This window comes from Nicotiana tomentosiformis, chromosome 12, assembly GCF_000390325.3.
Source record: "Nicotiana tomentosiformis chromosome 12, ASM39032v3, whole genome shotgun sequence".
Taxonomy (NCBI): domain Eukaryota; kingdom Viridiplantae; phylum Streptophyta; class Magnoliopsida; order Solanales; family Solanaceae; genus Nicotiana; species Nicotiana tomentosiformis.
The window spans coordinates 96,926,625-96,998,713 of NC_090823.1; the positions used below are offsets into that span (position 1 = coordinate 96,926,625).

General features: G+C 36.7%; 2 protein-coding genes across 2 annotated transcripts; one reads left to right on the forward strand and one right to left on the reverse strand.

Annotated features, from left to right (window-relative positions):
* Window positions 1–9,887: 9,887 nt before the first annotated feature.
* LOC104094847 (exocyst complex component SEC3A) lies at window positions 9,888–27,699 on the reverse strand. Its single transcript, XM_009600851.4, has 25 exons — window positions 27,362–27,699; window positions 25,799–25,869; window positions 25,344–25,424; window positions 25,194–25,261; window positions 24,997–25,099; window positions 23,925–24,073; window positions 23,288–23,405; window positions 22,815–22,919; window positions 22,226–22,327; window positions 21,999–22,136; window positions 21,344–21,472; window positions 21,167–21,247; window positions 21,006–21,080; window positions 18,509–18,682; window positions 18,251–18,404; window positions 18,108–18,172; window positions 15,486–15,656; window positions 15,315–15,394; window positions 14,378–14,459; window positions 13,946–14,043; window positions 13,751–13,859; window positions 13,558–13,626; window positions 11,028–11,093; window positions 10,823–10,912; window positions 9,888–10,299 (listed from the first exon to the last, which is right to left on the reverse strand). The coding sequence occupies exons 1-25, from the start codon at window positions 27,537–27,539 to the stop codon at window positions 10,189–10,191; spliced, it is 2,667 nt and encodes an 888-aa protein (XP_009599146.1). The 5' UTR covers window positions 27,540–27,699; the 3' UTR covers window positions 9,888–10,188.
* Window positions 27,700–29,179: 1,480 nt separating this feature from the next.
* Window positions 29,180–29,647, forward strand: LOC138903082 (uncharacterized). The gene has a single exon (XM_070190997.1). The coding sequence runs from the start codon at window positions 29,180–29,182 to the stop codon at window positions 29,645–29,647; it is 468 nt and encodes a 155-aa protein (XP_070047098.1).
* The last annotated feature ends 42,442 nt before the right edge of the window (window positions 29,648–72,089 follow it).

Consider the following 72,089-nt stretch of genomic DNA (forward strand, 5'->3'; position numbering starts at 1 on the left):
CCATGACTCCATGCTTATTTGCTACTTATTTATACTTGCTTTAGTTGCATACCTTAAATTGTCACATGCTTTACTTGTCTCTTTTGATTTGTAGTATTTGTTGCATCCTATAATGTGGTTTCACTTACATGAGTTGTTTAGTTGTTATATACCGATGAATTGGTAAAGTTGAGACTTCAAGTTGTTAGAGATTCTTTGATTATTTTATGATTCCTTATTGCGTTTCACATTTACCCTCTTGATGTAGAAATTCTTGTAAATTTGGTTGTTGAATTGTTTATGTTGATGATTGAAATTGTTTGGGGAGCAGGTTGCATGCCGCAACGAAAATTGAAAGGTAATGAACTGAAATAGTGGAATAAAGATGGATTATGATATGGACAGATGATGATATGGTGGGATGGGGCTGCACGCCACAATGGATTACATATGTGGTACTTGTTTGTGATTGTTGAATTAGCCTCGACATTGTGATATGAGGCTATGAGCCTTGTTATTCTGGGCTCTCTGGTAGTTGAATTTCGAGTTCGTTTTCAAGAGTTAATTGCTTTACTTCCATTTCCTGTTTTCCTGTTATTATTATTATCATTGCGTACAGGTTATTGTAAGTGGCCCGTCTTAACCTCGTCACTAATTTGTCGAGGCTAGGCTCGGCACTTACAGAGTACATGGAGTTGGTTGTACTCATACTATACTCTTCACTTGTTGTGCAGATACCGGAGTTGATCCCAGCAACGCATAGTGAGATTGCCCGGATCCAGCTATTTGTGGAGACTTGAGGTATAGTTGCACGATGTCCGCAATCCTGAAGTCCCCTTTTATTTCATCATTGCTTTTTATTTAGATTCAACTCTAGACGCTCATGTCTTTGTGACTCCAGTTTCTGGGATTGTATTTAGATTACGTTGTTCGGTAGTTTTATCACCTTATTTCAGACTATTCGGTTGTTATTGTTAACCTTTTGATTTATATTGTTTAAAACTGGTTAATAAATTTAGCTAACGTTGGCTTTCCTAGCAAGTAAAGTTTTAGGCAAAATCACGGTCATGATGGTGATATTCCTGATCGTGACATGTATTCCCAGATTTGCATTTGGATGTTTCTAGAAGGTTTTGGCGCTAATTGGCAAAAGTTGGCAATTTGAAGGTTTGAAAAGTTCATAGGTTTGACCGGGAGTTGACTTTATTGTTATCGGGTTCAGATTGTGGTTTCGGAAGTTGAAATAGGTTTGTTATGTCATTTGAAACTTGTGTCCAAAACTTAAGGTTATTCCGAATTGATTTGATATGGTTCGGCATGAGTTTTAGAAGTTAAAAGTTTAAAAGTTCATTAAGTTTGATTTGAGGTGCAATTCGTAGTTTTAATATTGTTATGTGGGATTTGAGGCCTCGAGCAGGTCCGTATTATGTTGTGGGACTTATTGGTGTATTCGGACGGAGTCTCGAGGGGCTCGGGTGAGTTTCAGATAGGTTTGGATTGTGATGCGCTTATTTTTTATGTTTCGACATCGTTTTTTCAAGTATAAATAATACTATAGTAAGAAAATGAGGTCCAAATTCTATTTTTGATGGAATCATTAGATCCGTATCGTGATTACGGAGCCATATCAAAAGAAATCGTCGAATTTGGACATCGTATGACGGAGTTATGCCCATTTTAGTGTCGGAGAATTTAGTTGTTGTCGGTGCTTCGCATATGCGAAGTGGGGTCCGCATCTGTGACCCCGTAGGTGCGAAAAGTTGTCCGCAAAAGTGGAAATGACAGATGGAAAACTGCAGGTGCCTCTTTTTGGGCGCAAAAGTGGAAATTCCTGTATATAAAAAAAATCCGTTCATTTCGTATTTTGAGCATATCTTGAGTTCTAAAGCTCCGATTGAGGTGATTTTTGCTGCGTTCTTCTCGAATTTTTATGGGGGTCAGTATATAACCTTAATTTTTTGTACTTTAACATGATTACACTAGTTCATTTGTGAATCAATCTATATTTTGATTTGAGAATTGTGGGTTTTTATCAAATACTTTTCTAAAGAGAGTAATTGGGTTTTTGAACATCGATTCAAAGTCGGAATTAGATGAAACTAGTATGGTTGGACTCATATTATAATGAGTTATAAGAATCTATAAGTTTTGTCTAGTTTTGAGGTGTGGTCCCTAATTGACTTTTTGGTTGACTTTGATTTTTTTATTAAAGACTCAACCTTTATCGTTTGAGTTTGTTTTCTTTGGCAATATTTGATGTATTTGAGTTGCTTTTGGCTAGTTTCGAGCCATTCATATATCATTTCGCACGGGAAGGTATTTCTAGAGTATCGGTATGGCTTGCTTGAGGTAAGTATCTTACCTAAATTTGATTGAGACACTAGTTGCCGAAGTTATTTGTGATAGCTACATGATATGGGTGCACATATGTGTGGGGTTTGAGCCCATGTGTGAGCACTGAGGTATTTATCCATGCTCGGGGTAGTGCTTAGGCGATGACATGCCTTAAATTGATTATTAAAGCGTTATGATGTGATGTTTCCCATATTTGTAACCCTGTTGTGAACTATTTGATCCACGTTTGAGGTTACATAGAGGCTAATCCCCTTAATGAACTTGATAATTGCTATTTTCGTGATGAAATTATCGATTTGAGCTATGATAGCACACTTTGCACATGCATACACCTTAGCATGTCACTTATACCAGTCTAGGATTATGAAATTTGATGTTCTTTGATCATGTACATGTATTCTTGCATATATGATTTATGTGTGATATGGTTTGGATTGGTAGCATGTGACTATGTTGGGCGGATTGTGATATTGTACCTGTGACCATACCGGGCGGATTGTGACATTGAATCCGTGATCATGTTGGACGGATTGTGATTATTAGCACGTGAGTTATCCGTGTGGTTGTTATATCATTAGCATGTGAGCTGTCTGTGTGCATCTATTCTTGGCACATGAGTTGTCCGTGCAGTACGTGAGTTGTCCGTGCAACGTGTAGATATGAATCCTTCTCCCTAGGGTCACCCTCTTATGTTTCTCTCTTGATGGTGTACACGCGAATTATGAGAAACCGATGGGTTTCTAGTTGACGTGAGCTCTAGGAGAGCCGGTTATTGGTTTGGTTCGGTTACTGAGATTATGATGTGGGCTTGAGAGCCGTGATGTGAATTCTATTTGGATCGGGTTACGCGCAACGGATTGATATTTGGTTATTTTGCATTTCATCTTTACTTGTAATTTTCTTGGTTGTTACCTGATTTATTTGCATATCTTCCTTAAATGCTGGATTGTTGACTGAGTGAAATACGTTGAGAAAACTGAGAGTACCAATCTGGTTTTATCTGTGATTTCAGGATTTGATCATATTTTATTATGTACTTGTTAGAATTATGAACTGTATAGATGATAACGAGTATCATTTATAATTCTTGCTTCTATTACCTCGCTGAGGTTAGTTATAATATGTATTGAGTAAATGGGGTATGTTGTACTCATACTACACTTCTTCACCTTGTGTGTAGTTTTGGGGTTGATGTTGTTGTGTATGGCGGGAGCTAGCATTGAGGATGTACCTATCTTCCAGATATAGCTACCACTTGTCCTTGGTAGTGTTAAATTTGAATTCTGTTCATGTACATTCCAAATAAATATTGTATTTATTTCACACCAGCTTTGTAAATCTAAGTCTTAGTGGCTGATGACTTGTACAACTAGTCCTTGAATTTTTGTATAAAAGTTCAGTTAATTCATTATTGATTTCTTATTAATCTCATTTGGATTGTGTTTATTGTTAGTTGGCTTACCTAACTGGTTGGGTTAAGTGCCATCACGACTAATTGAATTTTGGGTCGTGACAGATGTGCATCTAGTACACGCTCCTATATCTAAAAAATAAATATCATGTGGCACTACACGTAGCTATTTAACTTAGTCTAAAACCCCATTAAACTATTACTTTTTTGTCAATTACATAATTAAACTATTTGGTGTCCCAAAACTCCCTAAACTGTATTTTTTTATATATTAAAATCTCATGTTGAATTCTTAGCGGTGCGTATGTATAACTCTATTAACTTATGGTTTGTACTAAGTTTTTGATGTAATTTACTCATGATATATTACTCTCGGATTACTGATTAATTATAAGAATTTTAGCCAAAATCGGATCTATATAATGTGTTGTTTTTAGGTTTAATTGTGTTTTTTGTAATGCACAACAAAACTAACAAATGAAGGCATATAGTATTGCATTTCCGAAAAAATCATCTTATATTGTACAAAAAAGATTATAAAAATATCATTCCACAAATAAAAAATCAATCGGCCTGTAACTGCATTCTCTAATTCTTGATTACACACATAAGGTTCAAAAGATTCAACTTCATTCTCCATAAGTTATTGGGTTGAACAAGAAGATTTAAACAAGTGTTATTTCAATAATATGGGTAAGACAAGAAAGAAAACTAAAATAAAAAAAGAATAAATTATTTAAGAGGAAACAAGAAAGGAATATGTTTTAGGGGATGTGGAGAACTACACAGAAAAAATGTGAAAAATAAAGAAGAAAGATGAAAAATAAGGAAGAATAATGGTGAAAAAATGAAAAAGAAATGTGAATTAAAGGAAATAAGGAGAAAGTAAAAGAAAATTTAAAAACAAATAAGAGGGTTAGGCTAATTAGCCGTTACATTGTGCCATGTACGCCATTTTGATGGCTTTTTTCAGCCGTCACGTATTCCCAAGCGAGTTATTACATACGTTATGCTGGATAAACAAGGGGGGTTTTATGATGAAAGGCAATATAATTCAGGAGTTTTGGGGCACCAGATAGTTTAAGTACGCAATTGATAAATAATTAATAATTTAGGAAAATTTTAGAGTATTAACTCTTCTAAATAGGTAAAAAAAAAAAAAAAAAAAAAAAGAAAAGACCTTAGCATGGGATTGGTTCGTATGATACTTTGGATGTTGGAAGACCTATAAGGAAAGAGCGTCTACCTTACAACTATATATTTTACTAGCAAAAGTACGAAGTATATGTTAAGATAATTCAATGAACACTAAAAATAGTTTTCCCAAATTTGCAATTCTCATTAAACCATCATCTATACAAGAGTCCAAATTCAATGGCCATGGTTAGCATGGACGTATAATTAGATAAAATTATAAATAAAACATAAGCTTGAAAGGAGTTCTTATTCGATGACAGAAAAACTATTCACAATCGATTTTTGAACTAAAAACAAATCTAAATAAAGTATAAATGAATAACTAATATGCTATCTTGATCTTTCTTTGTCTCAAACCCCAATCTTTATATAATAATGATAGAGTTAGGGGTTGTCCCAAAGCAAAATTAACCGACCACAATAGTTGTTATATGATGTCTTTGCCACTCCATGACACCAATGTCACCCTTTTTTTCTCTTTTTCGTTAGGTTAACCATGTATTATGTTCAAAACGTAGTAGTCCGATACGCTTTGTAAAAAACTTATATGCTGATTTTAGCGCTCTCCATAAAAGAGGACTCGATCCCAACTCTCGAACCTGACATCTCTAGTTAAGAACGAAAAAATCTCTATTTTAATTAATTTCTACCAACACCCCTATGTGGTCAAGGTCACGTTACCTCTTCCATGTGCAGGCTGATAAATTAGTGCGATTATCGATAAGAGTAGATGACAAAACTATAGGTTAGACTGGCAAGTCATAATTCGCAGTTGCAAATGCAATAATTCAACTAGTTTCTTCTTAAAGCACCTGTCCTTTGCAGCTTGTTCCGCATTATTGCCTCTGTGTTTCACCTTAATAGGAAATAGGAAATTGTGTGATTCTCCGTCTTCTCGATCATGTGGCAGCTAGCTCGTTATATGGAGGTGCACTGCTACAGCATTTCATCCTATGGTACCTTTTTTTTTTTTTTTTAGCCAAAAGTGATTTTTGTCGATAGTTCAATATTAAGAGTCCGTTTATACATACGAAATTTTTTTCTTTTTTTCGAAATCAGCATTTGTTCATAAAATTTTTAATTTTCACTTGAAAATTCATTTTGAAAATTTTTAAAAATTTGAAAAACTCCAAAAAACTATTTTTCAAAATTTTCACTCAAATCACTCACAAAACTTCAAAAACAACCCAAAATTATATTCATGTCCAAACACAACTCTAAATTTCAAATACCATTTTCACTTGAAATTTTTTTTTTCTTATTTTGAAATTTTACAATTCTTATGTCCAAACGCCCACTAAATTATACTGATTTACCATGATTAAATATCAATAAATTAATCATAACTGAGAACTTAAAGTCATAGAAAGGAAGTAGTACTTATTTATTGATTTGATATAAAAATTATGTGAAATTTATATTTGAGCCTAGCTCGTAATCTTTGTCGAATGCAACATTTTTGTACGTGTCAAACAATCATCAGAACAAGTTACGGACCGTTGAACTTGAGTACGTCTTTATATAACAACATCCCTATATAACAATATTTCTCTATAAAAGTTAAGCTTTTTTAGAATTAATTTTCATATTATATTATAATATATGTTCTCTATAACATCACTTCACTATAACAACAAAAAATATTCGAAACAAACGAATATGTTACGAGAGATTTTGACCGTATAAGGAAACCTCATCATTTGAATGTTTATTCCATTTTTGGTGAGTGGAATCTTACACCTTTTTCTAACATCTGCGTGGCTAAAGCCTATTGATGTGAACTCTCCTGCGTTTTAGAAGTCAAATTTCAATCTCCATCCATTGATTCTTTACGTATAAAATTAAAGGTGTACGGGAAATGCATTATTGTTAAGATTGACAAGAGAGAGAATGATTGAAATGCCATTTTATTTCACATGATATTCCTAATTATACTTGAAACTCACAAACTATATTGTATATTGTTCCATCATCTATAATATGGTGAAATTTACAAGTATGATTAGGCACACCTTTTTGTCATAATTTGGATTTTGGTCCATGTAACGTTTCTTCGAAGGCGCTTTCCTTCCAGACCTGTTGTTCAAAACTAGGGTGTCAATGGTTCGGTTCGATCGATTATTTTATAAAATTTATACCATATCAATTTTTCGATTATTCTATTATGTATAACCAAAATTAGACTTTCTAAAACCGTCACAATCATGTCGGTTTCTCTTCGGTATCGGTACGGTTCGGTTAATTTTCGGTATTTTTTTCAATGTCTTATAAAAGTCACTAGTAGAATACAATAACATACGTACTTTTATAGGACTTAGCAAAACTCTCTAGATATTTTTATTGTTTAAAGGGTGATAAATTAAGAAAACATGAAAGATGGCCAGAGTATAAATCCATCAACTATTCTACAACAACGTAAAAGAAACTAAGAGCCCGCTTGGATTAACTTAAAAAAAGTGGCTTTTAAGCACTGTGCTTAAAAGCACTTTTAAGTGTTGGAGCTTGTTTTATAAATAAGTAGTTACGTATTTGGATAAAAGTGTTTAAGCTGAAAAAAAATTGTTGAAGTGTTTGGTAAATAAGTGTTAGTAAGCACTTTTTTTGTTAGAATGACTGAAATATCCTTAAAGTTGTTAACACAAAGTATTCATTTGAAATTACTATATTAGTGCTATATATTTGTTTCAACTTTTTCGAATATTTTTGTATTTTAGTTTTTGTACTAGATAAATAATTATGACATTGTTTGTTTTACAATATAAAAGAAACGCAACCATTCAAAACACAAAGAATTCAAGAAAATAATTATTAGTAAATATACTATCAAACAAGGAGGAGTAAAATAAAAATGTGGTTATAATTAGAAGGAATCATGAAAATGAAATCAGGGCACACATTTTTTTAATTTTTTTTTAAGTAGAAGGGCACAAAATTTTAAAACATAGGGAAAGTCAATAGATATAAAATGGGATATGCCATGAAAATGGCATTAGAAATGGTCGACAAAAATGGGAACAGCGGAGGGAGAAGAAGGAAAAGAACATTGGGCTTTTGGCTTTGAAGGGATATTTGGAAAAATAAAAGATTATTAGGGATAAAAGAGTAAATTAAATGGTCAAATTCAATTAGCTTTAAGCTATAAAAAATAAGTTGGGATTCCCTAACTTGTTATTTTTAGCTTGTTTGGGCTTAAAAGCACTTGACTTAAAAGTTATTTTTAAAGTTACCAAACACTCCAACCAGCTAAAAAGTGCTTTTAAGCTGATTTGACCAGTTTTTAAACCAATCCAAACACCCTCTAAGTAAAGATACAAAAAATATAAATCACACGAGTGAAAAAATACTAACCAAGTTAGAACTCAAGAATAAAGTCTATAGAAGATTAAATATTAAAAAAATAAATCTAAATTATACGAAAGGAAACATATTCAATACATTGTAGTTTGCTACTCATAATCGCTATAATACTTTGTGTCTTGCTAGTGAATATGCTGGAAATAATTAATTAGTTTCAATAGGAATAGCATAATAGGTTTGAGAATTATGATTTTTAGTTTAATTACTTATTGGCTTGAAATCGTTCTCATAATTACAAGGCCCAAGGAAAATATTTAATGTTTTATTATTCTTAAACTTAATATATAAATATATTTTCCACATATAAATTTATTCAGTACAGTTTGGTTCGGTATTTTTTTGGTTTATTTTTATAAAATAAAAAACCTACCCGAATTAACGGTATGGTTATAGATTTGTATAAAAACCTACGGTTTTATTAAAAGAAACCTAAAAATCGGTTCGATGCGGTACAATTCGGTCGATTTAGTCGGTTTTTAAATATCCATTGACACCCCTGCTGAAAACTACTGATCTTTGTAAATGAAGATCTAAATCCCTTTTCCTTTTTGTAGTTTGGTTCATTGTTTAGTTTTTTGCCTTGGTTCAAATTTACTGGCTCAGTCTTTAATGCTCATACCATTACTTCAGAAAGCTAGTTATCACTAAAGAATTACTGTTGTATTGATGTTTAATATAAGAAAGAAAATTATTACCATCTGATGAAATAAAATAAAAGGTTTATAAAAGGCTAAAATGATCCCAAAGTAGTTGGCAGTAGAGTTAGAAAACCTAGAAGATATTGATGACTCGGGCTATGTTACAACGTTTAGATGTTCTCTTTCTTTTGGCCTCCCAAAACTAATTGTTTTATCCTCATTACTATCACTTAGAAGGAACTGAAGTAGAATAAAACAATAATCTCTCACAGTAGATTTACCAACGCTAATTTTACTTTCTTACAAAGACAAGAATAGCTTTTCGGCTAAACATTAAGCGTCAAATCAAATCACTAAGAGAAGATGGACTCTGAAAAGATCATCCCCTACCTTAGCTTATGGTTAGTTAACGACCAACAATCACGTTTTGAGCTACCTTTTGAAGTTGAATTAAATCTTAGGTTCATTACTTATCATACCTCCCCAACCTCCGCCCCTCAACGGATTCCTGAATCCAACGCCCGTCTTTTCGCCCTACCTGTTAGCTGTTGCCAACATCCATATATAAAAGGGGCACCTCTCCTTCTCCAAGGGGGACATTCGATTCTGAGTATAAAATTTTATTCTAACTTCCACGCTGCTTAATACACTCCTCATCTAATAGCCTTCATACCTCGAAGCAAATCGGAGACGATTCTGAATAAGACTGCTATTTCGGTATTTTCCATTTATATTCGACAAATGCTGCAAGTTCCCTTTCCTGAACACAGAGAATAGAACAAAATGGAAAAGGAAAACGAATTATAGGCATGACACCAACTAATTTGGAATTGATATTTGATCCATCGAGTGTACATCTAGCATTAACCATGAAACTGACACGATCACCACAAATTTCACTTATTTGTTTCTGGAGGAGGAAAGGGAAAGGATTCTGAGGCATAACTAACTAGTGAAAAACAAGAAGCTTTAATATCTAATGGATGAATTGACATGTTGTAGTGTAAAACATTTCTTCCTTACACAGTAAAACAGGAATAAAGCTAGGATAACCCACACAGTAGGACGAAACAAAAAACATTACATAACAAAGCTGGTAAGGACAATACACAAAAATGCTTTTAATCTAGCCTGTTATCATGTCACTCATAGGATCTGTAAAGTAATCAAATTAGGAAGGAGGAAAAAGAAGAAAATTGACAACAGAAGACATACTCTACAACCTCACAATTACTAGAGCAAAATGCCGCTTTACATGGATGCCAAAAGATCTCGCATTTCTGAGACAGATGGAATGGTCTCGCTGGGATAAATCTTGGCTACAAGCTGAGCGAAACTGTCATACTTGTCCAAGAACTCCTTCTGCAAGAATATGAATGTTTCAGGTAAATTTGCTATACAGAAAATGAACCAAGGAACATAGAGATCAATTAAGGAAATGATCAATACAAGCCTAGGATAAAATTTTAAAGCAACTCTAAAAATGAAAGCAGGATTTTACTATTACAGGACAATGCAGTTGAAAAGAAACTTAAGATGTCTCTGTTCTACCAGACGTCTATTAACCATGACTTCTGTTTATATAATCATCAGAGCAACTCCTGCTTTCAAAATGGCACCATTCTATCCCTTTTCCAGCTCACAGTCCATCTCATCATATAGCAAGGACAAGGTTCTTTTATAAGAGAATTCAGACAATCCAACGGCCAGAGGATTCCCCTGGATTGGCTACTTAAATTCTCACAAATTTAAATCAATAGGAAAAAATTAAATCCAACCTCTGAACATCAAATTGACATACTGATGGAAGAAAGTTTTTCAGGTGACGAATTTTTCATTTGGATTTCCAAGTGATTAATTTCAATACCCAGTCTGCTAGATATACCTTGCACTTATCCCATAACGAAGGCAGCAACTCCTCTGAGGTTAAATTCTTCTGCAATCTCTTATACATTGCACTTATGGACTTATCCACCTGTAGAAGCAAAGTTCGAACATTCACCAAAGACCCCAAAATATACAAGATTAAGTGACACATTTTTTTCGGTTTAAAAAAGTAGAAGATGAATCGAGGCAATTGACAGACTTACCCCAGATAAACTGGATTTTACCACCTTTCTAAGATCCATTTTTGACAGCCCAAGTTGGAAAGGAATCTAAAATATTTAAAATGACATAAATCATTAGAAGCTGATGATGTATTGACGCAGTCAGGCAAGCAGCATTTGCATTTAAGGTTGATCGGAACCTCAAGCAAGTTCAAATGGTGGAACAAAAATAAATTTTATTTGTTACTTCAAAAAATAAAGGAAAGGGAATAACCCAGCTACCAATAAGGTTAAGAAAATATCAGCTTAAAGTCAGCAATGCAAACCTAAAGTTCCATCTGCCGAAGAGAGAACACAACTTCTTATTCCAGTATGAGTAATGCAAGCAGCATTTGCATTTAAGGTTGATCGGAACCTCAAGCAAGTTCAAATGGTGGAACAAAAATAAATTTTATTTGTTACTTCAAAAAATAAAGGAAAGGGAATAACCCAGCTACCAATAAGGTTAAGAAAATATCAGCTTAAAGTCAGCAATGCAAACCTAAAGTTCCATCTGCCGAAGAGAGAACACAACTTCTTATTCCAGTATGAGTAATTTTACCATTATGTTAAAGCAAAATCAATGCAACTTGAGGCCTTTAATATTTACAAAGGGGCTGAAGCATAACTAATACCACAAAGAAGGATTGACTAACATGAATGTATACACTAGTAACTGGTAACTACTTTAAGCATGCAAGTCCTTAAAGGCATGACGCAGAGAAAGTAAACCAAAAATGAGGCAACAACTAGCGAATTGTCTCCCTCATCCACGGTTAGAGTGACCCCAGATAATATTTAAAAGGGATTATGATATGTCCCTAGGTAGGTACCACTTAGGTGCCTCTAAACTCACAGAGTAACAACAATCATGCTTCAATCCCGAGCTAGCTGTGGTTGGCTATGTGAATGTCAAAGACAACTATTTAGCATTAGAAGGGAATTGCCCAAATAGAGTGGAATGTTAAAGAGGATTCACAGCCAACTAATTTAGGGCCGAGGCATAATTAAATTTATTTTATTTATAAGTAGCTGAGGCTTAATTCATTGATGTTGACTGAAAAACTGTATTTTTTATATCAATTCAATATAGAGTTCACTTGGGCCTCATTTGTTTGCACTTAATGGAGGTCTGAATCTTAATCATTCGGATCTCAGACATTAAGTGCGTTTGTTTTTAAAGTCTGGATCTTAATTATTCAGATCTTAATCATCAAGTTTGTTTGTTTTTTTTACTTCACAACCTGAATAGGTCTGTATGATTAAGATCTATAACAAAGACTTAATTTCATTAAGATGCTATCATCCACATTCATTATTAATTGCCGCCACCACTTACCATTATCAACTACTACAATGCCACCCACCATCACCATACTCCACCACCACCACCACCACCATCATTCTCAACCACATACTTATCCACCTCAACTACCACAATTAACCACCCCATCACCATCAACAATCATAGCCGGTACTGCCCACCATTATAAACTACCACCATCACCTTCCTCAATCACAACCACCACCACCACTACCACCCACCATTATTAACTATCACCACCCACCACTACCATTCTCAACCATAATCGCCATCAATACCAATCACCACTAGCTATTACTCAGAACCACCACCATCAACCACCCCTCTAGTCAGCGTTCACAAGCACCACCGTTAGCCATCACCACCACAAATATATATAAAATATTACATTAATTAGTATTTTATTTGAATTTTGTGTTTATTCATTTTCAAATAAAGATAAATTTTATACATTCAGATGTTAAAAAACAAACAGTCTTTAACCATTTAATATTCAAATCTTAATACACATCGTAATATTCAAATGTGTATTCAGACTTAGACGTCTTAATCTTAAAATAAATAAATGAGGCCTTAAAGTTGCCAACTAAGGTAAGTCACTCATTATAAAATAATCTCGATGTCAATTTTTCTCCCTTTTTTTAAAAATAAACAAGAACATTATGGTGAAAATGTAAGCATACATAATAGGTAATCACAGCAGGACATCAGCCATTCTTTTTATCAACTTCGTACTTAATAAAGGTACTAGTGAGACACCGGTAGCCTCAGAACCTCAGATCTGTACCAGAAAATTTTGTTGGTTTAAATTACAGTTATCATGTTTAATTAAAGGAAACCATTGAAATATAAGGACTGACTTTCAGAAGAATCTCCCACCAAAGAGAAAAAAAGGGAAAAGGTATTCACGAAGTCCAAGAGAATTGATCAATTGATATATTCAATTTAGCTTTTTTCATCATATATTTACTTCTATAGCTCTAAGAAAAAGTCAGTACAAAGCGACATATTGAGTAGTAGACTACACGGTTCCCTTCATACTTGATAAGAAATCATGTAGTGGCTCAAATTCGTGTTGACTTAATATCGGTGCAGGAAACTAAATAACAAGCCAGTGTCCTCATACAAGGCAAATTATGTCACTCTTAAAAGGAGGTAGACAACAAATGCTGTAACCTGAGGAGAAAATTAGAAAAACAGTAATCTAACCTCTTCAGGTGGGATTGTGTACATCAAATCCTCGATTCTTTTAACGAACTGAAAAAGTCGCTCAAATTGCTGTGGAGAAGCATAGGTTTTAAAGGTATATCATCAGAAAGACTTGGACCTACAGAAATAGTAGTAACAGCAAGCAGAGAAGAAAATATTACAAAAACAAGAAGCAAGAAATAGGATAGCTTACATAGATTATAATCACGTTGATGTGGCGTGTGCAAGCTTGTTCATAAGATTCACTGGCTTCATGATAGAACTTCGCTAATGTCGGCACCATATTGGCCAGGTCATAAAGACTGCAACTCCTTCCAGTCAGTACTCAAAACAGATTTGATGGAATAGAATATGTAATAGAGTTCTGAATGCAACATCAGAGAAATACCTATTCTGAAATGCTGCATAGTTTTCTAAAAGCATAATGTCTTCATATTTTGGGTCTGCTTTAGCAATTTTATCTAAAGTAAGGAACATTGTACTAACCTGCCAAACAATTTCCAAAACAGCCACACCACACAATATTACATACATAAGGAAAAATATATTATCTGATCACGACAAACTGTAAAAATTAAAATCATCACATAGAGAAGACAAAAAATTATATGAATATTTCCTAATTTCTTTTTTGCTTTTTCCCCCTAATTCCCACTTTAGCAATATGTGATTTTCTATTACAGCATATTAAAAAATGGAATTATCAAAATGGCAAACAAAAGCAATCAACTTCCTGTTAAGTCATTAGAGTCTTAACACATATTAATAGCTTCAACTGATATCACATATTAAGAAACAAGTGGGAGATGAAAGTACTCACAAACTTTGTGTATGCCTGGTCAACCAAATCCCTTGATTGTCCTTGGATGTACTGCTCCATACGGGTTGCAAGCGTGGCAAATCTACAATACCAAATGGATTATTGATTATCTACACCAAAAAGATTAACTGAGAGTACTCTGAAAGCAACATTAAGTAGCAAATCTGGATTTGAAGTGAATTACAAGAAGAAACTCACAGCCCTACAGTTATCGATGACATTAATCAAAAGACTTGTTAGAGAAAGCTCGTAGCAAAAGGTGAGAAAGAAGCTAATCAATCATAAGAAGGGGGTAATACAGAGATGGAAAGAGTGTGAAACTGCACCAGTAAAAGGAAGAAAGCTCAAATGTAAAAAGTACTAACTGAAACTTGAGGTAACGAAAATCAAGCTGGAATATCCAATATAGAATTGGCATTGTCTAACTTTACTTGAAAGTTGGAGGGATTGATTTCTTTCTTCTTTTTTTTTAGAAAGGTAACATAAGTTGGAGTGATCAATTTCTTCATGTAAAAGTAGTAAATTTCTTGGTAATAACTAAAGTATGAAAATTGTGAAATCGATCTCTCTTTTCCTTCCAAACTGGAGAAACAAAATCATACCATTGCCAGGTTAATGAAGATCAATCATTCAGTGACGAAAATATGACACAAGAGTCTATATTCTAGCATGTCTAAATGTGCTGGACTAATCAGACCACATTAAACTAGGAGGATAAGATTAAAAAGAAAAAAGCTTTGATTGCAATCCCACGAGTTAAATACGTTGTCCATCGGACACCAAATTTACATGTTAACCAATAATTTTACACTCTAAGTATGTCAAGCACTATTTAGATGCCCCCTAAGTCGAACTCTCTAACTATACATTTGACAGCAAACCCGCTCTACAGACAACGCAAGTATACAAAAGTAAGGACATATGGAACCCAGTCCACCTTGGTATATATGACAAAACTCCCAACTGTCGAACATTTCGCTCATTTCTTTCAATTTGATGACATGCTTCATCAACAAACTGCAATGCAAGCAACAGAAAAGAGAGTAAAAATCATAACTTATGAGTTCCACAATCATATATCACGACAAGCAGGAAGGCAGTAGCTCACCCGACTGAACTGCATTGAAATTCTAGATTCCAAGTCATCAAGCAAGATGCGTACAAATCCTGCAGCATCAGCCTTCTGACCTGAAATATAACGTTCTGTTATTCCATGCATCGATATGCAGCGCAAAGGATCAATCTTGTATGCCCAATCCACCACCGCATAGAAGTCTTCCTAAAACACGTAAAAACAGGAGAGTTTCGTCAGAAGTAAAAATTCTGCAACCATCCAACCAACAATTATGCCCGTTAAGAACCATATATCAAACCACATAACTACAAAGAAAATTAACGATAGAGAGAGAAAAAATTACTATTACAGAGAAAACAAAGCTATAAGCACCACGAAGAATAGGTAAAACTTGCTGGCAAACATCCAGCACTAGGGCCTCATGACAAAGACAAATAAAACATGTCCAGAAAGCAAGAACTTGGTGTATCAAGGGCTGGTTCTACAGAACACAATAAGGGCAGAATAATAAGGCAGTTTGATTACAGAAAAGGAATGTTATGAAGCTGTTCGCTGGACAATGCAAAACCAATTTTCTTCTTCCGACTGAGTAGCGGAAACGAAGATGTTGAGATGGATGTATGAGCATACCGGGAGAAATAGGATTAGGAACAAAGATATTCGGGACAATGTGGGAGTGGCCTCCGTGGTGGACAAGATAAGGGAGACGAGGTTGAGATGGTTCGGGCATGTAAAAAGAAGCTGCATAGTTGCCCAGTGAGGAGGTGTGAGAGGTTGGCAGTGGTGGGTCTAAGGAGAAGTAGAGATAGGCCGAAGAAGTATTAAGGAGTGGGGATTTGAGGGGATTAGACAGGACATGTCACATCTTCAACTTACCGAGAACATGACCTTAAATAGAAGGATAATGAGGTCGAGGATTAGGATAGAAGGTTAGTAGGCTATTTGGGACACCGTATCTGTTCCTTATTTTTCATATCAGTATTATTATTATTATCATTCTCGTATTATCTTATCCCTCGATTTCTATTACTACATGTTGTTTCCTTTACTTCGGTTATCTTATCGCTTTGATATTTTGTTGTTGTTACTGTTCTTGTCTTCATTATTCTCAACATGGCTTCTTCACTACTATTTTCTTTTTCAAACCTGCTTTGAACTACTTTTCTTTATCCGAGGTTCTATCGGAAACAGTCTCTCTACCTCCACAAGGTAGGGGTAAGTTTTGCGTACACACTACCCTCCCCAGGCCCCACTTGTGGGACCACACTGGGCATGTTGTCGTCATTGTTGACCAAGTAAGGTTTCGATTCAATCACGATGAGTACGGTTGTAGCAGGGAATCGTTAATAATGTACACATTGTACTCGATAAACAATCAAGCATGACGCTATGAACATTGAGCATGTAAATAACACATAGCTCACCAAAGAAGAATCACCAAAATAAATTTAAGAAAATACTTACGACTATTGATCTGTTTTTTCATTCAGCATCTCAATCTGATACTAACAGAACCCCCCCCCCCCCCCCAGGGCCATATTTTTGCTTCAAGTTAACATACTATCATTATTCGGCAAAGGGCCAAATATACCCCTCTATTTTCGAAAATGGTCTAAGAATACCCCTCGTTATACTATTGGGTTATCTATACTCCTGTTGTCATACTTTGGGTTCAAATATACCCCTCATTTAAACGGAGGGACACGTGTCATCATCCTGTTGGTCAATTCTAAATATCTCCTAATTAATTTAAAAGACCCATTACCCATACCCGAAATGTTTTTTGTAAAAACTGGAAAAAACTAAAAAACAATTTTTACTAAAAACTGAAAAAAAAAATTTCAGTTTTTACAAAAACAACTGCTTTAAAAAAACTGGAAAATATTTTCTAAAACAATATTTTTGTAAAAACTGAAAAACAAAAACTGAAAAGCAATTTTCTAAAGCAATTAAAAACTAGAAATAACTGAAATATTTTTAACTAAAAACTGAAAAAAAAGAAAATATTTGTTTTTTCAGTTTTTACAAAAACATTGCTTTAGAAAATTGCTTTTTAGTTTTTTTTCAGTTTTTACAAAAATATTGTTTTAGAAAATATTTTCAGCTTTTTTTAAAGCAGTTTTTTGTAAAAACTGGAAAAAAAAAAATTTCGTTTTTTTTAGTTTTTAGTTAAAAAAAAAACCAGTTTTTTCCAGTTTTTACAAAAAAATTTGCTTTAGAAAATTGATTTTCAGCTTCTTCTTTTTTTCAGTTTTTACAAAAACATTGTTTTAGAAAATATTTTTCAGTTTTTTTGTAAAAACTGAAAAAAAAAATATTTTCGTTTTTTTTCAGTTTTTAGTAAAAATTGTTTTTTAGTTTTTTCCAGTTTTTACAAAAAACAAAATTATTTTTGGGGTATGGGTAATGGGTCTTTTTAATTAATTAAGAGATTTAGAATTGACCAACAGGACGATAACACATGTCCCTCCGTTTAAATGAGGGGTATATTTGAACCCAAAGTATGACTGCAGGGGTATAGATTACCTAATAGTATAACGAGGTGTATTCTTAGACCATTTTCGAAAGTAGAGGGGTATATTTGGCCCTTTGCCGTATCATTATTATTATTATCAAACAGTAAGGCTATTGTAAGGATGAAATTTTTAGAATTACTTGTATTCCATCGAGTAAATCATGAAGGGATTCGTTCAGAGCCTCGAGCTCACCAGTGTTTTTACCTGCAAAATATCAAGACCGGGTCCTTGATTGACCATAAATCAGGCTAGGTAAGAGAAGAAACAAGGACAAAGAAGTACCAGCTTTGTTTTCAGTCTCATCAATATCCATAATGCCCAAATCATCATAATTTGCATCATCCTCTTCATGTGCACTTTTGTTCCCATTAGCAAGACCTCCTGGTGGAACGAGTGCAGGAACTTCAAAGCACATGAAGTGAGCAAAGAAAGAACTCTGCATTTAGGAAAAAAGAAACAAAAGACTTGATATTGGAAGTGAGAGCAACATTAACCAAATATATACATATATTCCAAAGAAAGAAGAAAGTAGAAGAGCACCTCATCCACAAGTAGAGGGATAAATATTGTTAGCATTTTAGAATATGCATCCGAAACTGTTGAAGTGTCTGCACTATTCACACTTTGATTCGAACCCATCGAACCTTCAAGCCATACAGTTGGATTTCTTGATGCCTTTGTGCTGGCACGGAGCTCGTTTGCAAACTCACGAGCCTGCAAGTATGGCACACATAAAGAATCATCACTTTAAACTTGAAATGTTCTTCATCAAGGATTTGCTATGACCCCGAAACTTTTTCCATTTTTAGCTCTGAAATTTGGTCCAAGGAGAATCACGAGGCATGGACAATAAATAGGAATATTTAATCAGAATCAAAACAAGATTAAGAGGGTCCACCAATACCAATAAAAACCAACACAACAAGCATTGTGAACCACCTATATTTATTACCGAAAACGGCTTACAAGATTCAACTCTCAATACATTCTCCTTTGAGCAATTTCATCTTGCATAATTCAATTTTTCTCTTTCCAGTTCCAACTGAGTTTTAATTCATGAAAATTGTAAATCTTTCTTTTTATAGAAAGAAAAAATTATTAAGAATAATTGTGAATACCTTGTAATTAAAGTTGTAGATGAGAAAATTATTGTGCATATCAATTAGGAGTCAACTAGGATGATTAAATACGAATTAGGAAAACTAGATGCCTATAATTATGAGTCTTTCCTATTCTAGGATGTTGTGACGTTATTTATATCCTGACACTTGAGAGAATAATCAAATCGAATTTCACATAATTATCTTTTTTATCTCGTATTTCTACATGGTATTAGAGCTAAAAAGGATACTAAGTCCCTTCTCTGATATTAAAATATTGAGCCAGGATGTAGTGCTACTAGCTTCGTTAATCCCATCTTTTGGCTTGAAAGAATTCGCACGCAAAACAGCTTTCCCAAAATAAGAGGAGTCTTCTACTTACTGCTCAGAAACATTAACCAGTTAGCAGATATGCTTACAAAATCACCGAGAGGTTTAAGGATTGATTAAATTTGCAACAAACTAGGAGCATATGATATGTATCTTCGGACTTGAATAGGATTGTTAAGAATATTTGTGAACATTTTGTAAATAACGTTGTAGATTAGAAAAATACCATACACATCAATTAAGATGAGTACATATATTAGGATGATTGTATGCCTGTAATTATGATCCTTTCCTATTCTAGGACGTGTAAACGTTATTTAAAACCCCCAACAACTTGAGAGAGATAATCAAGCTATATTTCACATCATTCTCCTCTTCTTTTTTCCCTTTTTACAACTTCAAATATTGCAAATTGTAAGTGTTCTAGACAGATGTTTAGGATTGGAACAGAAATTTGCTATTTCAGCAAATTTCAAGAATTTTTCAAGAGGAATGTGAGGAAATGATCTCCTACGCTAACTTACAATTTGAATAGAAGAAAATGACCCTATTAAGATCTCCTATATTTTATTTACAGATCTCATGTGCTATTTTTTACTGTTCTCGTGACAAGGATCCCTAAAATAACATTTGTAATGGACTACAAAAGCAAATCTACCAAACACTGTAGTCCAATTGTCTTTAGCTCCTTGGCGCTGAAATCTTCTTCCATCAAAATGCATTTGGTCGAAGTTTTCTAAGCTTGGGCTCCAACATGAAGTAATTTTTTTTCTCCAAAATTAAACTCCTAGGGGTGGTTTGGTTACCGGGATTAGGATACTAATCCTGAGATATAATTTGGGATTGCTTTTATCCCATGTTTTTAGAACCAAACGGCCCCCTAGAGTCCAAAGTCAATATTCCTTACTCATCCTGTTTGTTTGTATTAAGTGTTATGAGTCAGATTATCAATCACTGTCTTTGAGTTGCTTGTGTCGTATTGATCCCTTGAGAAGTGTTGGATTCCCCTCTTCCCATCTTTTTCTGTTTTCTGTTTTTCAGAGTTATATGATTTAAAATGTCAGTGGGTGCTTTGGTTGAATGGCAGGTAGAATGGTGGCCAAATCCCTTTCTGTTCTTTTTCTTCTCCTCTGGTTTCCTACTGCTGCCACTTAACTCTTTTTGCAGCTTGTTAATGCTTACAAAAAAAACCCTGCAATTCGGTTTCTCTCTTTTAAGATAGTAAGTCTGCACCTATTTTACAATTTAGCAGGGAAAACTGCCTGCTGTGATTGTTGGTTAGTGGTTACATGTAGATTAAACTTTTCCAAATGCAGGTTTCCTCAGCAACCCTTTGCTGCAACGGACATTGAGGGTTTGAGATGAAGAAAAAAGATTTTCAAATAGTTTAGAAGTGCACAAATGGGTTTACACTGAGTTTGTTGTTTTTGTTATTAGAAGTGCATAAATGCTGTAGTGAACACATAAGCGAATCTAAGCATAAATGCTGTAGTGAACACATACGTGAATCTAAGGCCTATGACACATACTCAGCAAAGAGAAGGAAGTAAAAGCGGTTATCGAAAGACATGAAAAGACAATTGGATAGATATAAATAACTTTCTGACCTCCCGTCGCAAAAGCAAATTAAGGGATGTGCAATAAGCTTTTCTTAGAGGGCCCAAGCAATTCTTGTCAAGACTCTGTAAAAAAAGGATGGCGGAAAAAAACATCAGAACCTATTGAAACAAACAATAGTAAGTTAACCAAGAAGTTGAATCAGTCTGACCTTCAAATGCTGCAAAAGACGAGCATATGTCCTGCACTTGTATCTCAGATCAGCATGGTCAGGCCTCTTCAATTGTCCACGCTGTTTAATTCATGTTATCAGCTGTCTGTAGTAAATACTTACATACAAAAGAAAGATGAATTTAAGTAGAAAGTAAAAGTGAGAGCATAAGAACACCTGAGAAAAATAACTCTTATCACTTATCATAAAATCCACCAAACTGGTAAAATAGTTTCTCAAGAACTCAGATGCTCTTCGAACAAATGTTGTTTTTAACTTATCAAGCTCAGATCGTTTCTCCTTTACCTACAAGAGATTCAAGAACATATCCACAAGTAAAAGTTAGTGCAAACTTTTACACACAAATTAGAGTGAACAACCACCATCTATCTGAAAATAGTTTATCTGAAAGGCAGGACAACTTTGTTTCACTTCAATTAGCAAACAAGCACATAAGATGTAACAATAGGATTTCCATACTTCCCACCCTAATATAGTAATAGATTATAAGCCCCAAATAACAAGCAAGATGTTGCTCTATAAAAATTAGCTGGTTTTGTTGAAAAGGAAAAGGAAGAATTCCCTATCCATTTAATAAAGCCAAGGTTCATCAGGGCCAGTCAAGTCACATTATTCAATTTAGTAATACCATGTCAATTTTGCACTGATTTAACAATTTTTCATTTTTCCAAGCACCTGAGAAACAAAAGTTATCCAAGAACTTATCTGGCCTATCTATATTAACCTTTTCTCCCCTGTATGATGAAGCACATCGCTGTAAGAAGAAATAACTAAATGAACCAGAAAGAAAGAAATGAGAAAGTGGACATACAGCTCTCATGTTTGCATGGCTAGGATCCAAATTAGGCGCTTCAAGACCACGTAAAGCATTAGTTAACCACTCACATGCCTCAATGTTTTGAAGCATTCTTGCCTCGTCAAATGAGCCACCGGTTAAAGATGTTGCATACTACAAACAAGAATGATGAAGTAAGAAAATTAAATTATTTATGGGCGCCCACCAGAGAGAGAGAGAGAGAAAGAGAAAGAGAGAGAGACCTCAGAGGGTATACGCAATCTCTCAAGAAGCTTATCAAGTTCTTCAATCAATGCCTTGTTGTTAACTGACTGCATTTCCAGCTTGTTGTTGCGGCTCTCTATCTGCATAAACAAAGGATCAGCAGTGCACTAGTAAAGGAGGTTATACATTCAAATAACAGACAGTCAACATTCCAATGAACTGAATATATATGTAATGTGGCAAATTCAGTCTTACAGCAATTAACCATGCAAACACAAAAATATCATCCTTTTCCCCTGAAGCATATACACACAAGGATCAGACTTCTACATGACCAAACTAGGTTCAAGTCAAGAAGAAAATGATACCATCTAGGTTTATTCATTGGACAGTGCGGCCGTTGGAATAAAACAAACTAGAATATTGCATATCAGATAGATGCACTAAGGATTATGACACAAAATTAATATTCACATTTAGGCGATGCACAAGTTATGATCAAACATAGGCAGATCATATTATCATATAGATGCATATTCAAATGAGTGGACTAAGAAAAGCAAAACTTATCTCCTCGCCACAAATACTAGATAATATACTACAGAAGTGAAATGCAGAGATTCCTACTGATTCAATATCTTCTCTCATGTGTCTAAGTTTTAAGTTGAAGATGCCCAACCATTCATCCATATCTTCAACACAGCTAGTGGCAGCTTCAAGACCCTGCAAGACCTGCAGGACAAATATTTCAGAGGCAGAAACATATAGCTCCCTTTATGGAAAACATGGAATTCCCCTAATCTCATGAAGGCAAAAAATTAAGTGTGCATGTCTAAGAACATACATACAGAAATTTGGAAGATAAGGAAGAAAAGCTGAATATAAGGGAATAGCGAGCAAGGCAAAGTTTGCTATTAACTGCACTTGGCAGAAGAAAAGTTTGACAATGCAAGAGCTGCATAGCCTATTTAAGCAAAAGTATATCAATCATTATAAAAACAAAAACAGCAGCAACTCCTGAAAGAAAATAAAACCAAAAGCTGCTCTGACACAGGCATCAAAATAATAAGAACTCTTTTACCAAAATATTGACTGGTCACCTCATCAATTAACGGCTCGTTCTCCAAAATGGCATGCACATTCGCAGCTTCCAGAGCTTGAACCTCTCGCTTTAACCGCTCTGAAAATGCCTCAGCTTCACCAATGCCCATTACATAACTGTAGGAAGTTGGAAACCCAAAATCAAGACAGGGAACCAAAATGTAACCAGGATAATTCAGGGGCTTGGAAAAGAACGACCACAACAGAACTTACAAGGAAACCTCGAACTAGAGAACAGCCAACAAGAAAAGAAAAGAAAAGCTAAGGTCTACACCTGGCGAATGAAGTTTTCTTTATAAGGGTTTATTTCAAATTAATATTAACGATTTTACTTATAAGCTAAGTTGTACGCTTCAGCAAAGAGACATGCCCTTAACTTCTAGATTATCGCTTAAAGCATCAAAAACCTTGTCTCTTTTTTATGCTTTTCTCTCTAAAAAACACTGCTCCTACTTGAGTCCGCGGGAAATAGGTCTTTTTCAGTTGTTAACACTCCTAAAGCCCCTAATTACTACTGCACAATCCAAATGTTCTCATAATTGTGCCAACGATGGCTTGTTAATGCAGACATAAGCACTTTGAGCCATAGCTTAGATAATCCAATGTCAATACAAGAAAGAAAAAGAGGTCACATACGTGCCTAAAAGAGCCTCCATGTCTTCTTCCTCTGCTTGAGACACGAGTTCCCTTTCAACAGTTACTTTCATCTCACGTTCTTCCACAGCAGCAGTGATAGGCCCGTCTTGAAGATTAGTATGTTGTTTGGTAAATGCTGGAGTATTTTCCTACATTGGATATATATAGATCACAATTGCATAAAACTCATCAAGCACCAAGATTCATTTTAGTTCCTTTTGGGTTGGGGCTGGGGATCTAGATTCTTATAGCTTGTTTAAAGAAACATATAAGAGAAACTAGTTGTGAGCAAATATGTATTTCAAATTAACAAAGGTTTGTGTTCAGTGTGGATGTAAACAGTGTGTATAAGATGCTCTTCCAAGGCTTAATTTTTTGGGATAAGTCAAGCTCTTAGAAGGCTTTTTAGGATAGTCTCTTGTTTTAGGTGCAACCATGAGGTCCCTGTCATAATAGATGACTGGTGTCTTTGGTTGTGCAGATTCTCTGCTTTTTGGTATACATACAACTTATATATGTGAGTTCCTATCTTTTTCAAAAAACATATATGTGAGTTCCTACAGCTTCTATTTGGGAGTTTTCCCACATATTATCAAAAAAGAAAGACCATATCCTTTTCGAAGACAATCTAACTAAAGAAAAAAGGAAATGTAGGTGAATTTAATTCTATTAAAGATGACTATTTGCTTTATCATTATGTGTTGCTGATAGTGTCCATCTTCAGCTATAAGAAAGTAAAAGTGCATATTCAAAAAGAGGACAGGACTTATACCACACCCCTAAGCACATTCTTAGGAACTTAGTTACATGCCTATCCTAAATCAAAAATCAGTAGATAACACTAAAGGATACAAACTTAAAAGTATGGAACTTTAGGGGGCACTGCACTAGTGGCATGACACCAGCCAACACATGATCTAACAACCATTTAAACTTTACTAACAAGTTCATAGGCAAAGAAAAAATTCATCTTCAATAAGAAACAGAATGAAGCAAGTCAAGTTTCCAGAGATGGGGGCCACAGATGTGCTATTAAGACGTTCAAAACAAGTTGCAGAACTATTATATGCACCTTTGCCCAAAGAGCCATCTCCACCACATCAATGCCAACGACCTTGGGGAGACGACCCAAAATATCTTTACAGATGTTTAGAATGCAAAGCAATACGCGGTTCCTACAACGATCAAGGAAAAAGTCCACGGGAAATGAAAAAATTCATGTTAGCATAAGAATTCAGATGGATAGACATCAAAAACTTTGAAACAAACCTATCGTCGACATTGCGCATTGTCCACTGAGGTGGAGCGACACTTTGACTTCTGATATTATCAAATCCCTACACGAAAAAATTCGTCCGAATAAATTCCAAATATCTCTATTATACAAGTAAGGACGACATAGCTCTTCAATGATATTACCAGCATAAATGTACACCCACTTGGATCATTAGTTACAACCTCCACCTTTGACAGATGCTTAAGCTTGTATAATTTTGCAGGCTACATGTGCAAGCATAACACGACTGTCAGCGAAACATGACATTTTGACCCGATTTGCTTTAAATGAAAATCTCTGGTCAAATATGTTGATTTGGGAGATCCAATTTGGTTCTTTTTGGTTCTTTCCGATGTTTTAAAATGCGAAAGCACAAGGTAAGGTGCTAAAAAAATGTTCCGCAAGCGAATTACTGAAGCTGAGTAAAGGTTGAGTAAAGAAGCTGTCATGTAAGATTTTGTTGCTCTATTTTCAACATAACGAAGTCACAGCTCCATGTCTTTTTCCTTTTGATAAACCATAATGAGGTCATAAGTTCTGGAATTAGTGTCTGAACAGAAGGAAAAAGTTTTAGAAAGAATAAATCAGAAGTATTTACCTCAAGAACTCCTCCAGCGGAATATTTTAAGACATGGAGAAAAGCTTTAGTCCGTTGACCTTTTGCTTTTGCTGCACAAACCACACATCATGATAGTTTGAACATACAGAATGAACAACTCCGATCGGCAATTACAAAAAGGAAAAGTGAAAGTGCATACAACCCCACTCCATTTTGTGAGGAAAACTTATCTGTTAAAATGGCACAATCATTGGAGGACTTATCTGACAATATTAACATAAAAAATCTTGGGCAAAGGAAGAGATTTTCACTCTAAAATTTGAATGTTACTTGAGACATTTGAAGGTGTATGTCAAAATAAGTGCATCTTTCATTGACAACAACCTCTTATCCGAAAAAAGTAAATAAATAAATAAAACTTCAAGCTTAATTTCCTTGGGTGAATATTGATCATCTCCATCGAATTGTTTGGAATGGCCGGGCAGGAATGTGAAAGATATATTATTCCTCCTTTCGTCCAACCCAAAGGATATTAAGGTACCCAATTATTCCTCTCTTTTTTGGGCTTCCCCTCCACTCATTGTTCCACTTTCTGTACCAACCAAATATTAGCATAAGGTTTCTCCCCCTCTTTTGGACAATGTGGTATCTAGCAACTAGTACTCTGGCCCTTAGTAAAAAAAAATCATTGCATGCTTCCGTTTAATGGACAATAAACTTACTAACAACTCATTCCTCCCTCAACCCTTCTTTTTTTAAATAAGGGTGGTTTTCAGGCCAACTTGCACACCTCGACTATTCAACCGGACACCTGCTACCTCGTACTCATTCCTCCCTCAACCATAATAATTCCAAACAAATACATCATTGAGATTTTTTCAGCTCAATAACTCAAATCACCACCACCATATCTTACACTACTTACCAGCAATTCACTCATTAAAATAATCAAAAAAAACTCTCTACCATACATCTTATCAATGAAGCATACAATAAAAGAAGCTTAGGTTAACATCATTCAGGAAACCAGTGAAACAACTAAATACAACCTCGTGATTTCTCTTCTCCTACCTCTAAAACCGTTAGCCACCACTACTGACACCTAGCTTCGCTTAGCTAAGGCCTTTGCACATCTCATCCTTGCACAAGACCTTATGTATCTTCTCTGTATTGTTCCAGTTTTATCACATACCCCTAAAGAGACCTGAGCTAGCTAAGGTCTTATTGAGGCTCATTTCTGTCTCTCTTTTTTTATGGTGATAGTGCTCCGGCTAGCTTGCGGGCACGGCAATTAGTTCCACTTTGTACCTGCTACCTCCCACCAGCACGGATACAAAGGTAACTCTGCCATCAAGGCTTGGGCAGAACGAAAGAAATCACGTGTATTTTTTGCCTCCGCTACCTAAGCTAGTGCTCGTCTCTAGCTCTTGAAGCAACAAAACAAACTTAATTTCATCAAATTGAAACAGATCATGCATTAACTGAGAGTAAAAATAACGGAATCACCGAGCTTTAATTTACATTAATCAACAAAGTATTACTAAATAACTGTCCTAAAACTAGAAGTTTCTCCAAATCTGGAAAATAAGATAGATAACTTACAGGAAATGGCGAGAACTCTGGGTTTAGCGGTGTGACTACGCCCCAATTTGCCAGTTTTGGCCCAGATCCCTCGGCTCTTAGCGACTCTGATGGTCATCGTGATCTTCTCTTTTGTGCTTTCTAAAGCCGCCTCACAAGCTCTCCTCAATTCCTCATCGTCGGCACTCGATTTCGCCATTTTTGCTCTGAAGTTGAAGCTACTAAGGAACTCTATTGACAAAGTCCCTGTATTTTTAGATTTCCTCTTTCTCTTCCTCTACTTGTTGGAGCAGTTTTTACAGCTTGAAAAGTTGCAGGGAGGTGGTGTCTCTTTCCTCCCTTTTTCCTAGGAAGTTTAATAATAGTCCAACCTTTTCTTCTTTCACATTTTCTTTTTCCTTCTTTTATTATTGGTAAAGACGGGTTTTAAACGAGTTAAAAATCATGTTTTCAAGAAGAAGAAAAAAAGGAAAAATCATGTTGCCTTTATATATGTCTTTTTAGGATTTTGCACACTCTCTAAATAATATATTTATAAATTATTTATTTTAATTACTCTTTACTTCTTCTTAAATATCTTACTTAATTAAACTTCATTTATTGAAATAATATTTTAAAAATACTAATAAATTGGCTGTTATGAATATATTGAATTTGTGAATATCCAACAACTCATCCATGAACCATTTTGGATATAGATGAATATGTTTATTACATTTATTTAATATTTTATAACTCACAAGTAAACTGTAAACTATATATACGATATTTTTAATTATTTTTCTAATTATTTGTCTTGTTATTACTTGCTATCATGACTTCTTTCACCTTCTTTGGCCGAGGGTCTATCGGAAACAGTCTCTCTGCCCTTCCAGGGTGGGGGTAAGGCTGCGTACATCCTACCCTCCCCAAATCCCACTTGTGGGATTATACTGGTTGTTGTTGTTATTGTTGTTGTTGTTGTATATACGGTATTTCTAATTATACAAAAGACATCAATAAGATAGACTTGAATACAACTTGATAGAAGAAAATTTTTATCTATATTTTTTGGCTTATATTGCTATAATTTTATAATACGTTATCAGCACGAAGTTCTAACCAACTGAGGTTATCTGCTTCATTCGAATTTTATCTTCTTCCAAAAAGAGGTACTTAATTTCTTTTCCGATCCAGGTATACATTCTTATGTTTATAACATTTTTATTAGGATCTTTTTTAACCTACAATTTAATTAACATATGCATAACTTGTTTTGAATATGATTATAATAATTGCCTCGGTATGAAAATAATAAGCTTCAGTTAAATTGTTATTTCGAAGAAGTTTAAACCTACACATAAATAGATAAGTATTAAATTGAATTACCATGATTAGACTAATTAATCTCACATCCAAATGTTATGACAGAATAGGCATTTAGAAGGAATTCTTGCAAAATTTTCAAAAAGTTTAAGTGTATCTTCAATGAATTTATCACCTAAGTGTATAAACTAATTAATGACTTAACTATTAGATGAATCTTATTCAATGTTGAAACATAGCAGAATTGATATCATATAGTTTTATGCCTACTTAACTTATCTAAGTAGAACAAAATATACTAGAACCTATTAATGAGAGTACTTCAACTTATTTATTCTCTGAAAATATACTTACATGTCTAAAGTTCTTGTGTGTAATATTAAGTACTAATTCATCATAACACTACACATAATTGTTTGTTCTAACAATTATATAGAGAATGTTAATACACAATTATATTCTGCATTGATTTTTTTTTCATTGATAATAATTCTTATCATTCTAATTCACTTATTTTCTATGATAGTTTTCACTATGTCAAATTTGTTAAAACTTAAATTTGTGGTACTTGACATCTCTGGGAATAATTATTTGCCGTGGATACTTGATGCTGAAATTCACCTTGACGCTAAAGGTCTTGGTGACACTATTAAAGAAGGAAATAAAGCATCAAGTCAAGGTAAGGCGAAAGACATGATTTTCCTTCGCCATCATCTCGATGAAGGGTTAAAAAGTGAATATTTAACCTTGAAAGATCCATTTCAACTATGGACTAGTTTGAAGGAACGATATGACCACCTAAAGGCCACGGTATTGCCAAGAGCTCATCATGAGTGGATGTACTTACGGCTACAAGATTATAAGACCATAAGTGAATATAATTCTGATGTATATAGAATAATTTTCCAACTAAAATTATGTGGGGAACCTATGAATGATGAGGACATGTTGGAGAAGACTCTTTCCACTTTTCATGCCTCATATATGGTGTTACAGCAGTAATACCGCGAAAAGGGCTTTAAGAAATATTCTTAGTTAATTTCATGCCTTTTGGTGGCTGAACAACATAATACCCTTTTAATGAAAAATCATGAAGCCCGCCCCACTGGATCAGCTCCATTTGTAGAAGAAAATCTAGGAACGATAGATCCAAAGTCTGAAAAATGATAAAATAATTATCGTGGCAGTATAAATATACGTGGACGTGGCAAGGGGCGAAATAATAATCGTCATGGTGGTGGTCGTTATAAACAAGAAAACAATAAGGGTTCTCAGAATAATCCTTCAAAAAGCAAAGGTAATATTTGCCACCGATGTGGTATGAAAAATCATTGAGCACGAATTTGTTGTACACTTGAACATTTTGTCAAACTTTATCAAACATCTATAAAAGGAAAATAAAATAAATTTGAAACTCACTTGACCTTTCAAAATGATGTTGAGGCGGGCCCTATGAATAATCATGATCAAGTTGAAGCAAACCTTGCCTATAAAGATGATATTTTTGAAGGCCTTGCAGATATTACTCATTTAAAAATGACTTCTTTGAGCATCATAACTGAAGACTTATTATTGGGAAATATTATAAGAATAAATGTATCTTTTTTATGAAGTTCATCTTTTGAATAAAACTTTTTATGTTGTCAATATTTAATTTCCTAAATGTAGTTTCTTTTGTTCTTAAATTTTTCAATATTACTTATGATGTATTTTTTTTTCTTTATGAAGAATATAAAAACTTCTCAGTCGTCAGTTGGTCGTATGAATAATAAAGAAGAAATATGTCTTCTGGATAGTGCTACGACTGTAACGACCCGGCCGGTCGTTTCGAGAGTTGTGACCCCGTTCCCCCATTCACTACTCCATTTGTGCTTTATAGCTGTTATATGACTTATCGGGTTAGTTAGTTCGGGTCTAAAGAGAATTCAGAGTGAAATGAGACACTTAGTCTCTTAAATGGAAAGCTTAAGTTGAAAAAGTCGACCTGATGTTGATCTATATGTAAACGATCTCGGATTTGAATTTTGATGGTTCCGTTAGCTCTGTTAGGTGATTCTGAACTTAGGAGCGTGTACGGATTGTGATTTGGAGGTCGGGAGTAGAATTAGGCTGCGAAAATTGAATTTTTGAAAAGTTTGATCGGGGGGTTGACTTTTTGATATCGAGGTCGAATTCCGATTTCGGAAGTTGTAGTAGGTTCGTGGGGTCATTTGTGACTCGTGTACAAAATTTAAGGTCAATCGGACGTGATTTGATAGGTTTCGGCGACGTTTGTAGAATTTGGAAATTTCGAAGTTCATTAGGCTTGAATCCGTATGTAATTCATGTTTTCGAAGTTGTTTGAGGTGGTTTGAGAGTTCAACTATGTTCGTATTGGGATATAAGACTTGTTGGTATATTTAGTTGAGATACTGGAGGCCTCGGGTTGATTTCGGGTGGTTAACAGACCAAGGTTCGAAGTTGAGGAATTGCTAAAGGTTTGCAACTGCTGGTATAATCACATCTGCGGATTGGGGACCGTAGATGCGAGCTCGCAGAAGCGAGAAAAGGGACCGCACAAGCGGCCAGGGATGCTTTGGTTAGAGGTCGCAGATGCGACCATGCGCGTGCAGAAGCGGTTTGCGCAAGAGCGGACGTTGGGCGCAGATGCGGAGATTGGCGCAGGTGCGAGGGTTGTTCCACACATACGGTTGGCGCAAAAGCGGGCAAGGGGCGCACCTACGAGACCATAGAAGCGGCCAAGTTACCGCATGTGCTGAAGGCCTGTGCAGAGTCTATAAATGTGAGAGTTCGCGATTTTGGCTTCATTTCATCATTTAAGATCGAATTTTGGAGACTTTGAGAGGGATTTTCAAGTGAAATTCTTGAGGTAAGTCCCTTGTGTTCATTTTTCTTCAAAAATTATGTTTCCCCATTGATTTCCCACCTAGATGGTATGTTTTTGAGGTGTAAATTGGGGGTTTGAAGCTAGGTATTTGGAGAATTGGTTTTGAGGATTTGAATGACCAATTGGTGTCAAATTTTGATAAATTTGGTATGGTTAGACTCGTGAGTGAATGAAATTTCGGATTTTGTGACTTTTGTCGGATTTTGAGACGTCGGCTGATTTCGGATTTTGGCTATAATTTCGTATTTTTCTTGTGAAATTGATTCTTTTATATTGATTGTATTATACTGCTTGTGGCTAGATTCGGGACGTTTGGAGACCGATTTGAGGGGCAAGGGCATTTTGGAGTAGAGTTTAGCCCGGATTAAGTTAAGTAGCACTTTCGAACTTAGTTCTGAGGGTTCGAAATCCCGAATTATGTGTTATGTGATTGGTATTGAGGTGACGCACATGCCAAGTGACGGGCGTGCGGGCGTGCACCGTGAGAATTGTGACATGGTTGACTCCATGGCACTGTATAGCGGTTCTATATTGTTGATATCCGTGTTTTCATCTTGTGATAAAATAATTGAACTGTCGCTCATGCTAGATATCATGTTTAGGCTTTATGTCGGTACTATTGGAACCCATAGTGTTCGTTTCTTGCTGTTATTTTATTGATTTCATTGATATTTCGTACTCAGTCGTATTCATACATTTCATATCTTATCTCAGTCTCTATTGTTATTATTGATGCATCATATCATTATTTTCGGGCTAGTATCATGACACTGTGAACCCGTGAGAGAGAGACTGGAGAGATTGATGACTGAGTGAGGTCGAGTGCCTGATTATGAGTGACATTTATGGGATCGGACTGCACGCCGCAGTGGTTATAATGATTTATGATAGCGCTTGAGCTGGAGGAGCCCCTCCGGAGTATGCACAAACACCCAGTGAGCGCGATTGATATTATTGAAGGATGGATCTTCCCTGGACATGGATCTTGCCCGAAGCATTTTATACCTGGAGATGGATCTTCTCCACGGGATGGATTTTCCCTACTCGGTACTGGGTGACTAATGGTCAGTGATATATATATTCCGGGATGGATCTTCTCTGGGCCGTTTGGGCCATATACAGTATCGAGTGATTGAGCATTTGAGAGTGTGAGCACATGAGGCTGTCAGCATGATACATCACATACAACATGTGTATTGGCATGGTAGAAATAGAGGAGTTATATTTTTCATATCATTCAGATTGATCCATTTTACTCTCTTAAGATATCTATCGAAATTGAAAGCATGTCTACATTTCTGCGTTGTTATTTTATGTATTGAATTGTGCCGGTTGAGTTCGTCACTACTTTCAGCCCACCGTTTGGGCTTGTTACTTACTGAGTTGGTTGTACTCACGTTACACCCTGTACCTCGTGTGTAGATCCAGGTACTTCTAGTTATGGCGGCTGCTGACTGAGGAGACAGGAACTCGGAGACTATCGAGGTAGCTGCATGGCATTCGCAGGCCTTGACTCTCCTTCATTATCTTTATCTGTACTTCAGTTTTTACTCCTTAGACATTGTAGTAGACTGTATTCTGACATAGATGCTCATATACTCGGTGACACCCCAGTTTTGAGATAGATTGCATTATGTTGCGGGTTTATTTAGGTTCCAAAAGAGTTTTCTTAAATATTAATTGTTTCCGCCTATATTTCTTTAAAGCTTTTACTGTGTTGAGATAGTTGTATAGTGGCTTGCCTAGTTCCACGATAGGCGCCATCATGATAGTTAATTTTTGGGTCGTGACAACGACACACACCATATTAAAAGATAAGAGATATCTCTCTTATTTAATTATGAAAGAAGTCAATATCATAACAATATCTGGTAGTACAAAATTAATTGAGGGCTCTGGAAAAGCGACTGTATTACTACCAGGATAAACTATATTGGCTGTGAATGATGCATTATATTGTAATAGGTCTCAAAAAAACTTATTGAGTTTCAAAGATATTCGCCAAAATGGCTATTATATTAAGTCCATCAATGAAGGAAAGGTTGAATACCTCTATATTACTATAATAAAGGCGGAAAAGAAGTATGTGCTTGAAAAGCTTCCCGCATTTTCCTCTGAATTATATTACACTAGTATTAGTGTAGTTGAATCACATGCCATAGTAAACAAGGAGTTTATTAATGATTTTATTATTTGGCATGACCGGTTGGCCATCCTGGTTATAATATGATGCGCAAAATAATTGAGATTTTACATGGTCATTCATTGAAGAACCAGAAGATTCTTCAAACTAAAGAATTCTCTTGTGCTGCATGTTTTCGAGGAAAATTGATTATTAGACCATCAATAATTAAAGTTGGAGTTGAATCTCTTGCATTTTTGGAACGTATATAAGGTGATATATGTGGGCTCATACACACTCCATGTGGACCATTCAGATATTATATGGTTTTGATAGATGCATCTACAAGATGGTCACATGTGTGCTTGTTATCAACCCGTAATTTGGCCTTTGCGAGGTTATTAGCTCAATTAATAAGATTAAGAGCACAGTTTTCAGATCATGCAATTAAGACACTTCGTCTTGATAATGCTTGTGAGTTTACGTCACATGCATTTAATGATTATTGCATATCAACTGGGTTAATAATTGAGCATCCAGTTGCACATGTTGATACTCAAAATGGTCTAGCAGAATTATTGATCAAACGTCTCCAATTAATTGCTAGACCAATGCTTATGAGAACAAAATTTTCTATTTTAGCATGGGGCCATGCTATTTTGCATGCAGCAACTCTTGTGCGGATAAGACCCACAAGTTATCATAAAGTATCCCAATATAATTGGCTTTTGGTCAGGAGCCAAATATTTCTGTAATACCTCATATTTAAGTTAGGGAATATTAGTAATTTAATAATTTAAACAAAATAATAATAATAATAATAATAATAATAATAATAATAAAAAGGATAAAAGTCCAACAGGAAAGACTACACAAAAAGAGAAAAGTGGATTAAGGAAGGAAAACGAAGCCAAAGCTTTTGCCGCAACTAAACCTATCGACAAAGGTTTTAGGTTCATCAAATAATTGAAACCACATAACAAGACGCTTTAAAGCTTAAGTAAATTATGGCAGGTCTCTTTCAACTAAAGAATGGTAAGTTCTTCTTTATAGTTTTGTTCCCCTCGTTCTTTGATTTATGAAACTTTATAGGGTACTGAGATTTTTTTTTCTATGGACAACAATTCTATTTGGTTTAGACTTATGCGCTTATGAGGTATCATGTGGTATTAAAATCATATAAATATATTCTATGAAACGGTTGGAATTGATAGATTATAGATGAATTTTAGTGAAGAACTCCTTACAGAAAGTTGCTTCAATGATGACATAGTGCAATTATTTAACTTAAGGAAGTGGTCTGGACAAATCCAACTCAAGAAAAATAATTGAGAATCAACGTGAAACTCCAAGAGTTGGATATTGTAAAATAGTTAAGGATTAGCCTAAACAACAAAATTGATACGAGATCGATATGATGTGATTATAGATTGATTAAAGAAAGTCGTACGGATTGGATGAGGCGATGCAATTGGTATTCCAACACGAGTACTGTGAGTAGTAATCTTACCGCAATTTGTGTTTTCATAACCTGCATGGTTTATACATTATTTTTAAAATAAAATGTATTAACGAATGCTTGAAATTGCATGTGGGACAAGTTCTTTACTTGATATGGTACTGAATAGTTTACTTGAGATATTTACAGTTATTTAAAATATTTTCACTGTTACGAGACGTGTTTTATTATTACTTGAGATATGATTACCGTTACCGAAATTGGATTACATGATTTGATAAGAATTGAAATGCCTTATACTCTTTTGAAAATGCTTCCATGTGAATATTTACTGTTTACAAAAAAAAAAAGTATAAATGGGAGGAGACTTTAAAGGATCCCGTAGCTAACAGCGGGTTCGTTGAACCTGGTGCACGTATTTACATATTACCAAGTACAGTTATAGCCATCGCTAGTGGGAAGGTAGAACTAGCATACAATTACAGTTTTCCCTAGAGTAGGGATCTACAATTATATTTGACTCCTTTTACGAAGGGGTCCACACAGTGATACAGATTACATGATCCTTTTCTAAGAAACCTCTCAAACATAAAGATTTTCTATGAGACAATTACTTACCGAGTTATTACCGAATTGTTCAATTGATTTTGTTACACGAAACACATGATGAGACTGATTATTGTGTATTGTTTCTGAAAGGACAATTTTATAATATTTTCTATATAATATACTAGCATGTTTTTTGACTTGTCCCCAATTAAAAACGGTTGTGGTTAAGTGTTATTACTCAGTGAGCTAGCGACTCACTCCCCGCTATTTATTTTTTACAGAGACAGCATTTGACGCGAGCGAGGATTTCGTTAATTAGAGTATATGAGTGGATAGTTCTTGGTGAGCCCCGCACTTGTCCGCATGGGTGAAGAGTTTATATAGCTCTTGTCGTCTTTCCTTATGAATTCATATAGTCGCTCCATTGTCATTGTTATTAGTGTCATGAGTATTCATTCATTATATTGGACTAGTTACTAGTATTGCACTTCTTTATGTATTTTTGAGATGTCTTTAGTATTATTATGTTGATAAGTTGGTAATGCTGGTGAAAACTCATTTTTGGTTAGTTGATGAAGATTGTGATTGATTTAGGTGAATATTGGTTGGTTATTATTTGTTTATAAGACATGAAACTTTTGGATAGTCCTAAAATAGGGGAAACTCTGTCCGATTTTTTGTAAAATACGGATGAGGCTTACTTGGGGGCACTTGCTCTTAAACGCCGGTCATGATCCTAAATTGGGTCGTGACAAAGTTGGTATCAGAGCCCTAGGTTATTCCTATGACTAATGGAGCACACATTGATAGTAGAATCTCAATTATGGTTATGTAGCCGGCCATTCTCATAATTGTGATTCTACAAGGCGTGATAGGATGTGTCTTGTCTTTCTTTCTTATTCTTTCGTATGTGTGCATTAATTAGGGTCAAATAACTGAATCGGTCATCGTTATCCTTTTCCTGTATTATTTAGATCAATCACCCGGTAATAGAATTTGGCTAGAGGTTCAAAGACATCAAATGTTGCCACTAGATAGGCAATCATCTCCTAACAACGGAAAGTGACAGAAGTAGTAGACAAGGCCAATGAAAGGCCTATTTTTCCACAATGAGAGTGTTACTGCTAAGATGTGTAATAGAGTCTATTCTTGAAATTAGTACGAGTTCACCACTATAGCACCAAGAGAATGCCATTACAAAAGTACTTACCTTCATACAAGGTAAATTAAGGTCTCGATGGATATATTGGATAGACAAGAGAAGAACGGTCAACAACAAAGGGCTCTAGAAGCCTCATGCATTTTGACTAAGTCAGGAACCTAGATATTTCTCTAATAGAGTTCCTAAATTGAAGCCATTATGTTGACCATTTTCTATTAATGTAGAGGATCCTCATAGATTCTTGACGAAATACTTAAAGCATTATGAGCTCTATAATATTCTAGCGAGAGGCTTGTTGATCTAGCAACTTATCGACTAGAATATATGACGAATATATGGAAGGAAACCATATTGTTAGGGACGCAGTTAAGAGTGACAAAAATGACTTAGAAATAAGTTTAGTAAACTTTTTATGAATCATTTCCTTCTCGATAGTCGAAAGCGCAAACCTGATAGGTACTTAAGAAATTAATTCAGACGATGGGTGTACTGACATGGAACACCGGGCTTTATCAACTGGCTAGGTACGTGATGCCTTAGGTTTGGAGGCTTGTCTAATGGTTGGTTAGCCGTTTAAACAAGGTAATACTCTCACATGCGGAGACTCTGACCTATTATGTGGAAGTTGAACTTGCTAGAAAAATAATTTAAGAACTGGATGTGATTGTCATGCAACTAAGAATTCATTTAAGAAGGTAGAGACTAGAAATCTCGCAGTATGAATTTATTTTTCTTATATGGGACGAAGAGTTAAATACATAACATCTTGAGATATTATGAGATCCTTTAAGAGTTGCCACTTTTATGGAAGAATCTCGTACAGTTGAAACTTTGTATTAAATTTATCAGATTCAAGTTGAGAGAGAGGATACCATATATAGCCAAATTGTACTTGACCTTGATTATTTTGACATGCTTATCGATGTGATTTGTTATTATCTTATTACATTACCTTTTATTACCATGCGAAGGTAGTTAGATTGACATATCTAGCAAACCTAATAAAAAAAAGAATCATATCCCAGTGATAGTCGAGGTTATATCATTTAAGAAGGCTCTATAATTATTGAATAAGATTGGTTAGGGTCTTGTAACTTTTGTATAGATATCCAAGATATGTGAAACTTAGTTTGAAAAAATAAAAAATAAAAGTATCATAGTGAGAGATTCTCCAATGTATTCTTAAAGATTTATCAGGACTACCTCCAATATGAGAAATAGACTTCAGTATTGATTTGACACCTGACAAGTAAACCATATCATATGGCACTAACGAAGTTGAGAGAGCTAATGAAAAATTGTGAGACCTACTGGACACATGTTTTATAATATCGAGTGTTGCGCCATTGGGTACACCACTATTGTTTGAAAAAAAGGAATAAGTCCTTAAGAATGTGCATCAACTACAAATAATTAAATAATAGAACAATACATAATAAATACCCATTATCTTGTATAGATAACTTGTTTGATCACTTACAAGGAGCAATTGATCTTTAGTCTGGTCATCATCAACTTAGAATAAGAAAGGAAGATATTTCGATGTTTGCCTCTAGTACCTTGTACAAATATTATGAGTTACTTGTGATGTTCTTAAGATTGGCCAATGCTCCAACTAAATTGATGTATATAATAGATATGGTATTCAAAGTTATTTTTTTAAAAGAAAAAAAATTCATAGTTAAAGGCGCTTAGGAAGAGCACGAGAATCACTTGAAAAATATGTTAAATACGCTCAGGAACATCAACTTTTACCAAGTTCTTCAATTGGAATTTTAGCTAAACTCGGTGGTATTCATAGGACACATGGTATCTAAGAATGAAAAGATGGTAGATTATGAGAAGATAGAAGTAGTTCATAAATGGTCGAGACCCATTTCTCCTACAGAGATTGACTTTTTTTTGGGCTTGACAGGATACTATAGGAATTTGTGTAGGATTTCTCTAGAATGGCACCACCACTCACCAAGTTAACATAGAAAATCTCTAAATTTCGGGGGACGGAGGATTATACAACGAGATTCCAGAAGTCCAAGGTATATTTGACAATCACACCAATGTTAGCCTTATTCCAATAGGCTCTAGAGGATTTATGATGTTCTGTGATACTTCGAGGGTAAGATTGGGATAATTTCTCATGCAAAATAGTCGTGTGATAACTTAAGCTTCAAGGAAATTAAAGAAGCTCAAGTCGTATCATGCCACTCATGATTTGGAGATGATCATAATGGTATTTCCTTAGGATTTAGAGACACTATTTATACGAAGAGATCTATGAGATTTATACCTAGCACAAGAGCCTGAAGTATATTTTAAAACCAATAAAAATATAAATATTTAGCAATGATGATGGAGAGGATTACTGAAGATATAATTATTCTATTTTCTATTGTTCGGGAAAGATAAATATTGTGGCTTATTCAAAAAAATAAATATGGGTAATTTGGCGCATATAGCTCCTGTAAAGATACTTATGGGCAAAGATATGCATAGACTAGAGGGTACACGTATTAGATTCAATGTGAAAAAAAATTCAAAGACATTATTGGCTATTGGTCAAGCCTGATGTAGAGTACATAAAGGCTAGTCAATACAAGGATGAGCGATTGTTCAAGTACCGAGATTAGTTTCTAGCCGGTAAAATCAAGGATATGACTGTTAATAGTGATGGTATTCTCCGACTATGTAATTAATTATGTGTAGCAAAAATATATGGGTTGATATAAGCTATTCGTGATGGATCTCACAACTCTAGATACATTGTATATCTCAGGTCTATAAGATGCACCATAGCTAGAAAAGAATTGGATTGGTTGGGAAAAAAAGAAGAAAAAAATTTCAAATTTTGTTTCTAACTATTTGACATGTCAGCATATTAAGACAAGCACTTGCGACTTACAAGCTCACTACAATAACTCAAGATTCTGAAGTGTAAATACAAAGAATTATAATACATTATATGACCAAATTGCCTAAACCATTAGAGGTATGATTATATGTGGGAAAGCTGTAAATTGACTTACAAAGTAGGCACGATTCTTACTAGTCAAAACCTCTTACAATGAGGTAAAATATGCACAGATATATCTGAACTGAAAATTATCTAACTCAATAGAGCTTTATTGTCTATCATCTCTGATAGAGGATCACAATTCACCTTACGATTTGAAAATCTTTTCAAGAAACGTAGGGTACATGAGTAGATCTTAGTACTAGTTTTTACCGCAGACAAACGCAAAGTCTGAATGTACTATACAGATCTTGGAGGATATATGGAGAGATTGCATTCTTGAGTTTGGAGGTTGTTGGGATACCTATTTATCTTTAGCTGAATTTTCCTACAATAATAACTTTTAGTCCAGCATTTAGATGGCATCATACAAAGCATTACATGGTAAGAGATGTTCTCCTATCGGATGGTTTGAAGCTGGCGAGACTAACTTATGGGGACCTGGCCTAGTATAAGAAGCTATTGATATTATCCAATTAATCAGGCAGAGATTGCTCACAGCTCAAAGCAGACAAAAATCTTACGCAGATAAGAGAAGAAGAGATTTAGTGTTCACAATTGGGGATAAAAGTGTTCCTAATGGTCTTCCCAATGAAAGGTGTGATGCGATTTGGGAAAAAGATGTAAGTTGAGCCCAAGGTTCATAGGACTGTACAAGATACTTGACCGAGTGGGAGCTATGGCATATTGTTTGACACTTCCTCTTAATGTTGTCTATCTATCCCATATTTCATGTATCTATGCTAAAAGATATATATTGGACTTCTCTAAGGTACTTGAAGCACCGACCGTACAACTTGATGATGAATTAACTTATGGGGAAGATCGGGTCGCTATTATTGAAAACAACTAACAAAAAAGTTACAGATAGAAGAAATTATGTCTGTGAAAGTCTTACAGGGAAATCACACCATTGAATAAGCTACTAGGAAGTAAAAGATGTTATGCGAGTCAAGTATCTTCATTTAATTCAGTCTATATGTACGTACTTGAGTTAAAATCAGAGACCGAATTTTATAAAGTGAGGAGAATGTAATACCTCATATTTAAGTTAGGGCATATTAATAATTTAATAGTTTAAACAAAATAATAATAATAATTAAAAAAAAGGATAAAAGCCCAATAGGAAAGACTAAACAAAAAAGAGAAAAGGGGATTAAGGAAGGAAAGCGAAGCCAAAGCTTCTGCCGCAACTAAACCTCTCGGCAAAGGTTTTAGATTCATCAAATAATTGAAACCAAATAACAAGAAGCTTTAAAGCTTAAGTAAATTGTGAGAGGTCTCTTTCAACTAAAGAATGGTAAGTTCTTCTTTATAGTTTTGTTCCCCTCGTTCTTTGATTTATGAAACTTTATAGGGTAGTGGAATTTTTTTTTTCTATGGAGACTTATTCGCCTATGAGGTATTAAAATCAGATAAATATATTCTATGAAATGGTTGGAATTGATAGATTATAGATGAATTTGAGTGAAGAACTCCTTACAGAAAGTTGCTTCAATGATGACATTGTCACGACCCAAAATTTCATCCGTCGTGATGACGCCTATCTCGATACTAGGCAAGCCGACAATATCAATAACCCATTATTTCTTTTAAATACTAAAAATATAATAATTAAGTTTAAGAGTAATTCCCACTAACATTAGAAATAAACACACTCCCAAAACCCGGTGTCACTGAGTACATGAGTATCTATAGATTACAAGTCGGGGAAAAATCTAGTCTGTAAGAAATAATTCGAGACTAAATACAATAACAAAAGGATAGGGAAGGAGAGACAAGATCTGCAAAACATGGCAGCTGCCTCTGAATCTCCGAAAAATCGACTATGCGAAAGAATCAAAACCCATTGTATTCGGGATCACCTGGATCTGCACACGAAGTGCAGGGTGTAGTATGAGTACAACAACTCAGTAAGTAACAATAATAAATAAAGAACTGAAAGTAGTGACAAGCTTCTCAGCTAAGTCCAAATACAATACTTTCCAATATAAAAGAGTAGGCATGCTCTCAGTTCAATATTTAAGATTTCACTGAAATTTCATATCAAGTTTGACTGAAACAGAAAGTAATATTTTTCCAAAATTTTCAAAATAGTGATATATGAGAGCTGAAATGCAACAAATAATGTAATCAATGCATCCTCTCAGAGTAACAGTCACTCAGTCCTCCCATTCACTCCAACCTCACAGTCACTCTTTCTTCACAGTCACTTTTTCCTCACAGTCACTCATTCCTCACAGTCACTCGATACTCGGCACTCGCACTCAGTAGGTATGTGCGCTCACTGGGGGTGTGTACGGACTCCGGAGGGGCTCCTTCAGCCCAAGCGCTATATCAAGCCAATCATGGCATAAATCAATAAACATGTTGCGGCGTGTAGCCCGATCCATAAATATCCTCAAAATTAAGCCCTCGGCCTCACTCAGTCATCAACCTCTCTAGTTTCTCGGGCTCCCAAAAATCATGATAAGCAGGCCAAAAAATAGTGATATGATGCATCAATAATAAATAAGAGAGACTGAGGTATGATATAAAATGAATAAACATGATTGAGCGAAAAATTACAATTTGAACATATTATTCAACCACAAAAATGACCCCAATGGGTACCAACAATAACAACATATGCCTAAGCATGATTTTTAATACGAGTCTCAGCTTAATTTTCTCTAACACTTAGAGAATGTACGAATATTAATAGATTATTCAACTATACAGTCCCATGGAATTTGACCAAGTCACAATTCCTATGGTGCACGCCCACACACCCATCACCTAACATGTGCGTCACCTCAAAACCAATCACATAACACATAATCCGGGATTTCATACCGTAAAGGCCAAATTTAGAACTGTTACTTACCTCAAACCATATAATTCTTTATTTCTCTATGCCCTTGCCCCGAGAATTGGTCTCCGAAAGCCTCGTATCTAGCCACAATTAATTCGATTCAGTCAATACTAATTATTGTAATTAATTCCATAAGAAAATACTAATTTTCCAATAAAAATCCGAAATTCACTCAAAAATCGCCTTGGGGCCCATGTCTTGGAACCCGATAAAATTTACAAAATATGAACGCCCATCCAACCACGAGTCCAACCATATAAATTTTACCAAGTTCCGATATCAACTCGACCCTCAAATCTTTAATTAAAGTCATTGAAGATTTCTACCATTTTCAATCCAATCTTTACCCATTTGAACTCAATAATCTTTCTATAAACCTTATTGGTATGTGTATGTATAGAGAATACTCTAACACTCAAGAATCATACTTTTAATTACCCATCTTTACTCCAACCCGAATTTGAAGAATTGGGGAAAGAAATTCTTACCTCTTTGAAGCCCTAGCAAGATCCTTGTGAAATCTTCAAACCTTGAACAAGAATTCATGGATAAATGACTAAGTCTTCACTTTCTCTCTCTAAAATACTCTCACCTCTCTCTAAAATGTCAGATTTTGGCTAAAAAAATGAGCTTCAAGGGCTATAAATCGAAGTTGGGTCGGGTAAAAAATTAGAAAAAATGGAAGCTCCGACGGAGTTATGCGATCACATAACAGGTATGCGGACCGCATATCAGCCGCATAATTTGGCCTCCAAAACTGGACGTGACTGACCCGCTCTGCGGTCATTATGCGGCCCACATACCTGTTCTGTGGTCGCATAGTGCACCTCGGATTTTTCTCAATTCTTTCCCCTCTCTTGATCCACTCTGCGACCATTATGCGGTCCGCGGAGTGATTTTGCGACCGCATAGTGGTCGCAGAAATGACCCTTTTTCCGGCAAAATTTTCCTTTACACATCGATGCGTTGTTCAACCTAAAAGGTCCGAGCCGTGGTGAGCAAGCTCGCCGCGAGAAATTTTTATAATCTTTGTACTAATTGATCTAGCTCGGCACCACAAAACCTTAATTTCCTTAGCAAAATTTGTCCGGGGTCATTACACATGAGTCAACATCCGGTCAACCTTTTCAACTTAAATTCTAAACCTTGGAACTAAGTATTCCAAAATCTTGCCGGACCCGAACCAATTACCACGGCAAGCCAAATAACAACCGTAAATCACAATTTGAGCAGTAAATGGGGGAACGAGTTTGCAATAGTCAAAATGACTGACCGGACCGTTACATTCTCCCCATCTTAAACAAACGTTCGTCCTCGAACGAGCTTAGAATCATACCTGGAGTCTCAAATAGGTGTGGATATTTGCTCCGCATCTCCTGCTCAATCTCCCAAGTAGCTTCTCCGACCGGCTGGCCTCTCCACTGTACCTTCACTGAAGCTATGCTCTTTGATCTCAACTTTCGAACCTACCGGTCTAAAATGGCCACCGGCTCCACATCATAAGTCAAATTACCGTCCAGCTGCACTATACTGAAATCCAAAATATGAGACGGATCCCCGACATACTTTTGGAGCATGGATACATGGAACACTGGATGCACACCTGATAGACTAGGTGGTAAAGCAAGTTCATAAGCCACTTCTCCAATTTTCTTAAGTATCTCAAAAGGCACAATATACCGGGTGGATCAACTTGACCTTCTTCCCGAACCTCAACACACCCTTCATTGGTAAAATTTTGAGCAGAACCTTCTCCCCAACCATGTAAGCAACATCACGGACCTTCCTGTTGGCATAACTCTTCTGTCTAGACTGCGTCGTGCGAAGCCGCTACTGAATCACTTTAACCTTCTCCAAAGCATCCTGAACCAAGTCAATACCCAATAGCCTAGCCTCACCTGACTCAAACCAACCAACCAGAGATCGACACCATCTCCCATATAATTCCTTATACCGAGCCATCTATATACTCGAATGGTAGCTGTTATTGTAAGCAAACTCCGCAAGTGGCAGAAATTTATCCCAAGAACCTCCAAAATCAACGACACAAGCATGTAGCATATCCTCCAATATCTGAATAGTGCGCTCGGACTGCCCGTCTGTCTGAGAGTGAAATGCTGTACTCAACTGAACCTGTGTGCTCAATTCTCGCTGCACTTCTCTCCAAAATTGTGATGTAAACTGCGTGCCCCGATCTAAAAGATGGACACCGGCATACCGTGTAGACGAACAATCTCGCAGATATAAATCTCAACTAACCGCTCCGAAGAATAATTAGTACCAAATGGAATAAAATGCGCGGATTTGGTCAACCGATCTACAATCACTCAAACCGCATCAAACGTCCTCAATGTCCGTGGAAGCCCAACTACGAAGTCCATGGTAATATGCTCCCATTTCTACTCCGGAATTTCAAGTATCTGAAGTAATCCCCCCGGTCTCTGATGCTCGTACTTTACATGTTGACAATTTAAACACTAAGCTACAAACCAAACTATATCTTTCTTCATTCGCCTCCACCAATAGCATTGCCTCAAATCCTGATACATCTTTGTGGCGCCTGGATGAATGGAGTACCGCGAACTGTGAGCTTCCTGGAGAATCAACTCACACAAACCATCTATGTTAGGCACACATAGCCTGCCCTGCATCCGTAATACACCGTCATCCCTAATAGTGATGTCCTTGGCATCACCGTGTCCTTAAGGACAAGCAGATGGGGATCATCATACTGACTCTCCCTAATGCGATCATATAAAGAAAATCGAGAAACCACACAAGCCAAAACTCTACTTGGCTTCGAAACATCCAATCTAACAAACTGGTTGGCCAAGTCCTGAACATCCAAGGCTAAAAGCCTCTCTGCTACCGGTAAATATGCTAAGCTGCCCAAACTCTCCGCTTTACGACTCAAGGCATCGGCCACCACATTGGCCTTTCTGGGATGATAGAGAATTGTGATATCATAATCCTTAAGCAACTCCAACCACCTTCGTTGCCTCAAATTAAGATCCTTCTATTTAAACAAATGTTGTAGACTCCAATGTTTAGTGTAAATCTCATAATGGACCCCGTACAAATAATGCCGCCAATTTTTCAAAGGATGAACAATAGCTGCTAACTCAAGGTCATGGACCAGATAATTCTTCTCATGTACCTTTAATTATCTGGACGCATAGGCAATCAACCTACCGTCTTGCATAAGCACTGTACCGAGACCAATACGCGACGTGTCACAATAAACAGTATAAGACCCTGAACCCGTAGGCAACACTAATACTGGAGCTTAGTCAAAGCTGTCTTGAGCTTCTGACAGCTCTCTTCACATTCATCCGACCACCTGAACGGAGCACATTTCTGGGTCAATTTAGTCATAGGTGATGCAATAGACGATAAACCATCCATGAAAGGACGATAATAACCAGCCAAGCCAAGAAAACTTCGAATCTCAATAACTGAAGATGGCTTGGGCCAACTTTAAACTGCCTCTATTTTCTTCGGATCCACCTTAATCCCTTCACTAGACACTATGTGTCCCAAATATGCCATCGAACTAAGCCAGAACTCACACTTAGAGAATTTGGCATAAAGTTTCTCCTCTCTCAATCTCAGTAATACAATACTCAAGTGTCATGCATGCTCCTCCTGGCTACGTGAGTACACTAGGATATCATCAATAAATACTACGACAAATGAGTCAGGATATGGTTGGAATACACTATTCATCAAGTGCATGAATGCTGCTGGGGCATTTGTTAGCCCAAATGATATCACAAGAAATTCATAGTGACCATAACGAGTCCTGAATGCCGTTTTTAGAATATCCGAATCCCAAATTTTCAACTGGTGGTACCCAAATCTCAAATCAATTTTAGAGAATACCCTCGCTCCCTGAAGTTGGTCAAATAAATCATTAATACGCGGTAAAGGATACTTATTCTTGATTGTCACTTTGTTCAACTGCCTGTAATCGATACACATCCGCATAGTACCATCTTTCTTTTTCACAAACAGAACCGGTGCACCCCAAGGCGACACACTAGGCCTAATAAACCCCTTATAAAGAAGTTCCTGAAGTTTCTCTTTCAATTTCTTTAACTTAGCATGTGCCATACGATACGGAGGAATAGAAATGGGCTGAGTGCCCTGCACCAAATCAATACCGAAATCAATATCCCTATCGGGCGGCATACCCGGCAGGTCTGCAAGAAATACATCAGGAAAGTCTCTCACTACCGGTATTGAATCAATAGTAGGATTATCTGCATCAACATCTCTCACAAAAGCCAAATATGACAAACACCCCTTCCCAACCATACGTTGGGCTTTCAAATAAGAAATTACCCTGCTAGGAACATAATCTAGAGAACCTCTCCATTCGACCTTTGGCAACCTCGGCATTGTCAATGTCATAGTTTTTGCGTGACAGTAGAGAATAGCATGACATGGAGACAACCAATTCATACCCAGAATTATATCGAAATCAATCATATTGAGCAATAAAAGATCAACTCTAGTCTCCACTCCCCCAATAATTATCACACATGACCGATTCATACGGTTCACAATAATAGTATCGCCCACCAGCGTAGATACTCGAACAGGTAAAACTAAGGACTCACGGGGCATATCCAGATAATGAGTAAAGTACGATGACACATACGAATAAGTAGAACTAGGGTCAAATAATATAGAAGCCTCACTATGGCACACTGAGACAATACCTATGATCACTACATCTGAGGCAACAACATCTGACCTGATAGGAAAAGCATAGAATCGGGCCTGAGCACCACCTGATCGGCCTTCTCCTCTTGGGCGAACCCTAGCTGACTGAGCTCCACCCCGAGCTGGCTGTGTGGGTGGTGAAGTAATTGGTGCTGAAGTTGTAGTCTGACTCCTCTGCTGCACTGGACCTCCCGAGCGATGAGGACACTATCTCCACATATGCCCAAATTCCCCGCACTCAAAGCAGCTCCCCGGTACTGGTGGTGGTGCGGACTGAATCATGCCCCAAGAACCAAAATAACTGCTAGAAGCACCCGATGCAAATGAACCCTGTACTGAAGTGGCATGAGACGAAATCTGGGCTGGAAGGGCACCGGGGGATGGCTGACCCTGATGAGAACTATATGAACTATGGCTGGATGATGCACCACAATGAACTGGACGACCCGTTTGAGTGTGTCTATAAGGACGACCCCTACCGCGGTAAAACTGTCCCCTGAAGGAACACCGCTGAAATCACCTGGACCACAGGGCCTCTTGGCCTCCCTCTCTCCACGTTCATGACTACGGACCACCTCTATCTGCCAAGAAATGTCAACTACCTTATCAAAAGTAGCACCCGATACTCTTTCCCGAGTCATAAGTAACCATAACTGATATGTGAGGCCATCAATGAACCTCATAATCCTCTCCCTATCAGTGGGAACCAACCAAACTGCGTGACGAGCCAACTCAGAAAATCTCATTTCGTACTGTGTCACAGACATGCCATCCTGACGTAACTACTCAAACTGTCTGCGCAGCTCCTCTCTGCGAGACTGCGGCACGTACTTCTCCAAAAAGAGAACGGAGAATTCCTGCCATGTAAGTGGTACTGCACCGACCGGACTGCGCCTCTCATAGGCCTCCCACCATCTGAAGGCAGCCACAGAAAACTGAAAAGTGGTGAACGAGACTCCACTAGTCTCTAGAATACCCGTTGTCCGAAGCATCTGCTGGAACTTATCCAGAAAACCCTGAGTATCCTATGACTCAGCACCGCTAAATAATGGAGGTTGAAGCCTCCCAAATCTCTCAAGTCTCCTTTGCTCATCATCTGCCATAACTGGGACTACCAGGGCCTGAGCAGCTGCAGCCGGCTGGGCTGGTAGTGCCCCCGATATCTGAAGTCCCTGCATTATCTGCTCTGGAGCGTGGGCAATAGGAGTATGAGTACCTCCCCTGGCCTGAGAAGTGGCTGGTGCGGCCTGAGCCGAAACCACCTGAGCAAGGCCAGTGCAAACTGTCAATATCTGAGTCAAAGCCTCCTGTAGGCCTGGAATCTCAATGGGCACAGCTGGTGCCTGAGCGGGTCTAGACGGCTCAACTACATTTGGAATCTGCTCTTGAGCTGGAGCAACTGGTAGTGCTACAGGTCCTGCTCCAACTATTGTACGAGCAATACCTCGACCTCTACCTCGGCCCCGGCCTCTCGCGGCCCTAACTGGTGGCACTGGTAGCTGACAGTCCGATCCAGTAGTACGTGTTCTCACCATCTGTGAGAGAATAGAATAACAAAATTTTAGTTTTCCGGAATTAACAAGTTCGCACGATAGAATACAAGAAAGTGAAATTTTCCTAAGGGTTCGACATCCTCTCGAAGATAAGTACAGACGTCTCTGTACCGATCCACAAGACTCTACTAAACCTGCTCATGACTCGTGAGACCTATGTAATCTAGGCTTCTGATACCAATTTGTCACGACCCAAAATCTCAACCGTCATGATGATGCCTATCTCGATACTAGGCAAGCCGACAAAATCAATAACCCACAATTTCTTTTAAATACTGAAAACATAATAATTAAGTTTAAGAGTAAATCCTACAAACATTAGAAATAAACAGACTCCCAAAACCTTGTGTCACTGAGTACATGAGCATCTAGACATTACAAGTCTGGAAAAAATCTGGTCTATAATAATAATTCGAGACCAAATACAATAACAAAATGATAGGGAAGGAGAGACAAGTTCTGCAAAACATGACAGCTATCTATGAATCTCCAGAAAATCGACTGTGCGAAAGAATCAACACCCACTATATCCGAGATCATCTGGATTTGTACACGAAGTGTAGGGTGTAGTATGAGTACAACCAACTGAGTATGTAACAATAATAAATAAAGAACTGAAAGTAGTGACGAGCTTCTCAGCTAAGTCCAAATACAATACTTTCCAATATAAAAGAGTAGGCATGCTCTCAGTTCAACATTTAAGATTTCACTAAAATTTCATATCAAGTTTGACCGAAACAGAAAATAATATTTTTCCGAAATTTCCAAAATAGTGATATATGACAGCTGAAATGCAACAAATAATGGAATCAATGCATCCTCTCAGAGTAACAGTCACTCAGTCCTCCCATTTACTCCAACCTCACAGTCACTCTTTCCTCACAGTCACGGATTCCTCACAGTCAGTCATTACTCTGCACTTGCACTCAGTAGGTACCTGCGCTCACGAGACCAGATAAAATAACAAAAGGGTAGGGAAGGAGAGAGAAGGTTTGCGAAACATGGCAGCTACCTCTGAATCTCCAGAAAATTGAATGTGCGAAAGAATCAACACCCACTGTATCCGGGATCACCTGGATCTACACACGAAGTGTAGGGTATAGTATGAGTACAACTAACTAAGTATGTAACAATAATAAATAAAGAACTGAAAGTAGTGACGAGCTTCTCAGCTAAGTCCAAATACAATACTTTCCAATATAAAAGAGTAGGCATGCTCTCTGTTCAACAATTAAGATTTCAGTCAAATTTCATATCAAGTTTGACCGAAACAGAAAATAATGTTTTTCCAAAATTTCCAAAATAGTGATATATGAAAGTTGAAATGTAGCAAATAATGGAATCAATGCATCCTCTCAGAGTAACAGTCACTCAGTCCTCCTATTCACTCCAACCTCCCAGTCGCTCTTTCCTCACAGTCACTTTTTCCTCACAGTCACTCATCACTAGGCACTCGCACTCAAGAGGTACCTGCGCTTACTGGGGGTGTGTACAGACTCCGGAGGGGATCCTTCAACCCAAGCGCTATATCAAGCTAATCATTGCATAAATCAATAAATATGCTGCGGCGTGTAGCCCGATTCATACATATCCTCACAATTAGGCCCTCGGCGTCACTTAGTCAACAACCTCTCCAATCTCTAGGGCTCTCTGAAATCATGATAAGCAGCCCAAAAATAGTGATATGATGCATCAATAATAAATAAGCGAGATTGATGTACGATATAAAATGAATAAACATGACTGAGTGAAAAATTACAATTTGAACATATTATTCAACCACAAAAATGACCCCAATGGGTACCAACAATAACAACATATGCCTAAGCATGATTTTTAATACGAGTCTCAGCTCTATTTTCTCTAACACTTGGAGAATGTACGAATATTAATAGATTATTCAACTATACAGTCCCATGGAATTTGATCAAGTCACAATTTCTATGGTGCACGCCCACACACCCGTCATCTAGCATGTGCGTCATCTCAAAACCAATCACATAACACATAATCCGGGATTTCATACCGTCAAGACCAAATTTAGAACTGTTACTTACCTCAAACCATGTAATTCTTTATTTTGCTATGCCCTTGCCCCGAGAATTGGTCTCCGAAAGCCTCGTATCTAGCCACAATTAATTCGATTCAGTCAATACCAATTATTGTAATTAATTCCATAAGAAAATACTAATTTTTCAATAAAAATCTGAAATTCACTCAAAAATCGCCCTGGGGCCCATGTCTTGGAACTCGACAAAATTTACAAAATATGAACGCCCATCCAACCACGAGTCCAACCATACAAATTTTACCAAATTCCGACATCAACTCGACCCTCAAATCTTTAATTAAAGTCATTGAAGATTTCTACCATTTTCAACCCAATCTTTACCCATTTGAACTCAATAATCTTTCCATAAACCTTATTGGTATGTGTATGTATAGAGAATACTCTAACACTTAAGAATCATACTTTTAATTACCCATCTTTACTCCAACCCGAATTTGAAGAATTGGGGAAAGCAATTCTTATCTTTTTGAAGCCCTAGCAAGATCCTTGTGAAATCTTCAAACCTTGAACAAGAATTCATGGATAAATGACTAAGTCTTCACTTTCTCTCTCTAAAATACTATCACCTCTCTCTTAAATGTCAGATTTTGGCTAAAAAATAAGCTTCAAGGGCTATAAATCGAAGTTGGGTCGGGTAAAAAATTAGAAAGAATGGAATCTCCGATGGAATTATGCGATCACATAACAGGTATGCGGATCGCATATCAGCGGCATAATTTGGCCTCCAAAACTGGGCGTGACTGACTCGGTCTGCGGTCATTATGCGGCCCGCATACGTGTTCTGCGGTCGCATAATGCACCGCAGAATAGGTTTGCGATCGCATAGTGCACCGCAGATTTTCCTCAAATCTTGCCCCTCTCCTGATCCATTCTGCGACCATTATGCGGTCCGTAGAGTGATTCTGCGACCGCATAGTGGTCGCAGAAATGACCCTTTTTCCGGCAAAATTTTCCTTTACACATCGGTTCATTGTTCAACCCAATTTCTTTAGCAAAATTTCTCCGGGGTCATTACACATGAGTCAACATCCGGTCAACCTTTTCAACTTAAACTCTACACCTTGGAACTAAGTATTCCAAATTATTCCAAAACTTCACCGGACCCGAACCAATTACCTCGGCAAGCCAAATAACAACCGTAAATCACAATTTGAGCAGTAAATGGGGGAACAGGATTGCAATAGTCAAAACGACCGATCGGGTCGTTACAGACATAGCACAATTATTTAACTTAAGGAAGTTTTAGAAGTTTTTAAAAGCAATATGGAATTATGTTTGATACATTATAATCTCAAAAGTTTACCTATGACTTAAGGAGCATGATTAAGATATAAACTAATTTTCCCTTGGTCTGGACAAATCCAACTCAAGAAAAATAATTGAGAATCAACGTGAAACTCCAAGAGTTGGATATTGTAAAATAGTTAAGGATTAGCCTAAACAATAAAATCGATACGAGATCGATATGATGTGATTATAGATTGATTGAAAAAAGTCATACGGATTGTACGAGGTGATGCAGTTGGTATTTCAGCACGAGTACTGTGAGTAGTAATCTTAACGCAATTTGTGTTTTCATAACCTGCATGGTTTATACATTATTTTTAAAATAAAATGTGTTACCGAATGTTTGAAATTGCATGTTGGACAAGTCCTTTACTTGATATGGTACCGAATAGTTTACTTGAGATGTTTATAGTTATTTAAAATGTTCTCACTGTTTCGAGACATGTTTCACTATTACTTGAGATATGATTACCATTACCGAAATTGGATTACATGATTTGATAAGAATTGAAATGCCCTATACTATTTTGAAAATGCTTCCATGTGAATATTTACTGTTTACAAAGAAAAGTATAAATGGGAGGAGACTTTAAAGGATCCCGTAGCTAACAGCAAGTTCGTTGGACCTGGTGCACCTTGTATTTATAGATTACCGAGTACAGTTATAGCCCTCGCTAGTGGGAAGGTAGAACTAGCATACAATTACAGTTTTCCCTCGAGTAGGGACCTACAATTATATTTGATTCCTTTTATGATGGGGTCTACATAGTGATATAGATTACATGATCCTTTTCTAGGAAACCTCCCAAACATAAAGATTTGCTATGAGACAGTGCTTACCGAGTTTATTACCGAATTGTTCAATTGATTTTGTTACACGAAACACATGATGAGACTGTTTATTGTGTATTATTTCTGAAAGGGCAGTTTTATAATAGTTTCTGTATAATATACTAAGCATGTTTTCTGACTTGTACCCAATTAAAAACAGTTATGGTTAAGTGTTATTACTCACTGAGCTAGCGACTCACTCCCCGCTATTTCTGTACAGAGACAACAGTTGACGCGAGCGAGAATTTGGTTAATTAGAGTATATGAGTTGATAGTTCTTGGTGAGCCCCGCACTTGTTCACGTGGGTGAAAAGTTTATATAATTGTCACAACCTAAAATCCGACTAGTCGTGATGGCACCTAACCCAACCCGCTAGGTAAGCCAATTAACCACTAACCAATTCCAATAATAATTAATAAAACGATTAAGTAAAGAAATATCTGAATCTTATACATTCTCCAAGGACTGGTAGTATAAATCATGAGCTTCTAAGAATAGAGTTTACAAAGTTGAAATGAAGTAAATATATCCTCTATTTGAAAAATACATTAACAGAGTTTTATAGATCTAAGGCTACCATGAACAAGAGGCAGCTACAACCGGAATGCAGGTATATCTTCAATTCTAGATCTCGTCGATCACATCAACGTCAATAGTCAATATCTGCACGCAAAGTGCAAAAGTGTAGTATGAGTACAACCAACCCCATGTACTTAATAAGTAACAAACCTAACATTAGGTTAAAAGTAGTGACGAGCTAGAATAAAGGTCCTCTCCAATACCAATATCCCACAACAATTTATAACAACATAGTACAAGTAATAAAAGGAGTATCTGAGAAATAAAATGCTCAGCTCGTTCACAGTTCCAGAAAATAGGCATGCTTTTCAAGTATCTTAGTGAAAAATCAATTCTTTTACCGAAATTGCCAAAAATATGAGTAAGTTTGAAAACTGTGATTTTTTCCAAAAATCCTTTCAACAATAAATAAGATGTTTCATTTTCCTCTCAGATAGCAAGTGTAAAATATCTCTCTATGCCCATATGTCAAAATGTATGAGAAGTCATAAATGACGTGATACTATACAGCATGAGGAAAAATACATCTCTATGCCTCTATGTCAAGTCTGCATGCCAAATGCGATGCAAATCAGTGATAAAGACCATATGCATACTCTCAAAGTATCAATTCACTCAGTCCTCCCAGTCACTCAGTCCTCCCAATCACTCGACACTCGGCACTCGCACTCAGTAGGTACCTGCACTTACTGGGGGTATGTACAGACACCGGAGGGGCTCCTACAGCCTAAGCGCTATAATCCGCACAAGCAACTCATGTGCTGCACGGACAACTCACATGTTATAGTATCAATATGATCCGCACGGACAACTCACGTGCTATAGTATAACATCTAGATCTGCGTGGACAACTCACATGCTATAATATAATATCTCACAATTAGGCCCTCGGCCTCACTCAGTCATCAATATTTCCAGTATCTCTCTCACGGGCTCATAATGTCATGATACTAGCCCGAAAACAATGATATGATGCATCAATAAATAACAACAGAAACTGAGATATGATATGCATCTGAATACGTATGACTGATTATGTAATGTAATGAAATCAGATTACTCAACAACAGAAATGACCTCACTGGGTCCCAACAGGATAGGCATGTAGCCTAGATATGGTTTCTAACATAATCATATCTCGATAACTCTAGTACATAGAGATTTCATGATTTAAGACAAGTTCAGGTAACTACACAGTACCACAGAAATAATGAAAATCACAGTTCACACGGTGCACGCCCACACACCCGTCTCCTAGCATGTGCGTCACCTCAAAACCAAACACATAACACGTATATTCAGGGTTCATACCCTCAGCTCCAAAATTAGAATAGTTACTTACCTCGAACAAGCCAATACCAATGCCAAGCAAGCCAAGCGATGCTCCTAAGATGCCATCCCGTGCGTTCCGACCTCCGAACAGCTCGAAACTAACCAAAAACAACTCAAGTACATCAAACAATGCTAAAGGAACCAATTGCGGTTGAAAAAGATCAAATCTTGAATCAAAAGACTAAAATCGGCCAAAAACCCAACCTGAGCCCGCACCTCAGAACCTGACAAAATTTACAAAATTCGATAACCCATTCAATTACGAGTCCAACAATACTAGTTTTACTCAAATCTGACTCCAATTGGATGTTCAAAACTCAAAAATTCATATTATGAAACTTTAGGCCAAAACCCCCAATTTTCTCTATACCATTCACAATCCAATTACCAAAACCGAAAGGTAGATTCGTGATATAAAATAAAAAATGAGTAGAGAACACTTACCCCAGTCCACAAGATGAAAATTGCTCCAAGAATCGCCTCAATCCGAGCTCCATAACTCCAAAAATGAAGAAAAAACCAAAACCCTCAATAACGTAGCTTCTGCTAGCATTTTCGCACCTGCGGCACATTAGCTGCTTCTGCGACATAACCTCCGCTTCTGCGGAATCAGTTGAGAACTCAACCCTCACACCTGCGGACAAAATATCCGCTTTCGCAACATCGCAGGTGCGAGCCACCATCCGCACCTATGAAATACCTCGCTCCTACACTCCATCACTGCGCACATGCGCATCCGCATATGCGCCCAAATCTCTGCTTCTGCGATCTTCCTCACCCAACACTCACCACGCCTATGCGACTCCTTTGTCGCTTTTGCGGCCATCGCACATGCGCAAAACCAGCCGCAAGTGCGATCACACCAGAACCAGCAGCCTTCAGCAATGCACTATGCAACGAAAGTGATCCGATCCTTGTCCGAACCTCATCCGAGCCACTTGGGACCCCGTCCAAATATACCAACAAGTCCAATAACATAACACAGACCTACTCGAGGCCTCAAATCACGCATAACAACATCGAAATGACGAATCGCACCTCAAATCGTACTTAATGAACTTTGAACTTTCAAATTCAATAACTCGTGCCAAAACATAGCAAATCAATCCGGAATGACTTAAAATTTTGCACACAAGTCATAAATGACATAATGGAGCTATTCCAATTTTTCAGAATTGGATTCCGACCCTGATATCAAAAACTCAACCCCCGGTTCCAAAAATTCAATTTTTTGCTATTTCAAGCTAAATTCAACTACGGACCTCCGAATCACAATTCAGACGTGCTCCTAAGTTCAAAATCACCCAACGGAGCTAATGGAACCATCAAAACTCCGTTCCGGATTGAAATTTACAAAACGTCAAACTTGATCAACTCTTCCAATTTAAAGCTTCAACCATGAAATCCATTCTTCCAATTCGATTCCGAATAACCTGAAAATCAAAACCGACGATTCACATAAGTCATAATACATCATATGAAGCTACTCATGCCCGTAAACTACCGAGCGAAGTGCAATCGCTCAAAACGACCGATTGGGTAGTTACATTCTCCCCCACTTAAACACATGTTCATCCTCGAACGTGCGAGGAGTTGTTTCCAGAACCATCAAACTACCGTATAACCTTACCATGCAAATACCCGGGGGTGATCCCACGTCACCCTATCCCATATAGGTCCGATAACACAACATAACTGAAATTTCTCAATTCAACCTAGCCCACAAGACTTAGAATCCAATTTCCAACATCAGGAATTTCTTATAAGATCAGAATCTCGCATCTACATACTGTATAAGTCTGAACAAGTTGTACCCAAAAGCCGTAACCATAACTCAAATACCACATAGCTCAAATGTTCGAAGCAATGATTTCTAATCATAGTAGCTGCTCAAATCAACCCAATATCGGTAACAACCTCATATCAAACAAAGCCTCGTTCTAAACCTTCGTACACTGCCAATGATGAAAGAAACATGCAAAACTCATAACCATTCATCAGATCAACAAGTCATGGTACTCCATATCCTTCGACAAGACTATAGTCAATTTCTAAGTCGATCAACAATAATATCCTGCCAAATATACCACAATCAAATCTGATAGCGCCCATACTAGATCTGATGATCTCATCTTATCAAATTCCAGCTACCCTACTGATATGCCACACCAATACTACCCTGAGCCACGAACCTTGCAATCTGTGCACCAATACACAACAATTCAGATGTATTCAAACATAGAAAATGACCCAAATGAGAGAATTTCCCTGCAAGCTTAACAAGTCTGCCACAACGAAATGCTGAAAATCAATCACACACCGTAGAACCATAACACACAAACCTAACACAAGGTTCAAACCTTAACATAACTCCGCTGCAATGCATGACCCCATCCAAACACTGATCCATATGAAATACCTCAGCCACCATGCTCAAAATTAGTAACCACGTGCAATCCGACATCAAGTACCCAAAGTGCATTACTATAACCATGGAGAAGCAGATGACACAATGCCACATAATACCCGAAAGAACATAACCCATACGCCATCAACGATGCAATACCCAATTACTCATCTCGCTCAAATTCCACTTTAAAGCCCAAATAGAACCGCACCAGGTGTGCTTATAACCAACGAATCACAACTCCTCGTAGCATAGAAGAGTAAATCACAGATCCCTCAACAATAGTAGTATGGAGCCAACCATTCCGGCTCGGTGTAGAATACATATCCTAATTGGGCCTACCAATGAACCCCAAATCAACTATGGTCACCCATAAATAGATAAATAACCCTTCGAAAGTCCACAATGACTGAGTCGTAACATATTCTATCATCTAGCTAGCTTCGTCCAAACTTCAAAGTCTACAACCATGAAACAATCTGCTCTTGAGAACTCCCAGTCTCCAAATCCATAGAAAACACGAATCACCATATCTGATCCCAGCTCTACCGCCAGAATGTCTAACACATCTCCCATACACGATCATCCCACGAAGAATATTTCTCTAATTCTTCCGTGCCACCTAGCAATATTTGGAAATCAGCAGTCGATCAACCAGGATAGTGCCGCAGTACCAATGAAGTATCCATAAATCAAAACACATTGCCCCTTATGAAATATATACTCTCATCAAGCCATACCGATTAGTACTATCATTTACCTAGTCATTTGAAAGCGTCCATGCTGCCTACGAATTTATGACCTTCCCTTCAGAACTGAACTGTGATCTCGCTCATGTAAATATTAATCCCGCACAACACACCGCATATACCATGCCATCATATGAAAAATACGAGAACTTCATAGTCCACCCGGAGTCACAAACAACTACATACTCAATTAGCCAAGGACTTTCCATTTGATTTCATCCAGGAGGAAATCACTATACACCACATGCTCCTCACACCAGTAGGAAATATACTCCTCGAATCGTGGTAGAAACCATTGAGAACTCTTCGAAGTCCATTTGCACATAACCAAGCTATCAAAACCGGATCTCTCTAACTCAACCCAGCCACGCAGGTCACCAAAACCCAAGAGCATTTCCATAAAACACCTGTGGAGACTAGCCACATCATAAGTACCCAAAGAACCGATTATATCCATTACTGTACTGATCCAACCTACTACCACGCTGTCCTATTTCTCCAAGTCCCTTCCAAACCTTCAAATTAATAATTCTCCTTACTGGAATACCACGATCCTTAACCAAAATTCACCACACAAGAGACCCTAGTATAAAACCACAACGCCCTAAGGCCCATAAGCCACTGACTTCCCTCTTAAGCACCCCAAAGCACTACAGCTGCGACACCCACTCTAAAGAGACCTTATGTGAACCTAAAATTGTTTCCTTCACCTTCTTGACGCTGAAATGCATAATCCACAATGGTAAAAAAATGCTACAAGTCTCGACACCATCCAATGTAAATCTCAATTTCTAGCCATATACAAATCCTGAAAATTCCTAATTGCAACATATAAATCTTGAATCTATTAGAACTATTCTCGAGAGTCATCTACTCTACTCCGAATCTCAATTACACCACCCCAAACGGGCCAAATGACTGGTTCCCCATTGGCACGATGACACCCAAAGGAGTAACCCCACCTTAACGCGACCAAGAAAATTCCTTCTCCATGCACACTATATCTTTCACGAATAACCACTCAATCATTCCACAATTTCCATATACCCATAGAGTGTAGTACAACCCGTATCCAAAAATTCCCTTATTCGAGTCATCATCAATCTCAACTTCTGCAAGTCATAACCGATTCACCAGTATACCTCAAACTGAATCCATTATAACACATAACCGTGCAATCAACTCGTCAATAGCAGACTCCCCCACTTGGCTCAAAGCCATGGAATAAAACATTTGATTACTTACAATAACCATACCCCATTACTACTATAATACCACAGTGAGATTCCACTAATCTTTCATAAGCTCGTGTAACACAAACCATCTAATACTTCAAATTATCTACAAATCTCGCGTTCATCCACGTGATGGTTAAGCCAACTTCCACAAGCGATCCAAATTCAAATTGCAACACATATCATTCACTGGTAAAACAGAACTCTCTACAAAACATCATAGGGATCACATAACCTCAGGACACCTCGCAGGAGATAACCCACCCGCTTTGCCTCAAACTGACATCTCTCTATCCCCTTCCACAGCCACGACTACTGCACAATCACTTAATCTTCTTGATTCTGAACTCAGCAACAAGACTTGAGAATCTACTTCACTCCACAACTAAACAACATGAGAGATCCCTCAACACACCCATAACTCGAGACCATACGCCAAATCAAGATAGAAATCAGACACCCCATAGTCCTTGTTACATCTCAAGTAAACTCTTCTCGTCACATTGGAACAATCTGAACACATCTCGCAGTTTTATCATACTCACCACATAGTCATCCAATCACAAATTCCACTAATAGGGACACCAATGGACCTATAAATCCCAAAAGTACGTGCTCACATAATCAAAATCTCCGTGTTCAAACTACCATCAAAACCCGGCCTCAAGTCCTCCAGACTGGCCCATCATCAGCACGCCAAAATCACATCTCATACCTCAACCATGGAATAACAAGCCACCGGCGCACAACCGATACCAAGCGCTCACATGCACATACGAATGCGCGGAAGGAATTCAAAGAGTTACGATTAAAGCTGAATCAATGTCGCACGATAAGGAAAGAAAGATGGGAAGTATATCCTAAATGTGCCGTAGCCTCTCGAAGATAGGTATGGACGTCATCATACCGATCTGCAAGACTCTACTAGATACTTGCTCATGACTTGTATAACCTATGAACCTAGAGCTCTGAAACCAGTTTCACAACCCAAAATCTGACTAGCCCTAATAGAACCTAATCCAACCCGATAAGTAAGCCAATTAACCACTAACTAATTCCAATAATAATTAATAAAGTGATTAAGTAAAAAAATATCTGAATCTTATACATTCCCCAAGGACTGGTAGTACAAATCATGAGCTTCAAAGAATAGAGTTTACAAAGATGAAATGAAGTAAATACATCATCTTTTTGAAAAATACATTAACAAAGTTTTATAGATCTAAGGCTATCATGAACAAAAGGCAGCGACAACCGGAACACATGTACATCTTCAATTTCAGCTCCCGTCGATCACAACAATGTTAGTAGTCAATATCTGCACGCAAGGTATAGAAGTATAGTATGAGTAAAATCGACCCCATGTACTCAATAAGTAACAAACCTAACCTTAGGTTGAAAGAAGTGACGAGCTAGAATAAAGGTCGAGTCCAATACCAATATCCCACAATAATTCATAACAGCATAGTATAAGTAATAAAAGGAGTATCTCAGAAATAAATGCTCAGCTCATTCACAGTTCCAGAAAATAGGCATGCTTTTCAAGTATCTTAGTGAAAAATCAATTCTTTTACCGAAATTGCCAAAAATATGAGTAAGTTTGAAAACTGTGATTTTTTCCAAAAATCCTTTCAACAATAAATAAGATGTTTCATTTTCCTCTCAGATATCAAGTGTAAAATATCTCTATATGCCCATATGTCAAAATGTATGAGAAGTCATAAATGACGTGATACTATACAACATGAGGAAAAATACATCTCTATGCCTGTATGTCAAGTGTGCATGCCAAATGCGATGCAAATCAGTGATAAAGACCCTATGCATACTCTAAGAGTATCAATTCACTCAGTCCTCCCAGTCACTCAGTCCTCCCAATCACTCGACACTCGGCACTCGCACTCAGTAGGTACCTGTGCTCATTGGGGGTGTGTACAGACTCCGGAGGGGCTCCTATAGTCCAAGCGCTATAATCCGCACGGGCAACTCAAGTGCTACACGGACAACTCACGCGCTATAGTATCAATATCTGGATCTGCACGGACAACTCACATGCTGCATAGACAACTCACGTGCTATAATATAACATCTGGATCCGCACGGACAACTCATGTGCTATAATATAATATCTCACAATCAGGCCCTCGGCCTCACCCAGTCATCAGTCTCTCCAGTCTCTCTCTCACGGGCTCATAGTGTCATTATACTAGCCCGAAAACAATGATATGATATATCAATAAATAACAACAGAGACTGATATATGATATGCATGTAAATGTGTATGACTGAGTATGTAATGCAATGAAAGCAGATTACTCAACAACAGAAATGACCTCAGTGGGTCCTAACAGGATAAGCATGTAGCCTAGACATGTCTTCTAACATAATCACAAATCGATAACTCTAGTACTTAGAGATTTCATGATTTCAGATAAGTTCAGGTAACTACACAGTACCACAGAAATAACGGAAATCACAGTTCACACGCCCGTCACCTAGCATGTGCGTCACCTCAAAATCAATCACATAACAGGTATAGTCAGGGTTCATACCCGCAGCTCCAAGATTAGAAGAGTTACTTACCTCGAACAAGCCAATACCAATGCCGAGCAAGCCAAGCGATGCTCCAAATATGCCATCCCGTGCGTTCCGACCTCCGAATGGCTCAAAACTAACCAAAAACAACTTAAGTACATCAAACAATGCTAAAGGAACCAATCCCGCTCAAACAAATCCGACAACCCATTCAATTACGAGTCCAACCATACTAGTTTCACTCAAATTCAACTCCAATTCGATGTTCAAAACTCAAAAATTCATATTATGAAACTTTAGGCCAAAACCCCCAATTTCCTCTATACCATTCACAATCCAATTACCAAAAACGAAGGTAGATTCGTGATATAAAATCAAAAATGAGTGAGAACACTTACCCAAGTCCACAAGATGAAAATATCTCCATGAATCGCCTCAAATCGAGCTCCATAGCTCCAAAAAAGAAGAAAGAACCAAAACCCACGATAATATAGCTTCTGCCAGCATTTTCTCACATGCGGCACATTAGCCACTTCTACGGCGTCGCTTCTGCGACATAACCTCCGCTTTTGCGGAATCAGCTGAGAATCAACCCACGCACATGCGGATAAAATATTTGCTTCTGTGACATCGCAGGTGCGAGCCACCATCCGCACCTGCGAAATACCTCGCTCCTACACTCCATCACTGTGCACTTGCGTATCCGCATATGCGCCCAAATCTCCGCTTCTGCGTTCTTCCTCACCCAACACTTACCACACCTATGCGACACCTTTATTGCTTCTGCGGCCATCGCATATGCGCAAAACCAGCCGCAAGTGCGATCACACCAGAACTAGCAGCCTTCAGCAATGCACTATGCAACGAAAGTGATCCGAACCTTGTTCGAAACTCATCCGAGCCACTCAGGATCCTGTCCGAATATACCAACAAGTCAAATAACATAACACAGACCTATTCAAGGTCTCAAATCACACATAACAACATCGAAACGATGAATCATACCTCAAATCGAACTTAATAAACTTTGAACTTTCAAATTCAATAACTCGTGCCGAAACATAGCAAATCAATCCGGAATGACTTAAAATTTTACACACAAGTCATAAATGACATAATAGAGCTATTCCAATTTTTCAGAATTGGATTCCGACCCTGATATCAAAAACTCAACCCCCGGTTCCAAAAATTCAATTTTTTGCCATTTCAAGCCAAATTCAACTATGGACCTCCGAATCACTATCCGGATGCGCTCGTAAATTCAAAATCACCCAACGGAGCTAACGAAACCATCAAAACTCAGTTCCGGGTTCAAATTCACATAAAATCAAACTTGGTCGACTCTCCTAATTTAAAGCTTCAACTATGAAATCCATTTTTCCAATTCGATTCCGAATAACCTGAAAACCAAAATCGACCATTCACATAAGTCATAATACATCATACAAAGCTACTCATGCCTGTAAACTACCGAACGAAGTGTAATTGCTCAAAATGACCAATTTGGTCATTTCAATAGTTTTTGTCATCTTTCCTTATGAACTCATAGAGTCGCTCCATAGTCATTGCCATTAGTGTCATGCGTATTCATTCGTTATATTTGACTAGTTAGTAGTATTGCACTTCTTTCCGTATTTTTGAGATGGGTTTAGTATTATTATGTTGATTAGGTTGGTAATGTTTGTGAAAACTCATTTTTGGTTAGTTGATGAAGATTGCGACTGATTTAGGTAAATATTGGTTGGTTGTTATTTGTTTATAAGACATGAAACTTTTGGATAGTTCTAAACAGGGGGAAACTATGTACGATTTTTAGTAAAATACCAATGAGGCTTACTTGGGGGCACTTGCTCCTAAGCGCCGGTCATGATCCTAAATTGGGTCGTGACAATTTCCCATCTTAGAATATTTGGATGTGGAGTATATGTTCCAATTGCTCCACCACAACGCACAAAGATGGGATCCTAAAGAAGATTGGGGATATATGTTGGGTATGAATCTCCTTCTATTATAAAATATTTGAAACCTATGACTGGAGATTTATTTACGGCAAGATTAGTTGATTGCCATTTTGATGAATCAATATATCCAATATTAGGGGGAGAGAATAAGCAATTGCAAAAAGAAATAGATTGGAATGCATTATCCCTATCTCATTTAGATCCTCGAACAAATCAATGTGAACATGAGGTTCAAAAGATAATTTATTTACAAAATATTACAAATCAACTGCCAGATGCATTCACTAACCTACCAAGGGTGACTAAGTCACATATTCCAGCTGCTTATGCTCCTATTCGAATTGATGTCTCGGTTGGACAATCTATAAATACAAATGAGTCTAAGCCACGCTTGAAACGTGGTAGACCAATTGGTTCCAAAGATAAAAATCCTCGAAAGCGAAAAGGAGCAAATGATCTAGGAGATCATAATATGGAGGCAATTTCTCAAAAAGAGCCCCGTGACATAATAAATGATAAGACCTCAGAGGAGGTCCAGGTACCTGAAAATAATAAGAATGAAGAGATTTCAATAAGTTATGTCTCTACGGAAAAAAGGTGAAACCGAAATAATATTATTGTCGACAATATTTTTGCTTATAATGTTGCTGTTGAGATAATGCAACAGGATCAGGATATTGAACCAAGATCTGTCGATAAATGTAGATAGAGAAATGATTGGCCAAAATGGAAAGACGCTATCCAGGCAGAATTAGCGTCACTTGAAAAACATGAAGTATTCAGACGTATAGTCCGAACACCTGAAGGAATAAATCCAGTGGGATACAAATGGGTTTTGTGCGAAAACGAAATGATAAAAATGTAGTCGTTAGATATAAAGCACGACTTGTGGCACAAGGATTTTTGCAAAGACCTGGCATTGATTATATGGAGACATATTCTCCTGTGGTGGATGTAATCACTTTCAGGTATCTTATAAATTTGACAGTCCATGAAAAACTTGATATGTGTCTGATGGATGTTGTCACAGCCTACTTGTATGGCACATTAGACAACAAAATTTATATGAAAATCCCTGAAGGGCTTAAAGTTCCTGAAACTAATAAAAGTTTTCGGGAAACTTGTTCAATAAAGCTTCAAAAATCCTTATATGGATTGAAACAATTAGGGCGAATGTGGTATAATTGCCTGAATGAGTATTTTCTTAAAGAAGGGTATAAGAATGATCCAATTTGTCCTTGTGTATTTATAAGAAGGCCTGGACCTAAATTTGTTATAATTGTTGTGTATAGTAGACTGTTTGAAGAAAGAGTTTGAAATGAAAGATATTGGAAAGACAAAATTTTGTCTTGATTTACAAATTGAGCATATGAAAGATGGAATTTTTGTCCATCAATCAACTATACTGAAAAGATCCTAAAGCGTTTTTATATGGATAAAGCACATCCATTGAGTACCCCGATGGTTGTGACATCACTTGATATAAATAAAGATCTATTTCGACCTCATGAAAATGATGAAGAGCTTCTTGGTGATGAAACTCCATATCTTAGTGCAATTGGGGCACTAATGTATCTTGCATATAATACTCGACCAGATATAACTTTTGCAGTAAGTTTATTAGAAAGATTTAGTTCCTTTCCAACTACAAGACACTAGAATGGTGTTAAGCATATTTTTAGATACCTCCGAGGGACTATTGATATGTGATTATTTTATTCTTATAAATCTGATTCACAAATGACTGGTTATGCAGATACATGTGATTTGTCTGATCCATATAAAGCCTGATCTCAAACAGACTATTTATTTACTTGTGGAGGTACAACTATTTTATGGTGTTCAACAAAATAAACTTTAGCTGCTAAATCTTCCAATCATGCAGAGATAATAGCTATTCATGAGGCTAGTCGAGAATGTGTATGGTAGAGATAAGTGACTCAACACATTCAACAATTGTGTGGTCTTTCTATAAAAACGAAGATTCCAGTGATATTGTATGAAGATAATGCTGCTTGTATAGCTCAACTTAAAGGAGGATATATCAAAGGAGACAGAACAAAGCACATTTCACTAAAGTTCTTTTTCACACACGATCTTCAACAAAATGGTGAGATAGATGTTCAACAAATCCGTTCAAGTGACAATCTAGCAGATTTATTCACTAAGGCATTGACAACATCAACATTTGAAAAGTTAAGATATAAGATTAGAATGCGTTGTCTCCGAGATATCAAATAAAATTTTCATCAGGGGGAGTATAATACGCTTTGTACGCTTTTTTTCTAAACCAAGATTTTGTCCCAATTGGGTTTTTCTAGTAAGGGTTTTAATGAGGCATCACTCAATGCGTATTACAAGATATGTGTACTCTTTTTCCTTCACTAGGCTTTTCCCCACCGAATTTTTTCTAGTAAGGTTTTAACGAGATACATTATCTATGGACATTCAAGGGAGAGTGTTTTGAATACATTGAATTTGTGAATGTCCAACAACTCATCCATGAACCATTTTGGATATACATGAATACGTTTATTACATTCATTTGATATCTTGTAACTCTCAAGTAAATTGTACACTATATATACAGTATTTCTAATTCTACAAAAGACATCACACTACTAGAAATTCGGCAAAAACCGATCACGGTTGGCCGACCAATTTTGGCCAGTCAAAAAACCGGCCAAAGAACGGACCAAAGTTGATCGATTTTTCAAAGTTTTTTTTTTTTAAACCAACCAACTTTGGTCGGTTTTCTTTGGCGCAAAAATGCAGGAAACAATTTTTGAGTCCTGAGAAATTTATTTTTCAAGAAACCGACCAACTTTGGTCGATTTTTCATTTAAAATAAATTAAAATTAATATTAAAAAAATGGCCGAAATCGATCGGTTAATTCGGTCGGTTATTATTGGTCGGTTATTTTCGTGCGAAAATATAATTAAAGAGTATAAATGAAATAAAATACAGTCTTAAAACAAAATGCACCAATGGTCTAGTGGTAGAATAGTATCGTGTCATAGTACAAACCCCGATTCGATTCCCAGATGGTGCATTTTTTAATTACATAATTAAAATACCAACCAACTTTGGTCGGTTGTTTCGACAATTGTTTTTTGAATTTAATTGATCGACTAAAGTTGGTCGGTAATTTCCGACCAACTTTGGTCGGTATGCCCTTCTGACCTTCAAAATACCGACCACACATTATTGGTTGCGTTTTGGACGGTTATTGGCCATTACCGACCAACCTTGGTCGTATTTTTTGGACGGTTTTTCCCGAAGTTCTAGCAGTGTCAATAAGATAGACTTGAATACAACTTGATAGAAGAAAATTTTTATCTATATTTCTTGGCATATATTGCTATAATTTTATAATAGCTTTTTATTATTTGAAACATTTATAGTTTGTCAATCTAATATCTTAAATCGAACGAAGTACTTTATTATTGGAGGGACGAATTAGGTCAAAGTTTGACAAGTTAGAAGGTTATAAACTTATCGTCATTAAATAAATTATGATGCAGCCAATCTAACTATATTACTTTACTCATTTTCTTCCTTTCTAACGATACAGTTAAGTTGTTAGTGAATAATTTAAAAAGTAGGATTATATATATTCTATTTTTTAACATTCATTTATTTAAAATTTTATTGCATAGTTACATAGTGAGTTTATTAGAACTAATAATGTAATCGTAGTCACTCACCCCTTTCAAATGAGTTTATCTAGATTATACATCTCATTTTATCATTACACTCATTTCATCGGGACGCTTGTGCGATAGTTTTGCATATAAAAAACCTATTTAATTTGTGCACCCTCTAAGGGAGAGAAAAATGGTGAAATTAAAAAATAGCCAGATTTACAAGTGGTAATTAAAAAAGAAAAAATTACCCAAACTGTCACTCTATAAACTTTTCCAACCAAAAATAGCCCAAAATAAAATATCTACTAAAAAAGGCCCAAATGTCATTTTGGACCCAAATAGTTTCAATTAATGTCAGTTATTTTGTATCCGTTATTTTTGTAATACAAACACCGTTCTCTTCTCTAAGTTTTCACACTCTCTCTCTATCTCTCACTCTCTATATGCGATCTTTTACTAAATTGAACCAAAATTGCTTGAATTGACGACAAAACAAGATACATTTGCGGTTATTTTTGTTTGATTCCAGGTAATTGGAGTAGAAAATCTCTTGTTTTGTATATTTTTTCGGATTGCATGTGTTTTTAGAGAAGCAATGTTGCTTTTTTTAGGCTTTTGAGACTGAATTATTTAGTTAGAGTTCATCGTAGGTATCCGTTATAGATGATTTTGCTAGTTTTGGTTGTGTTTTGTATCAATTTCTTCACAAAATTTTGTAACCGTTTGTTCATATAATATGTTTTTAAAATTTTCTCATTGAACCTAGTTTCAATTGTGAAGCAGAGCAATATGACAAGACAAACTCGTTCGATGAGTTCATCACCTTATTCAAAGTCGGTTTCAATTGAGAAATCGAGCAACATGAGAAGAAAAACTAGGTCAATGAGTTTATCTCCTCATTCAACCTCGGTTTTAGTTGAGAAATCGATTGATGAACGAAATATGGGAAGACAAAATCGTTCTGACAATGTTAAATTGTTAGAATATCGATAGGATGTTGTTGGACAATCTGAGAAAAATAAGAGCAAAGGGTTAGAGTAAAGGTAAGAGAACACGTGTCGTGGAGGATGAATTGAATTTGAGTGTCAAACCAAAAAAAAGTAAGGTTTAGAAGGCATAAAAAGTTAAAATTCCTCACAAAGTTTGTAAGGTACATGCTATTTCAGTTATATTTTTTTCTATTGTTCAATCTTCTTTTAAAATTGGATTTAGTTTGTATTTGTTTGTTTTTAATTCGTGTCATTTATTTGTAGCCTTGGAAGCTTTATACCCAGTTGGTGAGCTTTTTCATATTACTCATTGGACATCATACACTAATGTGGACATCGTATCAGATTTACAGTCAAAGTTGACCGATGTCCATCTTCGGATGTTTAGGGAAAGCTGTTTTTGCTTTTTTCTTGATTTACCTTGAGTTGCTATCCAGACACAACTGATTCGTTCTTTAATGTTTAGGGAGTTGATTCAAGATAAGTGTGATCAATTTTATGTGAAATTGAATGACGAATATGTTTTACGTTTTGGTCTTCGAGAATTTGGTGTTGTAAGTGGTTTAAACTGTTGTGGCAATGAACATGTTGAGGGTAACTTCAGTAGACCCCAATGGGTTGGTGGATACTCTTATTTTTCTGGTTTTGAAGCTGTGTCAAAGAAGTTGCTTATTGATTATTTTGAGAAGAAGAAATGGCAGTCTGATAAAGACGTAGTTAAGATTGCAATCATTTATTTCATAAATACATTTCTAATGTCCACTCAGAATCAGAAGACATTTATAAGTAAACGTGATTTCCAACTTGTCGAGAGTGGTGAGTATGTGTCCTTTCCCTAGGGTAAGATTGCATTTCGAGCTTTAATGAAGTCAGTGAGGGACAGGTTGAGGGTAAAGTTTGAGTTTTATAGGATTGGTGGATTTCCTCTTGCACTACATGTGTGGTTCTATGAATGTTGCACCGTAGTTGATAAAAAATTTGTTGTTCGCGTTGAAATCATATACCATGCATATTGAATTTGGAAATGACAGTCATGCCAACGTGTGAGGACTTCTCAACTGGTTTCTTCAACAACACAGGGAATAAGGTACCGACTTTTATGTATTGATGGATTATACATATATGATACACTATAATTCATTGTGATATATCAAATATACAGTTTTTATACATCTTTTATACATCTAGGACTGAAGTACTTTTTGTTATATTTGTAGTTTAAAAATATTTCTCCTACAACTGAAGAGCTAAGGATATTTACTTTACATGTTAAAGTTAACGATGAGTATCAGAAATATTTGATATCACGTAACAGGGAAAAACTTCCTATTGATGATAGCGATGATTTTTTCACGCCACCCCCGAAACAGATTAAGGAGCCTGTCCCACCAAAAAAGGCGTCGAGTGTCGAACCTATTGATTATGACCGTGAGTTGCAAAAGTTGAAAGCTGATGTTATATAGGTTTGTATTGGTTTTATATATATATATATATATATATATATATATATATATATATATATATATATATATAGAGTTTTATTAAAAATGTATATTCAAAGTCTATTATTTTTCTTATTTGTTTCCTTTTGTAGCTCCATAAGAAGTTAAAGTCCTTCATGGAATATGTTTCTGATAAATTCAAGGAAGTCTTTGAGTTGATAAATTCCAAGGTATGTGTTTCTTTTCCATTGTGCATTTCCTTTTATTTTTTTTGTTCACTTACTGTATCTTTTTTTAAAAATAGTTTGGTGCAAGCGAAGATAAATATGGTGCACATCCATAAGAAGACACCAGTGGTAGTCAAGACAATAATGATTTTGTGAGCAATATGGAGTTTGGTGGAAATGAAGATGTTGACATGGATGGTTATAAGTTGTGTTTAGTTATGCATTCTGCACTTTTAATTTTTTTTCTTTTCTTTGTTATTTTTGATAATTCAATTCCTTTTCTAAAAAAATAGGTCGGTGGAAGTGAAGGCAAAGCTGTTCCACATTCTCAAGGATATACCAGTGCGCATCATCGTAACAATATTGTGCTCGATGCAACAGATCAGTTAGGTGTCAATATTATGGAAGAAGCTTCTGGTGTGAATGTAACGATCCAACCGGTCGTTTTGACTGTTAGAACCTTGTTCCCCTAAATAAGACTCCCCTTTATGTACTTTTACTAATTTATGACTTGCGGGGATGGTTGGTTCGGGATTTGGAAGTGTTCGGGTTGAAATCATAACACTTAGTTCCTTAGTTTGGTTTTAAAAGGGTAAGTTTGAATTCGGTTAACATTTTTAGAAAACTACCCCAAAATCGGGATTTGACAGTTCTAATAGGTTCGTATGATGATTTTGGACTTGGGCGTATGTTCCAATCGGGGTTTGGACGACCCGGGAGCGTTTCAGCGCTTAAAAGTGAAAACTAGTTAATTGAAGGCTTTAAGGTTCTTTAAAATTGGTTTGGAGTAATCGAGGTCCGTTTGAAATTTTGAGCCTGAGTATAGTTCTGTATGGTGATTTAAGACTTGCACATAAAATTTGGTGTCATTCCGAGTGGTTAAAGTATGTTTCGGCGCGTTCGGAATAAGTTTGAAGAATTTGAAAATTTTAAGTTGAATCAATTTGATTTGAGGTATGATTCTTAGTTGTGATGTTGTTTTACACGTTCCGAGGGTTCGAGCGAGTCCGTTTTATGATTTCAAACTTGTTGGTATTTTCGGGCGGAGCCCCGGGGGCCTCAGGTGTTAACCGGATGAGGCTCAGACCAATTTTGGAAAATTTGAGCACCAGCTGAAGCTTCCAGCTTCTGCTACAATCGCACTTGTGCTTGGCTAGTTGCAGGTGCGAGCTTGCAGAAGCGAGCCACGAGCCACAGAAGCGGACAAGCCTTGGACGCCCAGAGATCGTAGAAGCGGGAATTTTGGCGCACCTGCGAGCGCGCAGGTGCAATGCATTAGGGCACAGAGGCGACGAAGGGCGCAGGCGCGGACGAGACGTCGCAGAAGCGGACCGCAAAAATGCGGTCCTTAGGGCGCAGATGCGGAGCTTGGTCAGGTGATGGAAAATCGCACCTGCGAGGCTTTTTCCGCAGGTGCGGAGCCGCAGGTACGGCTGGCTCTCCACAGGTGCGAAAAAGGCTGTTAAAAGGAGTGAGGCTCAGTCATTTTTAGTCCATTTTTCCTTCATTTTTGGGCGATTTTGGAGCTTTTTGAGAGGGGATTTCAACTAGCAACTTGAAGGTAAGTTAATTTTACACACTTTGAGTTAAATACATAGATTATAACCTGTAAATCGTGAAAATCAAAGGCTTATATGAAAAAACCTAGTTTTTTTGAAAAAAAAAAATTTAAAAATGATATTTTAACCACGAAAATAGTCATGGAATTGGATGGAAAGTGTATATTTGAGTTCTTAAGATTATGAGTAACGTTTTACTCCGAAAATTTCCGAAATCCGGGGACGTGGGCCCAGGGTAAATTTTACGGATTTTACCATTTTGGGTTG

Coding starts and splice junctions, on each gene's coding strand:
- LOC138903082 (XM_070190997.1), top strand. CDS start 29,180: ATGTCAAATTTGTTAAAACTTAAATTTGTGGTACTTGACATCTCTGGG.
- LOC104094847 (XM_009600851.4), bottom strand. CDS start 27,539: ATGGCGAAATCGAGTGCCGACGATGAGGAATTGAGGAGAGCTTGTGAG. Junction 18,405..18,508: donor TCCCTCTACTTGTGGATGAG/GTGCTCTTCTAC, acceptor TCCTAAATGCAG/AGTTCTTTCTTTGCTCACTT. Junction 18,173..18,250: donor TGAGACTGAAAACAAAGCTG/GTACTTCTTTGT, acceptor GATATTTTGCAG/GTAAAAACACTGGTGAGCTC.